The sequence below is a fragment of the Lycium barbarum genome, chromosome 12, assembly GCF_019175385.1.
Source record: "Lycium barbarum isolate Lr01 chromosome 12, ASM1917538v2, whole genome shotgun sequence".
Classification (NCBI taxonomy): Eukaryota; Viridiplantae; Streptophyta; class Magnoliopsida; order Solanales; family Solanaceae; genus Lycium; species Lycium barbarum.
In genome coordinates, this window is record NC_083348.1 from 89,895,068 (window position 1) to 89,959,758 (window position 64,691).

The 64,691-nt window shown below is 38.1% G+C and overlaps 1 long non-coding RNA gene across 1 annotated transcript; it reads right to left on the reverse strand.

Annotated features, from left to right (window-relative positions):
* Positions 1 to 7,725: 7,725 nt before the first annotated feature.
* Positions 7,726 to 10,431, reverse strand: LOC132625103 (uncharacterized). Its single transcript, XR_009576642.1, has 3 exons — positions 10,040 to 10,431; positions 9,218 to 9,268; positions 7,726 to 8,009 (listed from the first exon to the last, which is right to left on the reverse strand). It is a non-coding gene; the product is annotated as an uncharacterized LOC132625103 (long non-coding RNA).
* Between the last annotated feature and the right edge of the window lie 54,260 nt (positions 10,432 to 64,691).

The following is a 64,691-nucleotide window of genomic DNA, read 5'->3' on the forward strand; positions in this document are numbered from 1 at the left end:
ATGTAACATTCTTCCCCCCTTTAGAACATTCGTCCTCGAATGTTACATTAGTGTTGCCTAAGCATACTTAACCTTTCACCCTTCCTAGTCAATCTTATCCTTCACAACCTCACAGCTTGTCTTACCAATACATTTGCATCCGTCACAATTCATTTTCCTCTGTATTCTCATCTTAATCATACTACTACTCCTTTTTACTATAAACTCGACATAATTTATCCCTATTTTTTACTAACAACAAAGGGAAAAATATATGACAGTGTGGAGCCTGGATCTATCAATGCATATACATCTTGGGAAGAAATCGATAATATACCTGTAACAACATTCGGCGACGCTTCCTGATCCTGTCTGCTAGCTAAAGCATATAAACGGTTTGAAGGACCGCCAGAACTGGAAGCCCCTCCACGGCATCTGCCACGGCCTGCTGGTGTCGGAATACCTTGTCCCATAGGACGCATGGCAACGGAAGAAGAAGAACCAACAACTGATCCCGTAGGCTGAGCTGCACCACCTGCACCACCCCCAAATAGACACTCCCTCATAGTATGGCCTTGACGGCCGTAAGAGAAACAAGCACCAGTAATGCGGCGGCATTCCCCCAGATGGCGCCTGCCATATCTAGGGAACTGTGGTATAGATGGCCTCGTCTGGCCTGAATCCCTGTGCATCTGGAAACCTGAAGTCATGGAGCTTTGACCAGCTTCCGAATACCCTGTGCTATCAAACCTCCTACCAGTGAATCGTGGAGGTTCACTCCGTGCCGGCTGAGAAGGGTAGCTATTATGCTGCTGTTGGGGCTGCCCGCCCTGAAACTCACCAGAATACCCAGCTGACCTGGCCCGCTTGGGCGGTCTCCTATCACGATCTCTGCCCGACTGATCCCTACCAGCATAATCGGCCCTGTATCGGTCCTCCATACCCTGGGCATGGGCCTGTAACCGGGCGATATCCATATCTGTCTGTGACGCCATCGCCATGCAACCGTCAATCAAGTAGCGGTCCAATCCTATCACATACCAGTGCATACGGTCAGCCATATCCGCTACTATAGCAGGGGCATATCGAGCCAAAGAATCAAACTCCAGGTTATACTCGCGAACACTCCGGCCGTTCTGCCGCAACTGTAAAAATTTATCAACCCGTGCCCGCCGTAACTCCGGGGGCAGAAAGTGGCGGAGAAAAGCAGTCACAAACTCATCCCAAGTAGCTGGGGAAGCCCCCTCACCTCTGGACAGCTCCCGAGACTCATACCAATTGGCAGCAACATCTCGTAATCTGTGTGAGGCTAACTCAACGAACTCGATCTCTGAAGCCCTGACCAAATCCAATGAGCGCCGCACTCCCCGAATGAAGTCGTGGGGGTCCTCCTCGGGCCTAGATCCGTAAAACTCTGGGGGACGGCATGTCAGAAAGTCACGAACCCTCAGGCTATCACGCCTGTCATCATCATCATCATCTCTCTGCCCGCGTCTGCGAACCTGTCCCGCTACCAAAGCAGTCAACAACTGTACGGCCTCCCTCAATGTCCTATCCTCCGCCCCTGGCTGAGGAGCTGGAGGCGCGGGAGCTGGAGCCTCTGGAGCTAATGGTGATGCTGCTCCAGACTCCTCTGATGATGAAGACATAGCAGAGTCTGCTGGCCGGGACGCAATATCACGCATCATCTGAGCAAGGGTCCGAGTACCCTTCTGAGCCCGACTGGTCTCTCCTACCACCGACTTTTTCTTCTGGGCAGCCGTTGCATTTTTCGGAGGCATCACTGAAACAAAAACACAACTGATCAGAACAGAGTCATCCTAATAGCACAGCTCTATCGCACGATCTAAGATTTCAAGAAAGGAAACGCCCTAAATGTCCTGTAGCTTCCTATTTATAGATGTGGTGCACAACACACCGATAAACAAGACTCTACTAGACACGGTCTGTAGACACTCCGAGGATTGAACCGCTCTGATACCACTTCTGTCACGACCCAACCCCGTGGGCCGTGACCAGGGCCCGAATTGGGCACCCGAACACAATCACAAATCCGAGTGGCAAACAGATGACTTATACCGACACAAATATCAAACGCTGCCTCAGATTATATCAAACACATCCAGGTATGTAACAGAAGCCGACAAGGCGGTGTTTCAAATTTATAAGATTTTCAGAAAAAAATTTCGGCAGAGTTTCCTTTGTTTTTCGGACTATCCAAAATAACCCTGTACACAGCAAATACCACAAAGGCCACACAGGGCCAACAGAACAACATATACATGTGCGAGCCGACAAGGCTGCCATAACGAACAGGGTCATACAAACACATTTGTACAGAAGTAGGCACACACACCCACAAATACGTCTACAGACCTCTAAACAGACCAAACGGATCATATGGCGGGACAGGGCCCCGCCGTACCCCGAATAAACACATACATATACGACAAAAGGGAGTTATACCACAAGCTAGGCTCCGAAACAAAGGAGCAGTCCAAAATAGCTGAATAGGTATCCTACGCTGGCGGATCTCCAAAACGAGCATCTGTACCTGCGGGCATGAACGCAGCCCCCCCCCCCCCCCCCCCCCGAAGAGAAGGGGGTCAGTACGGAATATGTACTGAGCATGTAAAGCATGAAATGTAGTAATAGACTCATACTGAGATAAGATGTACAGGACTCAATGCAACCTGCAGAATTTCATGAAAACTTGCCTTTGAACATATTTCATCTGTATCGTTCTCATATCAATATTAACATAGTGTTTTGTAATCAATGTTGCATAATCATTCCGTATATAACATGTATAACGTGTTCCGGCCCTTTAGTAAGGGACTCGGTAATTAAAATCATAGCATCATAAACATAAACATATACGTGTCCCGACCCTTTAGTAAGGGACTCGGTAATAAGGAATATATGCCCTCCTGGCCACCATCTCCATATCATCATATCATCATGTCATCATCATACATATATATATATAACGTGTCCCGGCCCTCTAGTGAGGGACTCGGTGAATAATATAGTAAACATGTGCACGAAAACGTGTCCTGGCCCGGGACTCAGTGAAGGATATAGCGGTAAGCACGAGCAGAATAATGAGCAACCACATATATGCAATTCATCTTTTTAGACTCAATGGATAAGCAACTAACCAGCTCTAAAGTGTCAAAATAATATTCATATTCGGTTCATTTTAAGTCTCATAACAAACTATTACAAGAAACGTTTCAGATTTCATGTACATGTATCACTTTAACATGATGTAGCTTTTGAAAGTCAAGTATGTCTCTAGTTGTGCAATTCTTTAAGAATAGGAACTTTCATGCATTATTCATTAGTCACTCATATTGTAGGCACATGACAACAACCTTAATGAAATATAGAATCATAAGTCATACATGGAACTAGAGAATAGAATTTACCCCAAGGTTCATATCGTTTCATACTTACGTCTAAGACATGCCAAAAGAAAGAAGGAATAGGCTTTACATACCTTTAGCGTTTAGTCGTATTATACTTGTACTTGCTGCCCAATAACACTTATCCTATACCAAGATATCAAGAACTACGATTAGTTTACGAGGGAATTCAATACGTACTTTAACGTTAACAATCCCTTTCAAACATTTAGACCACGTTTCGTTCGCATTCAAACCCACTAGCGTTACAAGCTAACATTGCTAATCGTTCTTTTATATATTAATCAAAACTTGTTTAAACATGACTTAGGGAACTTGGGCAGTCCATACACCATTCAAAACTGTTTCATACACATGGCTAAACAACACACATAGCATTTCCATTCTCACTTAGCAATTTTCCAGTTTTAACTTGCAACAACAACAACACGTTTAATGACATTACTTTCATGATTTTTGGAACTGTTTTAGCATCATTTCCATTCTTACAACAACCCACAATTCATCTTAATTTCAACTTGAATCATTATGCTTCACTTCCACTAAACGTTCATAACAAGAATCAACACTTAACACATATAATTTCACCTCTAGCACTAAAACAGTCCACTGTTTTGGACTGCTTGTATGCTTCAACATAATTCATTTCTTTAGCATCTTAATTCACATATTCAACATGCATGCAATACACCACAATGTCCATAACAACAACAATCAAAATGTGGCACAAAACAGTCCATAATCTCCCCTAAAACAGTCCCTTTACACGGCTTCAACACTAGTCCAACAACTTCATGATTTTCATCCTTTTATCCAAACTACAACACATTCAATCCATTTCCAATACATGTACAAGAAGATTAGACATGATTTCATTAGAGTCTTCAACACATGGCTCACTTTAATTTTTAGAAAAACAGTCCAATATCCAACATGCCACATCACAAACAAACTTCTACAATCTTTGTTCATTTACCTATGTTGATACATATTCAATTCATCAACAATACAAGCAAAATGAAATCAACCATGACTTCACCAATACTCATGGCTAAATCTCTACTTCAACTACAACAACAATCCAACAACAACATGCATGAACTATACATTCAAATCGTCATGAAACACAAGAACAATAAGCATTCTTACCTTACAATCTTGTTCTTCACTTTGGACGAATTTTCAACACTATTGAGGTGCTACACTTCTTGGTTTCGTTTCAACAACTACTACATATTCTTGTACACTAAATGAGGAGTTGATTTGAGGAAGAAAACTGATTTTTTTGGAGTTGAAATTCACTCACTACTCTTGGCTAGCTCTTAGCCGTGAGCTCCTTCTCTCTACACTCTACTTCTTCTAACTTTGAATGTTGAAATGACTTTGTGAAAATGTGGAGTGAGCAGATTTGTTTGTCTATATGTCCCCCTCCATGCCTTGGACATGTGCCTTACTTTATTTTGGGTCAATAACCATTGACCACTCCACACACTCTACACGGCTAGCTTTGTCCCTTTAATGGACTGATGTTTTTTTGTTTGGTCCCCCCAATCCCACTTAATAATATAATAGTGGTTAATTTAATACCCATTTTTCATTTGTGCTTCCATGCCAAACGAAATTGTAGTTAAATTATGACTTGAAACGAAACCGGAAGTTAAAATCTCTACTTCGTATCTTAAAATAGTCTTGTCTTTAACTTGTCACGTTTAGTTTAAAACGTCCCAATGTATGAAAATATAGGATGTAACATATATAGTGTAGATAACTTGGTTTAGCATCTTAGTATTGCAGAAATGTACTGCCAATACAATATTAGAACGACACTAATACAGAAATGGAACTTACAAAGAAAAGATTGATAACAGGGGTAAGGCAACATTGGCAAAGTAATGTTCGTCTGTGCTGAGTGTCGACTAGTTACATGTCAACTTTGCTTTGAGCCAGTGTAATATAGGGGCAAACAATGGCCTAGAGCTCCTGATCAGTAATCATAAAATTGAGAACTGCATACAGACTAAAACAGTCTATCTTCCGGAGCTTAATCCATCAAGAACCTTAACATTGTTTCTTCTTAAGATCAATGTTGTATAGTCTTGTCAAAAAAGAATGTTGTATATTCATTCCCCCTGAAACTACCTTCTTGGTAGGATCAATGATGGAACAAAAGCTATCACTATGTAAAATTGAAGAGAAACATTGGTGAACTCATCCTCGAGCTTTGATAATAAGAGAACTCAAAAAGTAGTGATCTTGAAAAGAAAATGAACGTCATACACATATACACAGAATTTCTACCCTATGGCCTAGCCCCCTGTTAAAGGGGCTTTATCAACTTACTCGAAGCATCATAAACTCAATCCAATATTACCTTACTGTATCAACAATTAGAAAATGAAAAGGAAAGAAAGATCAACATACGCGAGGTTGTACCAAAAACTGCGAAAACATAGTAAATGGACCAGAGAATAACAAAGGAATTTAAGGTTCGAAGACACCCCTTTTAAGTGATACATTCATTTCTCAAAGGCGAGCAAAGATTACATTTTTAAGTCTACCGGAGCAAGAACTATACTAACCTATTGAAGCTCACCGAATCATTTCCATCATTGTTTTTGCACAGAAACGATCCCCAAGCCAAATGTATCTCTTTTATTTTGACACCAACTAGTACTACTAAAACATAGACAAGGCAAGTAGTGCAAGGACTAACTTATGTCCATCTCAAAAACTTAAAACCCATTTTTGGGAACTAAATAAACTCTAGCCTTAACAACAGATCCATTTCCAAGCTTAAACCCCGAACTAACAGGAAACCCGACAACTAGACCCATTCTCCCTCCTATCCCCATGGAAATGGAATACTTGACCACACTATCCATGTACTTTGGGTGAAACTCCGATCCATTGCTCGCGTCAAAATGACTTGGCGGAGGATCCAAAGAAAAGGCCAGCAAATGCAGCAGCCAAAAAGCCTTTGCTAGTCCAAGAAACTCCCCATAAAACTGACTCCTTGGATGGTTCCCAGCTAGTACCTGACGTTTCTGCTCCAAATCACCAAACAGAGACTCCTCCATTTTGGGGCGTACAATGGCTAAATACTTCTTGAAACAGAAGTTCCCAAGACTACAAATTGGCAAACTTGGGTGTAATTACAAGATCTTATGATGTCTTCCATGAAGTGTTTTTTTTTTTTTTTTTTTGTTGGAAACTCCAGAAAAACCCCCGGCCGCTACCTTTCGGGTGCGTACTGGTAAACCCTCACTATGGAATAGCCTGCAAACCCCACAGAGGATAAACCGCCCTAAACAAGCCCTATATGACAGGTTCGACTGAGAAGGCATTAGGGGGTTCGAACCCGCGACCTCCCTTTAGGGAGGCCTCCCCTCAAACCAAGTGTTTTCTTATGCCTAGTCAAATAAGAGCTTTTTTGAAGTTTGATCAAGTTGGGATGCCCAATTTCGGGTTCAAAACGAGAAGGAAGTGCTATACTATTACTGATGGAGTCTAGCATTAGTACTTGGTCTCTTGTTACATATATGCATGCATTCCTACTTACAAACTTTCAAAAGTTTTCTAGGCTTAACCTCACTCAGCTATGAAGGTTGGTTTCATTCAACTTTCATCATGTAATTGAGGCCAACATTTAAGTCCGTGTAATTATGATTTTTGAAAGGAACAGGTTGGAGTCCATTCTAACTCTTCCATCATAAGAACGGAACCTTAAAAATAAAATAAAAAATGAGCGAATCCAATTAGATTTTTAACTGTCATTTATTAATACATTTGCATACCCATTCCTTCTTTTCTTCTGTGAAACCGCCTAAGTCATTTAATGGAAGTGGACTCCTCTCCATTTTCCTCAAGTTTTATCTTAGATTAAGGACACATGGCATGAGTTATAATTAATGGCTAAGATTTAATTCATTAAAATAAGACTCTAATCATAGTTTACATAATTAATAACTTATCCATACATATATTAAAATATTTTCCCTTTCTTCCTATTTTACTCTTCCTATACAGTAAAATATCTTTGCTTCTTTCATTTTTCTTCATCCACAAAGAAGAGTTGAAAATCCCTCTTTCATTATTTTTTGAATTGATAACCTACCCTCTATCTTTCAATTTCTTTTTGAGTTAATCTTTTAATTGCATTTTTTTCTTTCTGAAACTTTCTCTTTAAAATTAGCTATTACAGCGATTGTCACGACCCAACCCCGTAGGCCGTGACTAGTGTCCGTGCTGGACACCCAAACGTACCCAATAACCCAAACCAGCAGACTAGCAGATTATATAAATATAAAAGTCAGTCGACGTTACTAGTGTCACAGAGGAACATATATAGCACATGGAAGCCGCTAAGGCTATCACAAATCATAGCAACCCAAAACATATACAGAACCCACATGTATGTCTACAGACCTCTACAGAACATAACAGAATCATAAGACGGGACAGGGCCCCGTCGTACCCCTGAATAGCGTACATATATCCAACAGCAGCAGACTGTACCAGAGTATAGGCTCTGGACAAAAGAGCGCTCCAGAATAGCAGAATAGGTGTCCTAGGCAGGTGGGTCAGCAAATCTGTAGTCTGTACCTGCGCGGCATGAAAACGCAGCCCCCGAAGAAAGGGGGTCAGTACGAAATATGTACTGAGTATGTAAAGCATGGAACGTAGTAAACAAAGTCATAATCGGAACAGGAGATACAGAAAATGAACGGAATATCCAGATTAGCAAAATGCTGATCATAAAGCATAAATAGTACTTACAGGAAACGTATGTCATACCTGGTCCCATTACGGAACAAAATCATAACCGGAACAGAACGTACAGAAATGTGAGTGAGATGTCTAGAGTATCAAATGCATATTTTCAAAACATGAAGAGTATGTACAGAAACATATGCCATATCATATCCGGCCCCTGCCAAGGGACTCGGCAGACAGAACGTGGTCACCCCCCGACACTGGTGCCACAACACATAAGGATCAGAAAAGGGGAATAACCCCGTAACATAGCATATCATATCAGATGGCCATATCAGATCATATCATATCATATCAGAATAGTGTACATGGCACAGCATACTCCACAACCCATGTACATGTATACCTGCCCCCTCACATCGAGGCACGGCGAACAATGCAGTAGAAGTCGCTTGAGAACATATCCTGGCCCGGGCTCAGTAGGGGAAACATTGAGGCATCCACGAGTGGAGTAGTGAGAAACTAAATGCAGTATAAAATATCATATATTTCCAGAGACTCAATGAAGCATATCGAATAACAAATCGAAATGATGAAACTGGACAGAACTATAGTAAGCATATTTCGGATGTCATAATGGATTACGGATGCATAATCTTTCTAAGTTCGTTTCCAAGTTCCAAAACAGTTTACAAGACTTAATAGAATATTTAAAACAAGTTTTATTTAGTAGTTACAAGAGTAGTTAAAACATTTCTTAAAAAAAACGCTCGAAGACAAGTCATAACCACTAAAAGGGTAAAATCGGAAATAGTGGACCCACCTCGGGACAAACGAAGCGGTGGGCTCAAATTACGTATTTAAAGCTTATAAAGTCACCTACGGAGGTTCTAGGGGCATTCCATAATTTTCTAAACAATTTGCGGAAGTTTGCACAATTCTTTCAATAAAGCATACTTATAGGGTTCAATTCCATTGAATGAAAAAGGGGTATTTTCAAATGCGGATTCCGATGAGCAAAACACTTTCCGAGGCTCAAATCCGATCCTAGTACACCTAGGGAATGCCAAAAGAAGAATCGGGATAGCTTTACATACCTTGTATGCTCTTTACGCCTTTCCAAATTCAATTCCCGTTTCGCCCAAAATCTGTAATTGGTCACATTTACCAATTCTCAATTTCCAATCTTTAAGTATTCAATCTTTATTCATAATTCCCTACAGAAATTTGGGCAGCATCTCCCCTATACATATAGCATCCCCGAGAATTTAACTCGGCCAAAACAATCAACAACAACCCAACAACAACATCAACAACAACAATAGTCACCATAAACACAATATAACTTAACTAGCTATCTTTCCAACATAATGTCATAACCTTTATTTCAACTTCAATTTCCAAACTAATCTCAATGGTTTCACATTCATCATTAATCTAGATCATCACAATATAATTTGGAAATATTTCATATCATTCCTACGAAATATTCACAAGATATACAAAATATACAAACTTTCCACCAAAACATAATTCACCCAAAACTTCAAATCTTCAACCTACATATTCATAACATATTTCCACCTTCCAATTTCATCAACCATAATCATAATTTACATCTTAACAACTTCATTTCCATAATATCTCAAAATTATTCTAAGGTGATATAATCTTCTACATTCCAACTTCAACCAAAATTCATTCAACTTTCATTTCCAATATAATTTTCACCATAACCACAACTAGAATACAACATAAAATTCAACTCATATCATATATACAACAATATACACACACGGCTACATACATATATACATACCCACTTTGCAAACTTCCATATTTCCATAATTTCTACTCATTTCCACATACCACAACATAAACAAACCTTCATAACATAAGAAAAAGGAATTGATTCTTACCTTTTTCTACAAACTTCTTCACTTGAACAAGTTGTCAACTTGAAGAAATAAGTGCTCCTTCTTCCAAAACAACTACACCAAGTTGTAGAGGACACTTAATTTAGTAGGAATTCAACAAGAAAATAATTTTAGAGGCAAGATTTTGAGGGGTGATTTTTCTATGGCCAAACCCGAAATGGCCTTATTTTTGCTCTTCTTTGTGTTTGTTTTTCTCTTCTTTGCTTCATGAATGTTCTTGGTTGAAAATGAAGACTTAGCCCCTTTTTATTATTAATCACATGACTAATTTAAATGGGCTTGGGTCCTTTATTAAGGACCATGGCCGGCCACCTCCTCACTTGGGCCTGAATTTTTCTTTTCATTTTTTTGGGCCAATTCGATTGGTCCCGAGTTGGGCCTAGCCCACTGACCTTTCGACCTTAAAACGTTCATATCTCCTTGTACCGACGTCACCTTGGAACCCACGACCTATGGATGGAAAGCTAATTCAATTATCTACAACTTCTATTTCTTGGTATATTTCCAAATTCCAAACTTATAATACCGTTTTTGCCCCTCCAAGTCAGGTCATCCGAAAACGTTTTCATAAAAATATTCGTTTGGAGGGCTTCCACTTTGATTTGGACCAAGGGTACTTCATGAGTTGTGTTTAACTTCACATATGTGATTCATATAATTTGTCACATGTCCCAAAAAAAAATCTTGATGTGTGGGCCCCACCTTAACTTACAATTAATCCGACGTTCAAAAATACGGGATGTAACATCCTCCCCCCCTTTAGAACATTCGTCCTCGAATGTTCAACTAGCCTTATGGGGTATTATAATACGTCGGAGAGGTCTCTTTCTTTCCTTCAAAATTTCCCAAACGTTACTATTACTATCCTCCTTTTACGTACTCGTTTTCTTTCTATTTCCGAACATCGTTGTGCTAGAACGTCTCGGCCTTAGCTGGCGACGGAACTAATGTCAGTTTACTTGTAATATCTGTACCATGTCTTTCGCTTTGTCTCTCAAATTCTGTTCAGTTAATATCTTTCATACCTCGCGACACTGGCTGCTGAGGTCCACCTGTCAGTCGGTACAATCATGAATGGGGTGTCATATGCACACATACACATTTACTACCATTTTGCTTACAAAACAATTTCCAAATGCTTATTCAAACTTACTCTCATTCCCAAGCTGCATTGCGCTATCTTCTTCCTCACCAGCTTATCTTGTCTTAGTCTACCCGACTTCTTGAGGGTTTCTAATAACTCCGCATATCCTAATTTCCTTTAAGTTACCTCAAATTTCCCATTCGTCCCTTATTCCTATACTTGTGAAAATTTTAGTTTACTTCCCAGGGGGTCACCCATCCCAGAATTGCTCTGGCCCTAGCACGCTTAACCTTACAACTTTAATGCATTTAGGCACGTTAGGGCCGGTATAATTACACCAATTGCCCCGCACGTCCTTTGTCACGTAATTTAAGGCAAATCGGGGTCTTAACAACTCTCAAAACACCCTCGTAGCGGGTCCCACCCCGACTTAGAGGGGATTCTTTTACTTTTCTGACTATATAGTTACCATGTCGCCCCCTGTAAATCCTCAATATTTACCTTCATGTATATATATATAAAATTCTAGACCGCCCACGAGTTTAAGTTTTTATTCCACAAATTCCATCTCCAATCCGTCGATGAAAACTGATGGAATGTTTCTGTAAGGCATCTTCCGACCACCAGCAAAAGAAAACTAGAGTCCGACGAACTTCGCAGAATCTTTTAGTACTTAATTCACATAATTACCTCCATATTTATATATATATTTTTGAGTCGTGAGCGAACCACTCAATTCCCAACTGCCTGTCATACACTTTGTATCCTTCCAATTAGAGGAAACTTAATCGTTGGACATTTTTGCCCTTCCACATATTTTTGCCCTTCACATGGGCTGTGCTAAAGCAAAATCGGGTTGGAACATATTTCTGGTCCATTTGAATAAATTGCGAATTTGCTACTCGTATATGCTTTCTCGAGATAAAATTTTCCAAACAAAGATAATGCTTCTTACGAATGCTATGGAGGGTATCTCTTAAACTTTAATCCAACATAATGGGTTTGCCCTATCGGTATCGACCCTCAAGATATGTTAAGAATTTATATCTCATTTTCCTCTTTATATTCTTAGAAAAAATTGGGCAGAGGTTCCTCTGTATTTCTTACTATCCCAAAACCTGTACACAGGAAATACCAACCATGCCTCACAGGGCCAACACATATACGTATATACGTATCATATCATATCGCATCATAGCCACACGGGGCTAACAATTTCAAATAAAAGTATAAAGATGCCGAGGCTTACCTCACATGCCCAACTCAAACTGCACCTACTACATGTCACACCCCATTTTTACCCGGAGGTTAAAATTAGAAGTATGACGTATTGGAGATTCCTATTTTTTGTTTATTTGTTTTAAGGAGTCGCCACCTAATTATTTATGGTGAATTAGGACACCTAAAGTTTATTAAAGTTATGTTTAAAGTTAACTCTGTTTAAGGTCTGCGAAACTTAAGATTCTAGGTAAGGGTTCAATTAGTCTAAAGGGAAGGTATTAGGCACCCTTTAAGACCCATTAATAATGGTTAACCGACCGGACTTATAATTGATTAGGCTAAGTATAAATTAGTGTTGTAGAAAAGGAAAGTAACTTTTAAGTATGGCTAAAGTTATAGATAGACATGTAAGAATGCCATTAAAAATAGAACTTGTAGAAAAATAATAATTTGTATACAAAAAGTACTTTTAATGCTATTTTGTAATACGACTCATAAATGTTGTTAAGGTTTCAACTAATGATATTATTATTATTTTTAAAATAAAGCTTGTCAAAGATACGTATGAGTGGACGAAAAATGTGAATTAATGCAGCATTTTGATAAATATTTGAAAAAATCAAATGGTGAAATATTAGTCATTTTGTATTTTAAGAGTACGAATAAAGTACAAAAATAGTTAATGCGAGTTTCCTTTCATCTCTTTTATCATTTTTTTAGAACTATACTCAATCAAAGTACATGCAACTTGGATAAATCTAAAAGGGTCATTTCTACAAAAACGTATGCTATAATTCATATTGGTCTATTCATTACGTTTGAATTCTTTAAGATAGTGAAAATAAATTATGATTCCCTTAGCTAGAAAATATAGCAATACTATTTTTTAAGAATCAATTGTTTTAATATGTAAAAATATTATAGATGTCGTAAATAACTATAATATATAAGGAGAGTGAAATCTATGGGCTAATCATGAGTCTCTCCCTTGAATTAAGCTACCCATTATGTTAAAATTAAACCCACTAATTTATTAGAGTTCATCTAAGTTAAGAAAGAACAAGAATACGATAAAGTGTTAGTCGATCCATACAAGTCAAATACACAAAAGAAAATAGAATAGAGAAAGTAGATGGGCCTAGCCCGTTTAAAAGCTGTGGTATTCGGCTCTTTTGCTATCTGGGCTTGGCCCAAGAATTTTCTTTTATATGTTGCGGGTGGAGGACGACTCGAGAAGAGAATTTCGTTGGGCTTTGGCCCAACAACGAATGCGGCAGATGATGAGTCCCGAATTAGGACTCCATTTTTCCTCCGATGTGTACATGTAAAGAAAAAAAGGATAAAGAGATTAGTATAGGATCATCATGCGATAAACTCAACAGATTTCGATAGAGAGTATATGAACGAAATAAATCTTGAATGCATTATGAGAAAAACAATGGCTTATAGATATGCTAAAGCTGTAACTGAAAGCAGATTCAGGTCATATAAGAGGGCTACTACCATGTTCATTCACACATCAAGAGAAAAAAAAGATAAGGAATTAGTGTTCTAAACAGCGGATTGATACTAAACTTAATTTTGAACAAACTAAACAATGCAGATACGTTTAGCCGGTAGACACATGGTGCTAAAAATACTTCAAGACAATTCACATTCTACTGCATCAGCTTTTTAACAGAAACAGGGGATTGCCCATGATTAATATGTTAATGACTCCTAAACAAGCAACAAGGAAAGGAATTAGGCAAAACGTAGCCGATCCATGTTCGGATTAGAATGTCCATGAAGGCAAGAAAATGAAGCGAGACACAAAACAAACCAAAGTTGCACATATACTTCAACGAGCAGGTCCGACGGATTGTTTCGGAAGGGCAGTCACCAATTTAAAACAAAAGAAAAAGAGGAATCTGAATCGTTTAAATTTATATGCTACTCAAGCATAACCACCAAACATCTACGCATGAAAGTTACAAACACATATCTCAAAGGAGAATTGTACTTATCCAAAATGTATGCTAGTCAACGAACAATGAGGTCACTTAGGCATACTGAAAAATGAGGTCGCTTGCCACTCTTTTACAATGAATCCAGAAATCACAGAAGCTGGTTAAAGGACTAATTTAAACATATCAAGTTTAATCGAAATTTGGATTTGTACTTAACAGAAGGTTTCATCTAGACTGAAATTTCTATCCCAAAATTATCAAAACAGACCTCACGTTTAATGACGATGGTAGACATTTCTGTTCTGGATTAAATAAACAGCCACCATAGAACATAACACATGATATTAGCAACTACATGAAGGAAAACATCACATACAAAAGCTCAGGACCTTAAAACAGTTGAATATACTTAACTGCTGAATCAAGTCTATGAATACAGACTAACGCAAGCATCGATATTTAATCAAGCATACAAGCGGCCTTGGCACCTAATCTAAGTTGAATTACCAACAAACACCATGATTAACATGTTAAGCAGGCTTAGAACTACACTGCACAGGATTTACCCAAAAGCTTAACCAACTACAAAAAATTAACTCACATATGCATCAAATAGAAAAATGAAAATGCACTACAAGGGAAAAGGGGGAATCGCCGACCTGTTTTGGGTACAGTGAACTAGGTGTGGGAGTCTCGGATCGATGCTCGAACACGACGAATTTGAACTTGAACTCAACAAGAAAAGAAATGCAACTAAATGTAGACTTAACGGAAGTCGCAACTGAAAATCGGTTTTTTTGTTGAAACCCAGTTATATTTTGTAAGCCACTCGATATTTCAAAGGCATACTCCTTCAAATCAGTTTCTGTGTTAGACTTAGGCGACGACAAGTTGAGACTAAATTCTAGCCAAGTTTTAAATATCAGTTGCAGCCCATGCTAAGTCATTTTGAATAGATAAAGAGCACTAAAATCGTGATCGGTTCATACTTCGTAATTCACAGACCAAAACAAAATGAAGCGACGACGCTCACAAAATCAGCTAAGCTCTATTGAATTCTAAATACAACAGAAATGCAAGGTTAAGAACACTAATTTGATATTTCAACAGCAACAGAACATATGTGATTTCAAACCCACAGATGATTTCAAACCAACATTATCGGCTAAAGAAACTACACAGCAGACGATACTACCTTTTTGTGGTACAGTGAAGTGGGTGTCGACGTCTCGAATCTACGCTCGAATTTTAAAGTAACAACAGAAGGAATAATCCACTTAATCCTTCAAAGAGTATTTCCAGGGATAGTAAAAATGTGAATATTTTAGAAAGGATTCAGGCGTATGAAAATGATTCCGAAACAGAATGGAATTTTAACATATCTCCGATTTAGAGTAGCAGTAGAGACACAGAAAGAATGTTGAATATAGCCCCCCCTTTGACAGAACAATTCGTCCTAGTTTTATAGGGTTTTCGATTCGGGTTTGAGGAAGAGAGAGAGGAGCGTAGGAGTCAGCGGCGTGGGGGACAAGGGGAAGTGGAGAGGAGCGGATAACGTGGGTGACAGGGGAAGTGGAAGAGAGCGTGGAGAGAGAGAGATGAGTGAGAAAGGGAAGGGAGAGAAAAAGGAGAAGATGATGATGATGAAGGAGGCGGAAAATGAGGGAGAAAGAAAGAGATGAGAGGTTAGGGTATTAGTATGTTGGGCCGGGTCGGGTCAAAAGAATGGGCTAGTCCGTTTGGGCTGGCCTATTAATTTTAAATGTGGGTTGAAAATGTGGGTTAAGTATTAAAGATGTGGCCTAATTATTTGGGTATGAAAATGATATTGTATTTGTATTTTGGGCCATTAATTTGGCTAAAAAAATATTGGTCCTTCCTCCGCTATTTTAATTATTTTCGGGCTTCTAATTTAATAACTGGTATAATATATATTATGTAAAGACAATAAATAATTAATATGTAAAAAAAAAATAGATATTTTATAAAATGCTGTCTTGTAATTAATTTAACGAGTCCAAACACAAAAAAAATGAAATGATGACAAAATCATCTAAAATTTGTAGTAAAGTGATACTTGTAATGTCAAAAATAAAAGTAATGATATTAGTAGTAGTGGCAATAAAATATTGTAAAAATAAAGTATTTAGCTCGTCAGTAAATTTAGAAAACCGAGTAAATTAAATAAAGGAGGGACAAAATTGGGTGTCAACAGATGCCCCTCTTCGAACGGAGATGATGTAAGAGTCTTCGGGCGAAGAAGTTGACGTAGTAACCAATTTTGTTCGGACCGACGAATGTGAGTTTGTAAGAAAGTACGGTGTAGGAAAATTGATGGAAAATATTATGAGGACCGAAGGAATTATGGAAAATTATGGCCGAATCTCAGTTTCGAGTTGCCTACATATCTCGGGCTGCACGAGAATCAGGCCATGTGTAGTTCGAAAGTTTTTGAGGATTCGTAATCTTGTGGGGATTGTAGACAGGCGACGCGAACGTTCAAGAATGTAACATATGCTTATAGCCTCTTAATTATAAATGTGGTGCGCGACACACCCTTAAGTAGGACTCTACTAGGCACGACGTAAATTCTTCAAAGATGCCCCAGTGTTGAGTTATGAAGACACTGGGGGTGTAGAAAGGAATACGAGATTGTGAAAAGAGCAGATTTAGTAAAGTTTTAACGATGAATATGAAAGAAATTTTTGGATAACCTACGTAGCACAGGTTTGTGGATGTAGGCGGAGTCGAGTTCGAGAGTAGATTCGTGACCTTTGCTTGTGAGTTTGGTATTCCTCTTCAGCATATTTGCCCCAGTTCACTGCGTAAGATAAAGTTCCACGTTGTGTTGCGTCCCTGCAGGTTGTATTTTCTGCCAAAACTGAAATTCATGTCAAAATTAGTAATAAAGTTGAAAGTGTAAAATTACGAAGAGTATAAATGATAGTAAATATGAGTGTGAGAATGAAGATGAAGCCGTGTGGCCAATGTTGTCTCTGGTTGTCTTCAGGGACTTGAATGAACGTGTGAGGCGTATGCCGAGGATGTGATAAATTCTCTAGTTGCAGTTGAAGATGATAGTGATAGGGCCTCCGGCTGTCTTCCGGGACTCGATGATAAATGATATCTGCGAAATTTAAAGTAAATTCGTTAAAGTAGGTAAAGTAGATGATGAAATAAAGAAATTAAGTAGGGAGTAAAGTAAGTGTATAGTCGTTTGGCTTATGCAGGTGAGGCCGTGTAGCCATGCGATATCTCCGGTTGTCTTCGGGGACTTGATGATATGTCTCCGGTTGTCTTCGGGGACTTGATGATGCATCTCCGGTTGTCTTCGGGGACTTGATGTTATGTCTCCGGTTGTCTTCGGGGACTTGATGATGTGCCTCCGGTTGTCTTCGGGGACTTGATGCTGTGTCTCCGGTTGTCTTCGGGGACTTGATGCTGTGCCCCCGGTTGTCTTCGGGGACTTGATGCTGTGCCTCCGGTTGTCTTCGGGGACTTGATGCTGTGCCTCCGGTTGTCTTCGGGGACTTGATGCTGGGTCTCCGGTTGTCTTCGGGGACTTGATGATATTCCTGTAAAGTTCAAGGTAAATCGTTAGAGTTGATGATGTGTAGCCGTCTGGCTTATGCATATGTGGCAGTATAGCCGAGTGATGCCCGGTTGTCTTCGGGACTTGATGATCTGTCTCCGGTTGTCTTCAGAGATTTGATGATGCGTCTCCGGTTGTCTTCAGAGTTTTGATGATGCGTCTCCGGTTGTCTTCGGGGACTTGATGATATATCTCCGGTTGTCTTCAGAGATTTGATGATGTGTCTCCGGTTGTCTTCGGGGACTTGATGCTGTGCCTCCGGTTGTCTTCGGGGACTTGATGCTGGGTCTCCGGTTGTCTTCGGGGACTTGATGATGTGTCTCCGGTTGTCTTCGGGGACTTGACAATAATTCCTGCAAAGTTCAGAGTAAAATGGTTAAAGCTAGTAAAGTATATGATAAAATGATTGGTAAAGTATGGAGCAAAGCGGTAGAATGGCCGTTTGGCTTATGATGTTGATGGCATCGTGACAGGCTGAACTAATGACGTGGGATCCTGATTTGATTCGCCTTCAACTTCGTCAACCTACAAGACAGGTATATAAAGTTATTGTGATAAAAATAAAAATTAAAGATAGAGTTAGAAATAAAGCCGTTTGGCTTTTTAGGTGAGGCCATATTGAGCCAGATGATGCTTTTCTGCCATGATTGATAGACTTGACTGTTGATCTCGCGTCTTAAGTTCCTGCACTCAAAGAAAAATTCTTAGTTTGGGAGGGGGAAGTTGATTCGTGTTGACTCGAAGCTTGACGTGGTTGGCGCTCCATTCGTCTTGTTTGTTTGGATCTTGTGATCTCCGTTCAAACCTCGGTAGGTGAACAGTAATGAAACAATTGCAAGAAAGTATTTGATTTGAAAGGTAGGTATGTAGGTGTATGTATAAGGAAATGTGACTATATGTATATAAGTTGTGAAATATATATATATGTAAATGTATGTATCTAAGGAAAGATATATATGTATGTAATGAAAGATATATGTGTAAATATATGTATGTAAGTTGTAAAATATTTCTGCCAACTTCAGATTGTGACACTTCCAAAGTAATCGATCTATAATATCTCCGGTCTAGTAGCCTTAATCTTGTCGATGCACAACTGTTCTTTTGTCTATATCCTTTCAAAATATGCCCCAGTTTTGATTCTGAAGGGCGTACTAAATTTATGTTGCGGTGTGACCGAACCTTATATAGGTTGCCTACGTACCCGCCAAGGAATCAGGTCAGAACGTAGTTCGTAGAATACATAAAGTGGTCTGAGTTTTCTAATAAAGGGACCGAACCCGATATGGATTACTTACGTATCCCTCCAAGGGAATCAGGTCGGCGTAGTTCTGTTATATAAGTGGTAAAAGGTTTGTTGGATTTTTATCTAGGTGTGACGGATCTATATGTTAATAGTCTACGAATCCCGCCGAGGGAATCAGGCCCTGTGTGGTTTTCTTTGATTTTTCTGTTATAGCGTAACCGAACCTTATGTGGGCTGCCTACGTATCCCCCATGGGAATCAGGTCAGCGTAGTTTGTACGGATAAGATATTTTTTTGGTTTTTTGGTTTTTTTTTTTTTTTTTTTTTTTGTTGTAAAGCAACCGAACCCTTTGTGGGCTGCCTACGTATCCCACCAAAGGAATCAGGTCAGCGTAGTTCGTACGCATAAGATATTTTGAATTTTTTTTTTTGTTATAAAGCAACCGAACCCTATGTGGGCTGCCTACGTATCTCACCATGAGAATCAGGTCAGAACGTAGTTCGTACGGTTGTTAAAGGAAAGGTTGTAAACTAGGTTGTCTTACCTAATGTTGCCCTTTGATCTTTTCTTGGGTTGCTAGCTTTCAGGCTTATGTTATTACCTATCGGTTATCTCAATTTTTAGTGGATTCTTGTCTTGTCCTCTAGTTTCTTTGTTACTCTCTCGGGATTTGTCTATTCGTTCATTTCATGTCACAATCGTAGAGTTGGCAGATTTGATAATTATAGTAGAAAATAACAATAATAGATGATTAAGGAAAATTAGAAATGCATTCATAGTTTTCACGATTAAGCTTCAAAAAGATAAAGTAAAGCAAACAAAAGTTTTGAGCATGATTCAAGCCTTTAAAAAATAAAAGTTCACTACATGTTCAGTCTACCAAGACTCCTGGCGAATCAGGGACGGAGTACAAGTCCAGTTCTTCAGAGTCTCTCCTGGTTCCGCACCCTGGATGGTTGGTGTCTCAGTAGTTGTTGCAGTAATCTTCACTGGCACTCGTTTTCGGATCATCCCCGCAGGCGCAACGAACGTTGATGACATGCCTCTCTCCATCCTTTCCAATTGGCACAATGGCCTCCTTCCGATTCTTAACTTTTCGATAATTATCATATTCACGTTGACGTTTTCGTGAGTAGGCAAAGGGATGGGGATCCATATCGGGTCGAGCTCTAGTGAGCTGGATCGCTCCTTCCTTAATCAAGGTTTCGATTTTGTTTTTGAGGCCATAGCAATCCTCAGTGGCATGCCCAGGAACTCCAGAATGATATGCACAATGCTTGGAACTATCAAACCATTTTGGAATAGGATTGAGAATTTTTCCTTCAATAGGTTGTACCACGCCTGCCGCTTTCAGTCTTTCAAATAGTTGAGCCAAAGGTTCAGCGAATCGAGTGTAATTGCGGGTGTTTTTTAGAACAGGGTTTGGACGGACTTTACGTGTGGTATGTGGTCGATTTTGGTAAGTGGGAGCTTGGACAAGTGGGTTTTGATAGTGAGGTGCTAGAGGTTGGCGGTGATTTGCTTGAGTATTGTAGACAAGGTAGGGGAATAGCGGAGCTTGGTAGGGTTCAGCATGGTAGTAAGGGTAGAAAGGCTGTTGTGGATGGTCAAAGTATGTAATGACTTGGTTTGATGGGTTTAGAGGAGTAATTATAGGTGGTGGATTAGCGTTGGTGGGTAAAGGAATGTGAGGAGTATTACCTAGTGATTGATTTGGTGGGTTGACGAGTGGTGGATCAGGAGCGGCATAGGTAGTGTAGGTTAGAGGTAAGTTGTTGTTGGTAGGTACAGTGTTTTGCGGAGGAAAATGTTCAAGGACTGGAGATTCAAGTGATGGAAAACGAGGCGGGTTTGGTGCGACGTCCCTAGGTTCAGGAGGTGGACTTTGGAGTGTAACAGATGAGTTGGTCATGTTCCTAACCCGATTCAATTCTCTACGTAGATCCTCAATTTCTTGAGTTAGGCGGGCGATATGTTCATCCCGTTGGATAGTAGTGCTACGTTCAGAAGTCTCAGGGGGATCATTAGAAACCATGATGTTTTCCGGACCAGTTGAAATAGATGCGGCTGGATCGGACGTAATATTTGCCTTTCCTTGAACAACCCAGCTGCGTTGTGGTAACGATGATGTCTTTGACCTTGTGATGTAAGGATGGTCGGCCATTGAGTGTCGACACGAATCAACTCCCTTTGGGATTAAATGAAAAGAAACATAAAGTGTAAACGATGTTAGTCTCACGAACATATCTAGGTAAAGTCATGATCACGTAAAGTCTAGTAAGGCATGTAGCAAATAATTCATCAAATAGAGTCAAACAAGTTGTCAAACAGATGTAAACGATTATATCAAAAAATAATAACGCTTCCTAATATGCATTTGACCTCTTTGTGCCAGAGGTAGGCCTAACGTTTGTTTGAAGGGTAAAGTGTGCCATAATATGTCATCCCGTTGCTTTGATTAATTAAACAAATTCTATTTCCCCAACAATAAAGTACAAAAGTAATGTAACGTTTATTACATGTCAAATGAATACAACATAAAGTGTTTCCTAATCTAAATGAAGTGAACACAATTTCCTATGTCTAAATCTCAGCCCCGTTTTTGTGATGTCATTGATCTTCGTCATTCATTGTACTCCAATGCAAATCCATATTTGTCATAGAAACGTTAGTCATTCTCTCCTTCCTAAAGTTTAATTAATTAGAGCAAATAGTCAATATTTAGGCACAGTTATCCTTCAAACATGCATATAAAGTATGATTGGTGTCACTCGGGGTCGTGAACCCACTCGGACGTTTGGGTAAAGTCATCTAATGAATTTAATACACCAAGGGTATTAAACCTCCTAGGTCATGAAATGTATGCTCTTAATAAAGGGTGTTGGTTTAGCTCTATCTTAGGCTGACTAAGAGTTGGCTTCCTATGACGCAAGGTTCCCCCAAGTGGACAACTTGGGAGTGGAAAGTCCGTGGCCGTCGACTGCACCGCCGATCGACTAAATCCACAAGATCGATCCAACTACAGGGTGATTTAGTAGTGCACGGCCGCGAACCGCGAAACCGCTTTAAGTGTGTGAATTGTGTGAATTTTTCAGGAGTGGAGGAAGTATGAACGGAATGACAATTTTATCAAAGCAGTAACATTTAAACAGTTTATATCAAACAAACAGTTTATATCAAGCAAACAATTAATAGCATGTAAAAACAGTTGACAAACAAATAAAGTAATTAAAATAAGCACACAAAACCTATTTAAACTAAGTCCGTTATGGTTAGAACCTAAGTAATTCCCCAGCGGAGTCGCCAAGCTGTTACACCCCATTTTAACCGGAGTTAGAGCGGAGTATAACATATTGGAGATTCCTAAATTGTTTTGTTTTAAGGAGTCGCCACCTAATTAATTTAACGGTGAATTAGGACACCTAGATATTAACTAAGGTAAATCTAGCTAAACCTCCGTTAATAGTCTGCTTAATCAGTATGATTCTAGGTAAGGGTTCTATATTATCCTAAAGGGAAGGAGTTAGGCATCCTCTAGAATCCGTTAACTACGGTTGTCCGGCCAAACTTAGGTTAATTATTTTAGGGATAAAGATGCAAATATAATATTTAAAATTCAAGAAAATAGCTTGTAAATATTGCTAAAAAAAGTTTTTAAAGAACAATATAAGAATGTTGCTTAAGATAAGAGTTAGAGAAAATATAATAATTTGCATAAAAGAAGATTTTAAATGCCATTTCGAATAAAACTTACAAAAATTGCTAAAGCTTTAAATAATAATGCTATTTAAAAATAAGATTTGCTTTGCATAAAAGAAAATCTTAGAATGCTATTTGAAATAAAGTTTATAAATGTTGCTAATAGTTTAAATGGAAGTAGCATAATGAAAATGAAATTTACGAAATATAATAATTTACATATAAATAGAAGAAGATGCGAGTTTATGCAATGTTTTACTGAAATACTTGAAATAATTCAAATGGTGAGATGTTCATTGATTTTTAGGAACAAGATACAGAATAGCCATTGAAGGTATTTCTTTGTCCTCTTCATTATTTTTTTATTAACTATGCTTAACCAAAAATATATATGATTGATTCAAGCCTAAAGGGTTATTAATAGAATATACTTGAGTTCATGTTTGAGCATTAATGATGTTTTGAAGTGTTTAGATAATAAGAATAAAATGACTCTCTTTAATTAACATATATATAATCATTCTATTTTTTGCAAATCGGTTTTCCAAACAAAATAATATTAGACATTGTAAATGATTTTAACATGAAAAGAAAAGAGTGATACTTATGAAATTAATGTTAATATTTCTCTTGAATTAACTACCCGTGACTAGAACTAAGCCTACTAATTGCTAAGGCTCATCTAAGTTAAGAGGATAAAACAAGATAAAGGGTTAGTTGCATAAATACAAGTTATATGCACAAAAATAAAATAAAAGAGGCCAACAACATCAGATGGGTCAGCCTATTTTGAGACTGCTGCTGCTGTTGCACGGGCCAAGGCCCAAATATTTTTTTTTGTTTTCTTTGCTGCGACAGGCCTGATGGGAAAATGACTCGAGAATATTATGTTGGGCTTTTAGCCCAACGTCGAATGCGGGAGGAGAACGAGTCCCTCGGACTCGTGTGCGGTAATCATGCAAAAAAATGAAAGAAAAGGATTAGGAAGCGGTCAATGAACTGTATTAAACATATAAAATATAAACTCATACGAGCCTCTCAGAAACACTTGAGTAGGATACTTATCAATCATTAACGAATGAAAGAAAAAGAAAATTATGAAATTTAAACGTATGAATTCAACTGTGCATTAAAGAAACACTGTTTAATGACCATACGCTATCTGATTTCAAAAGTCCTCTGACTGATTTTAAGCTCCAGCATAGCGTCGAACAACAAACTTTATACTTAAACTAGACTGCACTCGATTTAACTTTGAAAACGAAAAGGAAAACTGTCCTCCTCAATTTTAAGAGACAGATTTCAGGCCCAGTTATGTTCAGTCCTAATTCAACCAATAGAATGCTTCATTCGAGAATATAGGAACAAATATGTCATGGGGATACTTCAACAGAAACAGAAACACAAAACAACATAGGATATAGACCAAGGTATTTGAGGTAATTCTACCATTATTGGATATGCTTAGTATTTTCTTAGATTAGAATGCAATGAATTCTAATATACACGAATCGACCGTCAACAAGATAAACAAAAGCGTGGAACTTCACTACATCCATATGCTTGGCAGGCTCCCACATCAAACACATTGGGATAATAGGCAAAGCTAACATAACCTTATTCCACAGAATCGAAACTTATAGGTATAGCATCAACTCTTATTTAACCAAAGAAGTTCAAATTAGCAAGATATGGGCAGAGTCTATGTTTAAACCACCTGTTAGCATAAAAACTACAAGCAGCAACCTTCTTTAGGAATTGAAGTAGTTAACTGATTTCATACAAACACAGGAAGGCAACATCATGCATGCAAACCATGGCAAGTAAGTTTCATTCAAATCAGGGGAGTGACAAAAATCATGGTAAGAAGACAACAACCTCAACAAATTGGAACTTCCTTCTTTTAAATATAGAATCCAGACAAAAGGGACAGAACTGAGTTTAAATACTTGTGACCCTTTAAAGAAACATATTCCGAGATCTTTAGATACTAAACCCAATAGTGAATTAACAGCACAGACCACTGATACTGGCTAGACTGAAATCATCCAAAAACAAGCTTTTAATAAACCTGAATGACCTAGACAGGTTCATATCGGTTTAAGTTGGACTCAATTAAACAAACATAAACAATTAGAAAGCAACAAGTGATTATACATGCTTAACTGATCATTAACCAAGTTAACTAGGAATGAAAACCTAGAATGAGCCTATAAACACTTCTAGCTTGAATCCCACATATAAAGCTAGATGCAACAATTTCACAATTCACACAGATTTAAACTAATATCGCCTAAGGATATATACTCACATGACTCATGCAATGCTCATAAGTGAACTTGAATAGATGCAACTTAGCAGAATTAGCCATGAATGCAATGGACAGAACACTTTCAAACAGGACAGTGTTTAAACCAGGAGAACATCAATTACTCTAAAAAGTAACAAATTATTCTAGGAATAAACATTGTCCTGAAGCTAAGCAACTGTCCCATAAGAGTAGGTTAACTGCAGTAAATTACGACTCATTACCTAGGAGGACACATTTTGTCCTAAATACATAAACAAGCAATAGTTTAGATAAGATAACATTACAGATTTAAAACAGAATCCTTTAAGGGAAATCTGTTATCAACTATTCCAATCATCTTTTAAGGATGCCCAAAGAGAAATTCTATTCAAATCAACCTTTACTAACAAAGATAATGAGAGCACATTGTTCCCTGAAACTTCCTATCTATTTTATTTGGGGTCAAACTTCACTAAGAAGTTTATATGGTATAACTGGATACTGATACACATTCTTTGACCAAGTTTGAACACAAAAGGGGTTCGGCTCAACAAACAGCCAACCTTTATTCAATGTCTAGACAATCAACATGATTTTAAACTACCAGATACCAAGCAGCCATTTACAAATCACACAGGGATCAGACAAACCATCACATATGCTACATAAGCAAATCTCAGCAATTAGACTGAACAAGACATCCAAGCAGTGCAGTGTGACCAAACTATTCATGTACACAGATCGACCAATCCCTAATGGTCAGTGTGCTAAACACAGGAGCAGAAACAACATACACTTCCACACTTCTTATAAGATCACACAACTTCAACAAAGCCATCCACAAGTCGATTTTAACTCATTAACTTAACTAAACATGCGATCAGATTCCAATGATTTAAAGCCAAACATATGCTTAATAAAACACCCGACCCATGCCATATAATAACTGAATCGAGCAACCATTTAACACGCGCTTAACCATGAAAACATATTAACTTAACAAATAATCGACTACAAATAGCTACAGAAATCGAATAAAAAAAAATGCAAAATAAAGGAAAGGGGAATCACTGACCTTCTTCAGGTGCAGCGAAATGAGGCTTCGGATCCTTCGATCTACCTCGAAATAACACGAATCCCAAATTTGTTCACACTCGAATCCAAACGAGTATCAAGGGCAAACAGAACAAGAGAAAAAAATGATGTAGATCTTTTGCTTCGAAATCAACAACACCGTTAAAGGAACTGATATTTTCCAAGAGGGGTTTCGGCTATTGAAGAACTTATTATCTTCAAAGGATTTTTCCCTTTTTACGGTTTCGATTCTTGAAGGGCTCCTGAATCAAAAGTAAAACTAAGTCTTGGGGTTTTCACCGATTTCTTCGTGCTTTTCTTCAAATCTGATTTTTTGATTTCTTGATTTTTCTGGGGATTTTTTATTTTAAAGTTGAGATTCTTGTTCAGGGGATCTTTTTGGTACCGTTCTCTTCGTTCTCCCCCTTTCAACTCCGATTCTTCCTCCTTTTATAGGTTTTTGCTTGCTTTTTCTTTGTGCTTGTGCTTGAAGACAGAGTGAAGGAGAAGCGGAGGGAGACAAGGTTAAGTGGGGAACAGGGATGAGTGGAGGAAGCGGAGAAGAAGGAGGAAAAGGGGGGAAGTGGGAGCGGCGGCGAGGGAGCGGGAAAGGAGGAGAAGAAGAGAAAGAGGGGTGCGGCGGTGTGGCGTGAAAGGAAATGAAGGGGAAACCCTAAAAAGGGTTTCCCTTATTTGGACGAAAAAATGGATCGGACCCGGTCCATTTGTGGACCGGGTCAAATTTTAGATTGGGTATTAAAAGAATGGGCTAGAATTAAAACATGGACTGGTCTAAAAAAATTGAGATAGAAAATATGGTCTAGTCCAAAAATATTAAGAATTAATCGGACCTTGATTTGGGGTTTGGTAAATCAAAATACGGACTGAGTGCAAGAAATAGTTTGGCTTCTAAATTTGAATAAGAGACACATTTTGATTAACGATGTACTAAGGGTGCCAGAATATCACCTAATACAGAAATATGTAATTATAAAAAGACCCGGGTAAAAATTATATGATGTCGCAAATGACCGTGCAATAATATTTAATAACAAACGCTATCATTAAAATGTGCGAAGTAAATGCGATGCGTATGCGGAAGTTGGTAGAAACGTTGAGAAATGCAAGTTTGAATAATACTAAATAATAGCAGCAAATAAATAGCGGTAGTAATACTGCTAATAACAATAATGATAATGGTAATAATGATAATATTGATGATAATGGTGATAAAAGAATAATAATAGATATAATAATAATAGTAATAACAAATATTGATAATTAAAAAATGATAATAATTAATAATAATAAAGATGATAATAATTAATAATAAAATAATAATAATAAATAACAATTATTGATAGTGGCAAAATGTTAATAAATTAATAATAATAACAATAATAGTGGTAATAATAAGAAAATAATGATAATAATAATAATAAATAACAATTATTGATAAAACAATGATAATAATTAATAATAAAATAACGATGATAATGATGATTAATAATTGATAACAAAATAACGCTGATAATAATGATTAGTAATTAATAATAATAATAATAATAATAATAATAATAATAATAATGGAAATAACAAGAAATAATAATTAATGACAATTAGTAATAAAATGATAATTTAAGAATAATAATAACAATAATAATAATAATAGTAATAATAATAATAATTATTATAATAATAATAATAACTGCAGCGGAATAATAAAACGTGGGTGTTAATAAAAGACTAATAATTATAGTAAAATTTAAATGCATATTTTTTTAATTTCTCAAAACACTAGAAGTATTAATAGGTATTTCGGGGGAGAGGCGGGACAAAATTGGGTGTCAACAACTTGTCCCTCTTTGCCTGACAATGATGAAAGAATTTTCAGGCAAAGACGTTGACTTAGTAGCCTATTTTGTCCCGGCTAAAGGATTGTGGAGGACTAAGGGTAAAGAAAATTACGGCCGAACTCTGGTCTCTGAATCGCCTACATATCTCGGGTTGCACGAGAATCAGGCCGTGTGTAGTTCTGGGAAGACTACGACACCTATGACTGGCATCTCATGATTTGATGCGAATCTTCGCAAAAATATTGTCCCAGTGTCGAATTATGATGACACTGGGTATTGTGATAGAACCCTAAAAATTGATTGTGCTGGAATGTGAACGGGAAATTCGAATTTGGAGCCGAGTGTTCGAGGTAAATCTTTGACCCTTGTCGAGAAGTCTGCTTGTCCTTCCCGACGTATTGCCCCAGTTCGCTGCCGAAGAAATAGTTCCACGTTGCGCTAAAGCTCCTGCGAAACTTTAAACTAGATAAAAATAGTCAGTAACAAATTAATATTGAAGCAAAGTGATGCAAGTGCGGTGAAATGCGGCTGCGAGCGCACGCAGGGCATTTGAAAATAATAATAAGACAGGGAAGGTGCGGTGCGATGTCTTATGCAGAAATTTTTCAAAGGGCGATGCGCAGCCTTATGCGGAAACTACAAAGGGCGGTGCGCAGCCTATGCAACATGAAAGGCGGTGCACAGCCTTATGCAGAAAATTTAAAGGGCGGTGCATGGCCCAAGCAATACATGAGAGTGATGCAAAGGGCGGTGCGCAGCCCATGCATCATATGAAAGGCGGGGCACAGCCTTATGCAGAAATTTAAAAAGGGCGATGCATGGCTCAGGCAATATATGGAAGCGATGCAAAGGGCGGCGCGCAGCCCATGCGTCATATGAAAGGCGGTCGAGCCCAAAATCGTCCTATTCTGGACGAACGAGCCTAAAATGTCCTATTAAAGGGTGGAGGAACCCGATATCCTATTTTAGGGTGGAAGAACCCGATATCCTATTTTAGGGTGGAAGAACCCGATATCCTATTTTAGGGTGGAAGAACCCAAGCATCCTATTTTAGGGTGGAAGAACCCGATATCCTATTTTAGGGTGGAAGAACCCGAGCATCCTATTTTAGGGTGGAAGAACCCAAGCATCCTATTTTAGGGTAGAAGAACCCGAGCATCCTATTTTGGGGTGGAAGAACCCGATATCCTATTTTAGGGTGGAAGAACCCGATATCCTATTTTAGGGTGGAAGAACCCGATATCCTATTTTAGGGTGGAAGAACCCAAGTATCCTATTTTAGGGTGGAAGAACCCAATATCCTATTTTAGGGTGGAAGAACCCAATGTTGTGCGTTTGCGAACAATGATGTTGTGCCTTTGCGGGACATTTGAAAGTAATAATGCAATGCAATGCAGGTGCGGTGCTTTTGCAGTGCGGGACATTTAAAAGCAGTAGTGCATATGCAGTGCGGGAAATTTAAAGCAATAGTGCATATGCAGTGCGTGGTATTTAAAATAGTAGTGCCTGCAGTGCGGGGAGTTTAAAGCAATAGTGCATATGCGGTGCGTGGTATTTAAAAAATAATAGTGTATGCAGTACGGGGAATTTAAAGCAGCAGTGCGGGGCATTTAAAATAGTAGGGCATGCAGCGCGGGAAATTTAAAGCTATAGTGCATATGCGGTGCGTGGCATTGAAAATAATAGTGCATGCGCAGAGCATTTGAAAGCAATAATATTTGTGCGTGTTATAGGAAGATTCAAACCGCTCGGTGCGCAGTCCCTGCAAAGCTGTAAGCATACTTCGGCTTCCGCAACTGGAAGCCTTGGCGATATTTCACCTTGCTAAAATGTTTCCATGAGTAAAATTCCTACGCTCAAAGAAAATTATGAGTTTCGAAATTTGTGTTGATTTTGAATCATCCTTGAATCACCCTTTGCTTCAATGACTTTCGTGAGGTTTTCTTGATGCTAAGATTCGTATGCCGTACATTATCGTTGAGGAGCAGCTAAAATCGGTTCTGTGTTACTCAAAGAAAATTTGTTAGTATAAAAGAAAGTGGTTGCCTTGCGTTGAACATTGAAGCTTTGGCTTTGAATCTGTGCTTCTCGTTGCTATGCCATTGCGGAAATCTGATTATGCAAATATGGCTCGGGATAAGCCGTCTGCAAAATTTCTCCAGTTCGACTTGGGAGGAAAATTGGGATTTTTTTTTATTGAGACCAGACCCAACATGGGCGCCTACGTATCCTGCTACTAACAGGAATCAGGTCGACCGTAGTTCATTGAAAAAAGTCTAGAAAAGATTACAAGATAGCGGCTATTCCTAAAGACGGGCATGTGGAGGATGATATTCTCGAGCGGCGAGATGATGTCCCTATCAGTCTGCTTGACTTGTTGCACGCTTTCTTTTCAAATGCATTGGTGCCAGTTTCGATGAATCGCCCTTAACAACAGTTGTCTTTGTGTTTGCAATATCACCGGTTGAAGGCTCTAGCTGTAGCTTTATCTTGCCACTTTCAATCATGCTTTGAATCTTAAATCTTAGTGCTGGACATTCTTCAATGTCATGTCCTTGGATGTTTGAGTGATAAGCACAACTCTTAGATAAATCAAAGTTTGGCGGTGGATGCTTAGGTATAAATCCCTTCTTTGGTTGTAAAATACCCTTAGCACTCAACCTCTCAAATATATTTGCCAATGGTTCATTTAGAGTAGTGAAGCAAAAAGATTTCCTCTTCTTTTGATGTTGAGAGCTTGATTTTGCTTGGTGAAACCGTCGTTGGTAGCCTTGCTGGGAGTTTTTCTGACGAGGACATTGCATGGTGGCATAAGACTGAAAAATTTGGTGACTTTTATGGCATTGCGCTTGATGCATAGTCGTGGAAGCAAATTGGTTTTCCTTCATTTCACTTTGCAGATTTCCTAGTATCTCCGCTTGGAAGGTTTGGTGAACGGCTTGTGTTGCTGAGCTATCTGTAATTCTCCCTTCTTGAATGGCATTTTCTAGTTCTCTACCAATCCTAATCAAATCAGAGAAGTTGTGTGCACAGGCTCCGAGCAACTTATCATAATATAAGTCTTCCTGAATTTGGATGAAGGTTGAGATCAATTCCCTCTCGGATAATGGAGGATGTATTTTTGAAGCTTCTAACCTCCATCGTATGGCATATTCTTGGAAAGACTCAGGTGGCGTTTTCTTTACTCTAAGCAAATCGGCTATGTGCAGATCGCCTCCATTGTTAAACTCGAATTGCTTTATAAATCCGCGGGCCATATCCTCCCACGTAAGCCATTTGCTAAAATCTTGTTTAGTGTACCAAGAGAGTGCTGATCCTGATAAACTTTGAATGAACAATCTCATTCGTACGGCTTCAATATGTCCAATACCAATTAATCTGCTGCAATAGTCCTTTAAATGAGCGACGGGATCTCCCTTCCCATTGAAAGTGTTAAACTTAGGTATTTTGTACCCTGACGGAAGCTCGACGTTTGGATGCACACACAAATCTTCATACTTCAAAATCTGGAAATTCCTTGAACATAACTCTTCATTAATGACTTTCCTCAAATTGTGGAGTTCTTTTCCCAAATCTTCATGGTAAAGCGACTTGATTTCCTTTCCAGGCCTCCTGTATGGGGATATTGCCAGTTCGTTTTTCTTACTTTTCTCGAATTGAGTGGTGGCTATGGAAAATTGATGATTAGGAATTATCGCTACTTGATCGGGAGTGTAGGTTGAAGGCATTTGTGGAATGATATAGGTAGGATTTAAGTGAGGCGAAATGGCTAAGGAAACGTTGCTGGAAGTTGAGGTTGTGTTAGGAAAAAGGCTTAAGGTATTTCCCAGACTGGCTACAATATTTTTTCGAACCACCTTTCCCTTGCTATCGTTTTGTTCTTGGACCAAACCCATGCCGGTGTTGAAAGCTTCAAATCTCTCTGCCATTGTAGTCTCGTCCTTAATGCAGACTCGCAGCCAAAACAATGTTCAATGCCAGACAACCTTCTAAAGAGAAAAGTAAAACTTCATAAACAAAATAAAATGTTAGAGCATGAAGTGAAAGCTTCATAAACAATATATGTATATATATCTCCCTTTTTTTTTTTTTTTTTTTTTTTTGAGTGATCTAATTAAACAGGCTCTAGATTAGAGATGACTTGAGGACGAAAATGAATCATCAGCTATTTGGCTCTGACTATTGTGAATGAATCGGAAGAAAAGAAAACTGCATTGGAGTGGAACATGCCATTTGAAGAAAGGTTGACGCATATCGAACGCCAAAGCTTGAATCTGAGTTAATTCTTACCAATTTCGGCATATATATTTTTTTTAATTTGTCCCAGTTTTAGGACGTTTTGAAAAGATGTCTTGGGTCTGTTGACACCCAATTTTGTCCCGCCTCTCTTCCAAAATACCTATTTATGCTCCTAACATTTTGTGGAAAATTAAAAAATATATATATTGTATTTACTATGATTATTAGCCTTTTATCAAAATCGGGGCTTCATTATTATATTTCAGTTACTTATTATTATTATTATTATTATTAATATTATTATTATTATTATTATTATTATTATTATTATTATTATTATTCACAATTTTTATCATTTCAGTATTTTACCAGCTTACGCACGCGCATCGCATTTATCTTTGCATAATTAAATAATAGTATTTTATTTTACTGTGAATTTTTAAAAAATATTATTGCACGACTATTATAACATCATATAATTTTATTACCCGAGTTCTAATAATTACACATTTTGGTATTATGTGATATTATGTCATTCTCAGTACATCGTTAATCAAAATGAGTCTCTTATTTAAATATTGGAAGACAAACTGTTCCTTACACGCAGTCCGTATTTCGACTTACCGAATCCCAAATTAAAGTCCGATTAACTCCTAATATCTTTTGGACTAGCCCATATCTTTTATCTCAATTTTTAAACCCAGTCTATGTTTTTAATTTTAGCCCATTCTCAATACTCAGTCCAAAAATGGACCCAGTCCAAAAAATACCGGGTCCGACCCGCATCAGCTCCAACATAAGGGAAACCCCTAGGGCTTCCCTTTATTCTTTTACTCCTTCCGCCGCTCAAACCCCCTTCCCCTTTCCCTTCTCCTTCTTCGCCTCTCCCAACCCCACCATCGCCGCCTGCGCTGTCACCCACTATTCCCTGTTCCCCGCCACCACACCGCTACCCCACTCCCACGCTCCTCGTCCCCACCTCGCCGACGACCCCCACACCGCTACCCCACCACGCTCCTCTTCCTTTTTCCCCCGCTCCTCTCCCCCTGTTTTTTCTTCAACACAAAAGAACCCCCCAAATCCCCATAAATAGACGGAAGAATCACAGGTTTTGGCCGGAAAAAACCCCCTGAAAGCAAGAGACAACTTTATTTTTCAGTGGTAAAATCACCAGTAATACTAGTTCATTAGCCGCCTCAAAATCTCCGTAAAAAAAACCAGTTTCTTTAGTAAATCATAGTCTCAAACTATCTAGTCAAAATTCTAGAACATTTGTTTTGTTTTCTGCTTTTATTTGCTTTGTGTTGTTGCAAATCCGAGCATACGCAAGTTCGAATTTCAAAGTGTTCGAGGTAGATATCGAAACCCTCGCCTCACTTCGCTGCACCCGAAGAAGGTAATTTGTTCCTCATCTTAGTTTATTTTCATCCTGGTAGCTTAGTTCGTTTATGAATTTTCGTGTGAATTGATTTAGTAATGATTTCATTAATGTATGCAGTCTGCTATATTAGTGCAATTGAAGAGTTTTGCTGGTAATTAAGCAGTGTTTATACATGTTTTAAATCCGGATTAACCATACCAAGACGCTGAATAATTGGTGTTATTAAATTTGATGTTGGTTAGTTGAAGTCCCTTTTAGTCGACAATGTCGTAGCTGTTTTGTTTAAATTGATATGATTGATGTTGGCTGATTAGTTTAAGATTTATTTGGTCTATAAAGTCATGGTTGTTTGTCTAAGTTTCTAGAATTAATGTCGAATAGATAGTTCGAGACTTAGGTTAGTTTACCACATCCTTACTGCATGTTTAAATCGAATTCGATTAACGCTAGATGATAGTTGCTGGTTTGGTTAGCTGAAATTCCCTCTAGCTTACCTTGCCATGACTGTTTGTTAAGGCGGAATATGATCGATGTCAAAAGATTGGTTTGAGGTTTATACTGGTTCATATTGTCATAATCGACTGTCGTGAGTTGAACATGATTAGTATTGAACTAGCACTTTACAATTTCGCTAGCCCATATTGGTATAGTCATCTGCTTTAAGCTTGGATATGGTCAGCACTGAGCATAAGCTTTATGATATGATGTTAACCTCATTTGTCATTATTGTTTCCCTTATCTGAATGGGATTGATGCCTTATGAACCTCTGGTCTGGTTTTTTGAGCTTACATTACTATTGTTGTTCAGATTAAATGTGATTAGCTGTTAATAGGAATCTCACATCAGTAGTAAAAGGCCTAAATCATGAATGTTTGTTGGTTGATATGGGACAGTGTCAGTACAAGTCTGCCTGGTTTTGAATCATAGATGATTGTTGAGTCACCTTGACCAATCTTGATTGTTAACTAATGAAAACTTGCCTAATTTGAACTATCTCAAAATGTGCCATGAAAACAACTCTAACTAGCATTGATGGTGATTTAATAAACCTTGCCTTATGTGTTTCAAGCTGGTTTATATTCTTTATGTATTTGTAGGTCGTTCACATATGTGTAAGGTACTCTGTTAAATCGTGTAAAACATGTTTTAGTAAGATCAAATGTCAGCTTTTTTTTTGGACAAAGGCAGATGTTAATATGCATTTGGATTGAACATCAAATATTAGGATTAGACGAATGTATGTTTCTTTGTCTTGTATTTGCCTGTTGATTAAGAAATGAAGCTGCCCATGTGTGTGTTTACCCGAGATAGTTGATAAGAAATGTGGCCGTGAGGTTGAATATTTATTTGGAAGAGCCCAAAGTAGCTCAGTGTATTCAAAGTACTACGGTGCCTGAATTCGTATATTGGATTGAAAATAGGTAGTGATGAAAACAGGCCTTTTGCCTTCTAAAACCGCTTTAGGTAGACGACAACTACGTATTTGGTTTATTCTCTTTTGGGTATAGAATCGATTTTATATCTTTTTGAATCAAAGATAGATTCTGTGTTTCTTTTTCTTTCTTCTTTTCCTTCGAAACAAGTTGAATTGGCACTCATGCCTATAGTCTGTTTTCTTTAAAGGGAAAGATTAGTTTCCAGTTAATTCCTTACTATAGTTGTAGTTTTAAAACTTACTTCTTAATTTGCGGAGGCTTTTAATGGTCTGTAGAATGGTAAAATGTGAAAGGGTATTTTGAGTCCAGTTTGGCTTCTGCTTGTTTTGTCTGCAGCTTTCAACTCCTTTATCTGAAAAATTGGTTTGAAATCTCATATGCATTCCTGATAAATGGCTACTCATTTAGTTATCAGAAATTAATCTTTGATGCCCGCTGTCTGATTGGTTATACTGATGCTCCAAACACTCACTTTGACTTATCTTCGTATACTCTCTAATCTGATTTTCTGTTTGTGGTATAATATATCGCGAGGTATACATAATATATGAACCTTGGTGTACACCAAGTGTATACAAGGGTCGCATATCAGCGTATACTCTTGCAGATATACCAAGTATACCCTGAATACTCTACATATATCAGTTGTCGCACGTATCCGAATTCTCATACGTGTGGTGCACAATAGGTGCCATATAGTTTGATTCAGTTTGTTTGTTGCCCTGTTCATATATCGCAAATATGTAGCGGCTGAATTGCGTATACATGAAATATGCCTATTATATATCACCTAACCGACTTATTTTTAGTGTATATTTTTACATGTTTCACCATTTCGTTGGTTGCATACTAATCCTTTTCCTTTTATTTTTATGCATGAACATCGCATACGAGTCCGAGGGACTCGTTCTTCTTCCACATCCGGTGTTGGGCTAAAAGCCCAACGAAATTTCCTTCTCGTGTCCAGCCCTGTCCGCAGCAGCAATATAAAGAAAACACTCACTGGGCCTAAGCCCAATCACGTGAACAGTTCCAGCAATTGGGCCTTAAAATGGCCGGATCCATTTCATCTTTTTCTTTCTCTCTTCCTTATTTTATTGTTGTGTATTTTTATTTGCTTTGAATGGCTAACCTTATCTTATTTTATTAACTCAGATGAATCCTAATGAATTAGTAGATTTAGTTTTAGTAATGGGTAGTCAGTTGAAGGAAGATTAAAATTAATTCCATAAGTTTTGTCCTCTTTTCATGTTAAAACTATGTATAACGTATAATAATTTCGGGATAATTGAGTTGCAAAGCGGCATTATATATATTTTAAAGGAAGGGGATCATATTTTATATTTTTATCCAAACATTTCAAAACGTCATTAATATGCAAGTATAAACTCAAGTATATTTTATAAATAACTCTTCAAGTTCAAATCAATCATGCATTTAATTAAGCATAGTCAATAAAAGATAATTAAAAGAGAAAGAAAATTCACTTCCTTTTACTTCCCATTTAAAAAAAACAGTCTAGATTTTTCTACATAGTCATATTCATATCACACTATCTTATTCAAAGTTCAAATTTGCGAAGTCTTCTATTAAAAACTATTACTCATATGCAAATTATCTTTTACAAGTTTTATTTTAAAAGTAGTATTAGTATTTAAAATCATATCAAACATATCTTTAAGCGTTATTTAGCATTTCAAATCTTCTTTTGCCAAACGGCATTTGAAATTTCCTTTCTATGTAAATTATCATATTTTTCTATCAGTCTTATTCTAGCTAGTATTTCTTATTTAAAGCCTTAGTAATATCTATAAGTATTATTTTAAATAGTATTATTACATCTTTTTTTTTCTTTTTCTTAAAAACTTAGCAATAATTTACAGATTATTTTCTTAACATTATATTTGCATTTAGTCTATATTAATTAACCTAAGTTTGGTCGGATAACCGTAAGTTAACGGATTCTAAAGGATGCCTAACCCCTTCCCTTTAGGATAATATAGAGCCCTTACCTAGAATCACACTGGTTAAGCAGACTACTAATTGAGGTTTAGTTTTAACTTTGCCTTAGTTAACATTTAGGTGTCCTAATTCACCATTAAATCAATTAGGTGGCGACTCCTTAAAACAAAATAAATAGGAATCACCAATACGTCATACTCCCTAAATCCATCCGGATTAAAATGGGGTGCGACAGCTTGGCGACTCTGCTGGGGAATTTAGGTTCTTAACCATAACAACTTAGGTTAATAGTTAATTTGTTGGATATTTTGTTTGTTTTTCTTTTTTTGCCTTTATTGTTGCTTTTTCCTTATATGCTTTTGGTTGTTTTTATTTTATTCCTTATGTAAATTTTCTATGTAATATGTATGTTATTGCTTTCCTTAAATTGGCATTCCGCTCATATTTCTTCCACTCCTGGAAAACTCACACATATTCACACACTTAAAGCGGCTTCGCAGTTTGCGCCCGTGCACTACTAAATTACCCCTTTTAGTTGGATTGGTCTTGTGGATTTAGTCGATCGGCGGTGCAGTCGACGGCCACGGACTTTCCACTTCCAAGTTGTCCGCTTGGGGGAGCCTTGTGTCATAGGAAAACCATTCTTAGTCTACCTAGGTAGAGCGAAAACCAAAACCTTGTAAGGACATGCATCATTTTAAACCTAGGAGGCTTAATACCCTTGGTGTATTAAGTCCATTAGTCAACCTTACCAAATGTACAAATGAGTCTATGACTCTAAGTGACACTACTCACTATCTATGTGCATTATTTGAAGGACAAATATGTAGAATATGTAGACCTAGTACTCTATAGACAAATATTTCGAGGAAACTGACCTTTTGTCGCAGGTTGCGTGGAGCATTCAATTAATGCCGGAGGTCGAAGACAACCAAAGAAATTAGTGAAGTTGAAGTATTAGATATCTTAGGTTCATTTTGAGATGTATTATTGGCATGTAATAATTTCTTATTCTTGCAAATTACTTTTAGGAGGAGTTGTGGAATGATACATAAAAGACATGTTTGTCCTTCAAATATTCGTTAGGCCTACCTCTGGCATAAAGAGGTCCCTTGCATTATAAAACGCGATGTATTATGTGCAATAATGTGTTTATATGCAATAATATGTCCTTACCGTATACTGACTCATTTTCTTTTTTCTTTTTCTTGTTTTATCTTTTTTCTTTTTAAAATTTATTTTTCAAAATAAAAGGTTGACTTGTGCTAAAGGGGAACTGGCGGAGCATCCATATTTCACACGGTCTAGAGCCAAGAAATCAGACTCTGACTCATCACTAATCATCTGGTTAACTAAAAAGACTCGTTCTAAAATGGATCAAAGTTTGATCAATGCAACCACTTCATCTGAGCCATCTCTTAGTTTGCCGATCACGAGTGATCCCACATCTTCTAATCAACCAGAAACACATTTGGAGATCATTGCTCGTTTGGAGCGACGGGTTGCTGAATTAAGTCACATGGTACTTCACAACCGGTCATTTTCTCAAACGCCACCACATATGACTCCATCTCATGGGGTTCGTCAGACTTTGCCTATGCCACCTCCATTCCCAAATTTGGACGAATTTAACCAAGCAAATTATTTTACCACCTCCCAGCCGGTTCGTTCCGAACCCCTCACTCAAAATGCTCCCCTTTTATTTACAGCCACCTCTTCAAAAGCTCAGTTCATACCGCCGACACATGATGTTACCAATACGCATCAAGTTCCACCCATATATACTTACACCACAGCTCCACCCATGACACAAATCCAGGGACAATGTCGCACAGATGTTGATCATTATGTCGAAGTTGAAAATGAGGCACGGTCAATTAATGATGAAATGATAAATAGAAAGCTCAAAAGTTTGGAGGATGCCATGAGAAGTTTGCGTGGACTTGGTAGTAACCAAAGCGTGAGATATGAAGAATTATGTGCATTTCCTGAGGTAGAATTGCCACCAGGTTACAAGATTCCAAAATTTGAGAAGTTTGATGGGTCGGGGAACCCTTTCTTCCATTTGAAAGTCTATTGTGAAAAGTTGATTGGTGTGGGGAAGAATGAAGGGATAAGAGTCAAACTATTCAATCAGAGTTTGAGTGGAAAAGCCTTGGAGTGGTATTCTAAGCAAGATACAACCAAATGGCGTACTTGGGATGATTTGGCAAATGCTTTTGTGGATCACTACAAGTTTCATGTTGAGATCGCTCCTGACAGAATCTCAATTACAAAGTTGAAGAAGAAGTTCACCGAATCATTTCGAGAATATGCTATACGGTGGAGGGAAGAAGCATCTAGAGTACACCCACCCATGGAGGAGACAGAAATGGTTACTTTCTTCATTCAAGCGCTAGAGCCGGAATACTATGAACGTTTGGTGACAATGGGTGGAAAGACTTTTGCAGAGGTGATCAAAGCCGGGGACATGATTGAAGATGGCATTAAGACAGGGAGAATAACAAGTCTTGCGGCTTTACAGTCTACTAGTAGGGCCATACAAACTGGTACTCTCGGAAACGGAAACAAAAAAAAGAAAGAAGCAGCATCGGTAATGGCTTTGGGAAACACATCATACCACCATCAACAACCCCCGCGATATCATTCTAACGCTCACCACTCACAATATTTCCAATATTCTCCATATCCATACAACCAAGCTTTATCATCTTACCAACCTCAATCACCACAAATTTCCTACCCCGTTTACAACACACAACCAGCATATCGAGCTCCACGACCACCAACATACCCAGCTCCACCATCACAATCTCATTATCCGAACAACGCATCCGCACCTCGCCCAAATAAACCGTTTCGCAATTTTACACCATTGGGAGAGCCATTGAGCGTTGTTTTTGAAAGACTGCAAGCTTCAGGCTTAGTATATCCTGTGGAAGGTAGAATTCTGGATCCACTACCTAGAGGTTTTGATCCCACCAAAACATGTGCATATCATTCGGGGGTAAAAGGTCATTCCACTGATCGTTGTTACGCATTGAAACATAAGGTTGAGGATCTTATTGAAGCAAAACAGATCACGGTCAAAGCACCAACACCAAATGTGGTTAACAATCCACTCCCGACCCATGATGGGGCCACGATAAATATGATTGGAATAGATGAAAATGTTGATGACCCAGCCGAATTTATAGTGCCTGTGGATCGTGTGGAGGATCATGATCTTGTAGCCGTTGCTTCTCCGGTTGTAGTGATAAGGGGTTGTGTGCCTGTCGAGATATTAGGAGCTTCATCAACTCCTGTGGAAGTAGTTCAAGCACCAAATCAGTTACCAGTGCTCGATACAAAAGCCGTACCATGGAATTATCAACAAACTGTGATGGAATGTCGAGGAAAGGACACGATCACTGACAAGGTTAAGACATCAGGAATGACAAGGTCTGGAAGATGCTATTCCCCAGAAAAGCTAGCTAGATTGGGGCAAGCTAAGGAAACCAATGTACCTCCCAAAAGGGTCGTGACAGATGTCGAAGCAGAAGAATTTTTGAGGAAGATTAAGGCCAGTGAGTACTCAGTTGTGGATCAGTTGAAAAAGACCAATGCCCAAATTCCTATTCTCTCTTTGCTTTTGAGTTCGGATGTGCACAGAAATGCACTCTTGAAGATTTTGAATGAAGCATATGTTCCAAGTGAAACAACTAGTGAGGAGTTAGCTGGGATGATCGAGCGCGTGCTTGACAGTCATCGAATCAGTTTCGATAATGAAGAACTGCCGCCAGAAGGATGCATGCATAACAAAGCGCTCTATATAACTGTCAAGTGTCGTAACATGTTTGTGGCTAAAGTGTTGATTGATGGGGGTTCTGGACTTAACATCTGTCCATTAACAAGTCTGAAGAAGATCGGATATAATGTTAGTGAGCTCAAGACAAGTGATGTGAATATTCGAGCATTTGATGGGGCTCAAAGGCGCCCTATTGGAGAAATAGAGTTGAAAGTGTTAATTGGTCCTGTTGAATTCATTATGGATTTTCAAGTACTGGATATTTCCACGACATACAACATGCTGTTAGGAAGACCGTGGATACATCTGGCTGGGGCTGTACCATCTACTTTGCACCAAACTGTCAAATTCGAGTGGGATCAGCAACAAATATGTATACATGGAGAAGGGGATACGTCTTTCTATCGAGAGCAATCCATCCCATTCATTGAGGCAGAAGGAGGGTTCGACGGAGCAGCTTACCACGCTTGGGAGGTTGTGAATGTCACTAAAGTGGGTGAAGTCTGTCAAACTCAAGAGTTTAAAAGGTCATGCGCCGCGATTATGGTTGCAAAAGAAATGCTGAGAAATGGGTACCAACCTGGATTTGGGCTAGGGAAGACATTAAATGGGCGGGTTGAGCCAGTCGTTCTCCCTACGCAACAGTTTACATTCGGTTTGGGATATGAGCCAACTGAGGAAGAAGTGAAGAAAGCACGAAAGAATAAAAGGAAAAAGATTGCATTGCCAAAACCCATTCCTACCATCGATCAAACTTTCTCAAAACCTTCAGATCTGATTGTTGAAGTTGCCTATGATGATATCGTGGAGGGAATCAAGAACCTGTTCATGGAAGATGAAAATGATCATGCTGTGATAATTAAAGACTTTGCTGAAATATTGACTTTATAGGCTGTTGAGCCAGGACCTGAGTTGCAGAATTGGACCTCTATCTTAACCCCAGCCCGCCGGGAGTTTCAGTAATTTAAGTTTAAATTTCCTTTTGTAATAGGCCGGAGGCATCAACTAGAACATTTAGTTCCTTTTGTCATGCTGCCTCTATGTTTTGTTACGGCCTTTTTGAATTCGGAGTTTGTCATTTTTGTTATGTAACGAACTACGTTTGGCCTGACTTCCCGTTGGATACGTAGGCAGCCCACATCGGGTTCGGCCACTTTTTCAAAATATTTCAGTGTTTTGTTGTATGAGTCGAACTACGTGTGGCCTGATTTCCTTTTGGATACGTAGGCAACCCATATCGGGTTCGGCCCTCACTTTTATTAAAAACAAAAACTGAAAAGTTCTTATTTTGCTCACGAACTACGTCTGGCCTGATTCCTTTGGGATACGTAGGCAACCCGAGGTGGGTTCGGCCCTTCTATTTTGAAATTTTTAATATCTTCGGTTTGTCCAACCATTTTGGTTCCTATAAAATACATAAGGATTTTTATATAAGATTTTGGCCTTCCTACTTTTTAAATTCATATGTCCTAGTATCTTGAAACTGGGACAAATTTTTGAAATCGGTCAAATCACTTTCAAAAAATTTCATTACAACTTTCTCACTTTTCGATTGTTTAGAACCAAGTGCCTCCAGGACTTGAAACTGGGACAAAATTTTGAAATCGGTCAAATCGCTTCCAAAAACTTTCATTATAAGTTCTCACTTTTCAATCGTTTAGAGCCAAGTGTCTTCAGGACTGAAAACTGGGACATATTTTTAGAAGTAGCATAAAAGTGGTTTTAAATGTTTAACAATTTTAAATAAAAGTCCATCCATATATTTCTAAAATGCGGATAAATTCAAAAATAGAGTCTTCCTAATCATTTTACCTATTAGAGCCACTAAGTATTTCCCTTCGAAATCATCCAAATCTCGTTATTCTTATTTTTGCAAAATACACTTTTATGACTGAAACTCCCCAGGCAAGGCAAAATATGGGATGAGGTATCGAAGAACGTGAACGCGACCGAAACAAGGATCAATTCAAAGGCCAAGTTCCCCGACCTGCACAAGTCAACCAATTTTCTTTTAAACTCACAAGTTTTCTTTGATGAGACAGGTTCATTAACATGAATGTGGTGCATATTTGACTCTTCTTAAAATTTTAATTATGCACGTGATCAAAGAGTTAGCTTTCTTCAAAAGGCAAATATTCTTCAATGTGGATGTAAAGTCAGCCTGCGCTAAACGATGGACGTTGTTCCACTCTTCATGAAATTTTGATCGCAACAGTGGACATGAATTTATCTTCCCAACTAGGGACTGCGAGCGTAATTCTTTCAAACCCAGCTATTTACATATTCTTACCACTAACAGTTGTTTTAGCTCGTGGCATTTCACGATGGATCAAGTGCACATAATCGTGGATTTAACCTTCTTCAAAGTGGATACTGACATGGGACACCTGTTATTGGTTTGAATTCCTCAACTTTGTCATCACTTTGTACATTTTTATTTATTTCAAGTCGCTAACAAGTTCTTTTCGAATGTGGTATTTTTAATAAGATAACAAGATTGAAATCTTGCGTCGTATATTAAATTGTGGGGATAATTATGGATTTAACTTCCCTCACAAACGGAACACGGATTAAGATGTGGATATAAATGCGGATACCTTTCTACAATACTATTTTTTTTAGTGGACGTGGATTTACATTGTGGATGTGGACGTGGAAGTAGAAGTAGATTTATATCGTTGGAAAGAATGTGGATTCATATGAACATTGTGGACGTGGAAGTGGATTTATTTTTAAAGTTTGTGAAAGTGGAGGTGGATTTATTTTCTTGCACCGAGGAAAGTGGATGTGGATGTATTTCTTTTTGCATTGTGAAAGCGGATGTGGATTTATTTTTTGTACCGTATAATACGGACGTGGAGGTGGATGTGGATTTATTTGTTGGACCGTATAATACGGACGTGGAAGTGGATGTGCATTTATTTTTGGTACCGTATAATACGGACGTGGAAGTGAATGTGGATTTACATTTTTTTGTACCGTGAAATGCGAACGTGGATTTATATTTTTGCACTGTGGAAGTGGACGCGGATTTATTTTTCTGCACGTGGAAGTGGATGTGGATTTACATTTTTTTTGTACCGTGAAATGCGGACGTGGAATTATATTTTTGCACTGTGGAAGTGGACGTGGATCTATTTTTCTGCACGTGGAAGTGGGTGTGGATTTACATTTTTGTACCGTGAAATGCGGACGTGGATTTATATTTTTTGCACTGTGGAAGTGGACGTGGATTTATTTTTCTGCACTGTGGAAGTGGATGTGGATTTACATTTTTTGTACCGTGAAATGCGGACGTGGATTTATTTTTCTGCACTGTGGAAGTGGATGTGGATTTACATTTTTACCGTGAAATGCGGACGTGGATTTATATTTTTTGCACTGTGGAAGTGGACGTGGATTTATTTTTCTGCACTGTGGAAGTGGATGTGGATTTACATTTTTTGTACCGTGAAATGCGGACGTGGATTTATATTTTTGAACGTTGGAAGTGGACGTGGATTTATATTTCAGTTCAGGCGCCCACCTCCGAATGCGGGTATTTTATATTTCAGTTCAGGCACCCACCTCCGAATGCGGGTATTTTATATTTCAGTTCAGGCACCCACCTCCGAATGCGGGTATTTTATATTTCAGTTCAGGCACCCACCTCCGAATGCGGGTATCTTATATTTCAGTTCAGGCGCCCACCTCCGAATGCGGGTATCTTATATTTCAGTTCAGGCGCCCACCTCCGAATGCGGGTATTTTATATTTCAGTTCAGGCGCCCACCTCCGAATGCGGGTATTTTATATTTCAGTTCAGGCGCCCACCTCCGAATGCGGGTATTCTATATTTCAGTTCAGGCGCCCACCTCCGAATGCGGGTATTTTATATATCAGTTCAGGCACCCACCTCCGAATGCAGGCACCCACCTCCGAATGCGGGTACTTTATATTTCAGTTCAGGCACCCACCTCCGAATGTGGATTCAACTTTCAAAACAGAGGTTGCAAGTGTAACTTCTCCAACCTCGTCTTATTTACACATATATTTCTTTATTGCTAACAATTGTTTTTAGCTGTTGGCTTTTTGACAATATCGAAGTTGGCATCACACATCAACTCGTGAAACTATTTCTTCGGCAGCGAACTGGGGCAATTTGTCGGGAAGGATAATAAGACTTTCCGACACGGGTCAAGGATCTACCTCGAACACTCGTCTCTAATCACAAGTATTCTTTTGCATTCCAACAATTGAATTCTCAAGTCTCTATCATAATACCCAGTGTTATCATAATTAAACACTGGGACAATATTTTGCAAGATTCGCGCTAATCGGGTTCAGGTGTCGTAATTGTTCCAGAACTACACTCGACCTGATTCTCGTGCAGCCCGAGATATGTAGGCAACTCAGAGACCGGAGTTCGGTCATATACTTCTCAAGTTTCCTTTAGCCGGGACAAAATAGGCTATTGAGTCAACGTCTTTGCCCGACAACTCTTTTCATCATTACCGGGCAAAGAGGGACAAGTTGTTGACACCCAATTTTGTCCCGCCTCTCTTCCAAAATACCTATTTATGCTCCTAATATTTTGTGGAAAATTAAAAAATATATATATTGTATTTACTATGATTATTAGCCTTTTATCAAAATCGGGGCTTCATTATTATATTTCAGTTACTTATTATTATTATTATTATTATTATTATTAATATTATTATTATTATTATTATTATTATTATTATTATTATTCACAATTTTTATCATTTCAGTATTTTACCAGCTTACGCACGCGCATCGCATTTATCTTTGCATAATTAAATAATAGTATTTTATTTTACTGTGAATTTTTAAAAAATATTATTGCACGACTATTATAACATCATATAATTTTATTACCCGAGTTCTAATAATTACACATTTTGGTATTATGTGATATTATGTCATTCTCAGTACATCGTTAATCAAAATGAGTCTCTTATTTAAATATTGGAAGACAAACTGTTCCTTACACGCAGTCCGTATTTCGACTTACCGAATCCCAAATTAAAGTCCGATTAACTCCTAATATCTTTTGGACTAGCCCATATCTTTTATCTCAATTTTTAAACCCAGTCTATGTTTTTAATTTTAGCCCATTCTCAATACTCAGTCCAAAAATGGACCCAGTCCAAAAAATACCGGGTCCGACCCGCATCAGCTCCAACATAAGGGAAACCCCTAGGGTTTCCCTTTATTCTTTTACTCCTTCCGCCGCTCAAACCCCCTTCCCCTTTCCCTTCTCCTTCTTCGCCTCTCCCAACCCCACCACCGCCGCCTGCGCTGTCACCCACTATTCCCTGTTCCCCGCCACCACACCGCTACCCCACTCCCACGCTCCTCGTCCCCACCTCGCCGACGACCCCCACACCGCTACCCCACCACGCTCCTCTTCCTTTTTCCCCCGCTCCTCTCCCCCTGTTTTTTCTTCAACACAAAAGAACCCCCCAAATCCCCATAAATAGACGGAAGAATCACAGGTTTTGGCCCGAAAAAACCCCCTGAAAGCAAGAGACAACTTTATTTTTCAGTGGTAAAATCACCAGTAATACTAGTTCATTAGCCGCCTCAAAATCTCCGTAAAAAAAACCAGTTTCTTTAGTAAATCATAGTCTCAAACTATCTAGTCAAAATTCTAGAACATTTGTTTTGTTTTCTGCTTTTATTTGCTTTGTGTTGTTGCAAATCCGAGCATACGCAAGTTCGAATTTCAAAGTGTTCGAGGTAGATATCGAAACCCTCGCCTCACTTCGCTGCACCCGAAGAAGGTAATTTGTTCCTCATCTTAGTTTATTTTCATCCTGGTAGCTTAGTTCGTTTATGAATTTTCGTGTGAATTGATTTAGTAATGATTTCATTAATGTATGCAGTCTGCTATATTAGTGCAATTGAAGAGTTTTGCTGGTAATTAAGCAGTGTTTATACATGTTTTAAATCCGGATTAACCATACCAAGACGCTGAATAATTGGTGTTATTAAATTTGATGTTGGTTAGTTGAAGTCCCTTTTAGTCGACAATGTCGTAGCTGTTTTGTTTAAATTGATATGATTGATGTTGGCTGATTAGTTTAAGATTTATTTGGTCTATAAAGTCATGGTTGTTTGTCTAAGTTTCTAGAATTAATGTCGAATAGATAGTTCGAGACTTAGGTTAGTTTACCACATCCTTACTGCATGTTTAAATCGAATTCGATTAACGCTAGATGATAGTTGCTGGTTTGGTTAGCTGAAATTCCCTCTAGCTTACCTTGCCATGACTGTTTGTTAAGGCGGAATATGATCGATGTCAAAAGATTGGTTTGAGGTTTATACTGGTTCATATTGTCATAATCGACTGTCGTGAGTTGAACATGATTAGTATTGAACTAGCACTTTACAATTTCGCTAGCCCATATTGGTATAGTCATCTGCTTTAAGCTTGGATATGGTCAGCACTGAGCATAAGCTTTATGATATGATGTTAACCTCATTTGTCATTATTGTTTCCCTTATCTGAATGGGATTGATGCCTTATGAACCTCTGGTCTGGTTTTTTGAGCTTACATTACTATTGTTGTTCAGATTAAATGTGATTAGCTGTTAATAGGAATCTCACATCAGTAGTAAAAGGCCTAAATCATGAATGTTTGTTGGTTGATATGGGACAGTGTCAGTACAAGTCTGCCTGGTTTTGAATCATAGATGATTGTTGAGTCACCTTGACCAATCTTGATTGTTAACTAATGAAAACTTGCCTAATTTGAACTATCTCAAAATGTGCCATGAAAACAACTCTAACTAGCATTGATGGTGATTTAATAAACCTTGCCTTATGTGTTTCAAGCTGGTTTATATTCTTTATGTATTTGTAGGTCGTTCACATATGTGTAAGGTACTCTGTTAAATCGTGTAAAACATGTTTTAGTAAGATCAAATGTCAGCTTTTTTTTTGGACAAAGGCAGATGTTAATATGCATTTGGATTGAACATCAAATATTAGGATTAGACGAATGTATGTTTCTTTGTCTTGTATTTGCCTGTTGATTAAGAAATGAAGCTGCCCATGTGTGTGTTTACCCGAGATAGTTGATAAGAAATGTGGCCGTGAGGTTGAATATTTATTTGGAAGAGCCCAAAGTAGCTCAGTGTATTCAAAGTACTACGGTGCCTGAATTCGTATATTGGATTGAAAATAGGTAGTGATGAAAACAGGCCTTTTGCCTTCTAAAACCGCTTTAGGTAGACGACAACTACGTATTTGGTTTATTCTCTTTTGGGTATAGAATCGATTTTATATCTTTTTGAATCAAAGATAGATTCTGTGTTTCTTTTTCTTTCTTCTTTTCCTTCGAAACAAGTTGAATTGGCACTCATGCCTATAGTCTGTTTTCTTTAAAGGGAAAGATTAGTTTCCAGTTAATTCCTTACTATAGTTGTAGTTTTAAAACTTACTTCTTAATTTGCGGAGGCTTTTAATGGTCTGTAGAATGGTAAAATGTGAAAGGGTATTTTGAGTCCAGTTTGGCTTCTGCTTGTTTTGTCTGCAGCTTTCAACTCCTTTATCTGAAAAATTGGTTTGAAATCTCATATGCATTCCTGATAAATGGCTACTCATTTAGTTATCAGAAATTAATCTTTGATGCCCGCTGTCTGATTGGTTATACTGATGCTCCAAACACTCACTTTGACTTATCTTCGTATACTCTCTAATCTGATTTTCTGTTTGTGGTATAATATATCGCGAGGTATACATAATATATGAACCTTGGTGTACACCAAGTGTATACAAGGGTCGCATATCAGCGTATACTCTTGCAGATATACCAAGTATACCCTGAATACTCTACATATATCAGTTGTCGCACGTATCCGAATTCTCATACGTGTGGTGCACAATAGGTGCCATATAGTTTGATTCAGTTTGTTTGTTGCCCTGTTCATATATCGCAAATATGTAGCGGCTGAATTGCGTATACATGAAATATGCCTATTATATATCACCTAACCGACTTATTTTTAGTGTATATTTTTACATGTTTCACCATTTCGTTGGTTGCATACTAATCCTTTTCCTTTTATTTTTATGCATGAACATCGCATACGAGTCCGAGGGACTCGTTCTTCTTCCACATCCGGTGTTGGGCTAAAAGCCCAACGAAATTTCCTTCTCGTGTCCAGCCCTGTCCGCAGCAGCAATATAAAGAAAACACTCACTGGGCCTAAGCCCAATCACGTGAACAGTTCCAGCAATTGGGCCTTAAAATGGCCGGATCCATTTCATCTTTTTCTTTCTCTCTTCCTTATTTTATTGTTGTGTATTTTTATTTGCTTTGAATGGCTAACCTTATCTTATTTTATTAACTCAGATGAATCCTAATGAATTAGTAGATTTAGTTTTAGTAATGGGTAGTCAGTTGAAGGAAGATTAAAATTAATTCCATAAGTTTTGTCCTCTTTTCATGTTAAAACTATGTATAACGTATAATAATTTCGGGATAATTGAGTTGCAAAGCGGCATTATATATATTTTAAAGGAAGGGGATCATATTTTATATTTTTATCCAAACATTTCAAAACGTCATTAATATGCAAGTATAAACTCAAGTATATTTTATAAATAACTCTTCAAGTTCAAATCAATCATGCATTTAATTAAGCATAGTCAATAAAAGATAATTAAAAGAGAAAGAAAATTCACTTCCTTTTACTTCCCATTTAAAAAAAACAGTCTAGATTTTTCTACATAGTCATATTCATATCACACTATCTTATTCAAAGTTCAAATTTGCGAAGTCTTCTATTAAAAACTATTACTCATATGCAAATTATCTTTTACAAGTTTTATTTTAAAAGTAGTATTAGTATTTAAAATCATATCAAACATATCTTTAAGCGTTATTTAGCATTTCAAATCTTCTTTTGCCAAACGGCATTTGAAATTTCCTTTCTATGTAAATTATCATATTTTTCTATCAGTCTTATTCTAGCTAGTATTTCTTATTTAAAGCCTTAGTAATATCTATAAGTATTATTTTAAATAGTATTATTACATCTTTTTTTTTCTTTTTCTTAAAAACTTAGCAATAATTTACAGATTATTTTCTTAACATTATATTTGCATTTAGTCTATATTAATTAACCTAAGTTTGGTCGGATAACCGTAAGTTAACGGATTCTAAAGGATGCCTAACCCCTTCCCTTTAGGATAATATAGAGCCCTTACCTAGAATCACACTGGTTAAGCAGACTACTAATTGAGGTTTAGTTTTAACTTTGCCTTAGTTAACATTTAGGTGTCCTAATTCACCATTAAATCAATTAGGTGGCGACTCCTTAAAACAAAATAAATAGGAATCACCAATACGTCATACTCCCTAAATCCATCCGGATTAAAATGGGGTGCGACAGCTTGGCGACTCTGCTGGGGAATTTAGGTTCTTAACCATAACAACTTAGGTTAATAGTTAATTTGTTGGATATTTTGTTTGTTTTTCTTTTTTTGCCTTTATTGTTGCTTTTTCCTTATATGCTTTTGGTTGTTTTTATTTTATTCCTTATGTAAATTTTCTATGTAATATGTATGTTATTGCTTTCCTTAAATTGGCATTCCGCTCATATTTCTTCCACTCCTGGAAAACTCACACATATTCACACACTTAAAGCGGCTTCGCAGTTTGCGCCCGTGCACTACTAAATTACCCCTTTTAGTTGGATTGGTCTTGTGGATTTAGTCGATCGGCGGTGCAGTCGACGGCCACGGACTTTCCACTTCCAAGTTGTCCGCTTGGGGGAGCCTTGTGTCATAGGAAAACCATTCTTAGTCTACCTAGGTAGAGCGAAAACCAAAACCTTGTAAGGACATGCATCATTTTAAACCTAGGAGGCTTAATACCCTTGGTGTATTAAGTCCATTAGTCAACCTTACCAAATGTACAAATGAGTCTATGACTCTAAGTGACACTACTCACTATCTATGTGCATTATTTGAAGGACAAATATGTAGAATATGTAGACCTAGTACTCTATAGACAAATATTTCGAGGAAACTGACCTTTTGTCGCAGGTTGCGTGGAGCATTCAATTAATGCCGGAGGTCGAAGACAACCAAAGAAATTAGTGAAGTTGAAGTATTAGATATCTTAGGTTCATTTTGAGATGTATTATTGGCATGTAATAATTTCTTATTCTTGCAAATTACTTTTAGGAGGAGTTGTGGAATGATACATAAAAGACATGTTTGTCCTTCAAATATTCGTTAGGCCTACCTCTGGCATAAAGAGGTCCCTTGCATTATAAAACGCGATGTATTATGTGCAATAATGTGTTTATATGCAATAATATGTCCTTACCGTATACTGACTCATTTTCTTTTTTCTTTTTCTTGTTTTATCTTTTTTCTTTTTAAAATTTATTTTTCAAAATAAAAGGTTGACTTGTGCTAAAGGGGAACTGGCGGAGCATCCATATTTCACACGGTCTAGAGCCAAGAAATCAGACTCTGACTCATCACTAATCATCTGGTTAACTAAAAAGACTCGTTCTAAAATGGATCAAAGTTTGATCAATGCAACCACTTCATCTGAGCCATCTCTTAGTTTGCCGATCACGAGTGATCCCACATCTTCTAATCAACCAGAAACACATTTGGAGATCATTGCTCGTTTGGAGCGACGGGTTGCTGAATTAAGTCACATGGTACTTCACAACCGGTCATTTTCTCAAACGCCACCACATATGACTCCATCTCATGGGGTTCGTCAGACTTTGCCTATGCCACCTCCATTCCCAAATTTGGACGAATTTAACCAAGCAAATTATTTTACCACCTCCCAGCCGGTTCGTTCCGAACCCCTCACTCAAAATGCTCCCCTTTTATTTACAGCCACCTCTTCAAAAGCTCAGTTCATACCGCCGACACATGATGTTACCAATACGCATCAAGTTCCACCCATATATACTTACACCACAGCTCCACCCATGACACAAATCCAGGGACAATGTCGCACAGATGTTGATCATTATGTCGAAGTTGAAAATGAGGCACGGTCAATTAATGATGAAATGATAAATAGAAAGCTCAAAAGTTTGGAGGATGCCATGAGAAGTTTGCGTGGACTTGGTAGTAACCAAAGCGTGAGATATGAAGAATTATGTGCATTTCCTGAGGTAGAATTGCCACCAGGTTACAAGATTCCAAAATTTGAGAAGTTTGATGGGTCGGGGAACCCTTTCTTCCATTTGAAAGTCTATTGTGAAAAGTTGATTGGTGTGGGGAAGAATGAAGGGATAAGAGTCAAACTATTCAATCAGAGTTTGAGTGGAAAAGCCTTGGAGTGGTATTCTAAGCAAGATACAACCAAATGGCGTACTTGGGATGATTTGGCAAATGCTTTTGTGGATCACTACAAGTTTCATGTTGAGATCGCTCCTGACAGAATCTCAATTACAAAGTTGAAGAAGAAGTTCACCGAATCATTTCGAGAATATGCTATACGGTGGAGGGAAGAAGCATCTAGAGTACACCCACCCATGGAGGAGACAGAAATGGTTACTTTCTTCATTCAAGCGCTAGAGCCGGAATACTATGAACGTTTGGTGACAATGGGTGGAAAGACTTTTGCAGAGGTGATCAAAGCCGGGGACATGATTGAAGATGGCATTAAGACAGGGAGAATAACAAGTCTTGCGGCTTTACAGTCTACTAGTAGGGCCATACAAACTGGTACTCTCGGAAACGGAAACAAAAAAAAGAAAGAAGCAGCATCGGTAATGGCTTTGGGAAACACATCATACCACCATCAACAACCCCCGCGATATCATTCTAACGCTCACCACTCACAATATTTCCAATATTCTCCATATCCATACAACCAAGCTTTATCATCTTACCAACCTCAATCACCACAAATTTCCTACCCCGTTTACAACACACAACCAGCATATCGAGCTCCACGACCACCAACATACCCAGCTCCACCATCACAATCTCATTATCCGAACAACGCATCCGCACCTCGCCCAAATAAACCGTTTCGCAATTTTACACCATTGGGAGAGCCATTGAGCGTTGTTTTTGAAAGACTGCAAGCTTCAGGCTTAGTATATCCTGTGGAAGGTAGAATTCTGGATCCACTACCTAGAGGTTTTGATCCCACCAAAACATGTGCATATCATTCGGGGGTAAAAGGTCATTCCACTGATCGTTGTTACGCATTGAAACATAAGGTTGAGGATCTTATTGAAGCAAAACAGATCACGGTCAAAGCACCAACACCAAATGTGGTTAACAATCCACTCCCGACCCATGATGGGGCCACGATAAATATGATTGGAATAGATGAAAATGTTGATGACCCAGCCGAATTTATAGTGCCTGTGGATCGTGTGGAGGATCATGATCTTGTAGCCGTTGCTTCTCCGGTTGTAGTGATAAGGGGTTGTGTGCCTGTCGAGATATTAGGAGCTTCATCAACTCCTGTGGAAGTAGTTCAAGCACCAAATCAGTTACCAGTGCTCGATACAAAAGCCGTACCATGGAATTATCAACAAACTGTGATGGAATGTCGAGGAAAGGACACGATCACTGACAAGGTTAAGACATCAGGAATGACAAGGTCTGGAAGATGCTATTCCCCAGAAAAGCTAGCTAGATTGGGGCAAGCTAAGGAAACCAATGTACCTCCCAAAAGGGTCGTGACAGATGTCGAAGCAGAAGAATTTTTGAGGAAGATTAAGGCCAGTGAGTACTCAGTTGTGGATCAGTTGAAAAAGACCAATGCCCAAATTCCTATTCTCTCTTTGCTTTTGAGTTCGGATGTGCACAGAAATGCACTCTTGAAGATTTTGAATGAAGCATATGTTCCAAGTGAAACAACTAGTGAGGAGTTAGCTGGGATGATCGAGCGCGTGCTTGACAGTCATCGAATCAGTTTCGATAATGAAGAACTGCCGCCAGAAGGATGCATGCATAACAAAGCGCTCTATATAACTGTCAAGTGTCGTAACATGTTTGTGGCTAAAGTGTTGATTGATGGGGGTTCTGGACTTAACATCTGTCCATTAACAAGTCTGAAGAAGATCGGATATAATGTTAGTGAGCTCAAGACAAGTGATGTGAATATTCGAGCATTTGATGGGGCTCAAAGGCGCCCTATTGGAGAAATAGAGTTGAAAGTGTTAATTGGTCCTGTTGAATTCATTATGGATTTTCAAGTACTGGATATTTCCACGACATACAACATGCTGTTAGGAAGACCGTGGATACATCTGGCTGGGGCTGTACCATCTACTTTGCACCAAACTGTCAAATTCGAGTGGGATCAGCAACAAATATGTATACATGGAGAAGGGGATACGTCTTTCTATCGAGAGCAATCCATCCCATTCATTGAGGCAGAAGGAGGGTTCGACGGAGCAGCTTACCACGCTTGGGAGGTTGTGAATGTCACTAAAGTGGGTGAAGTCTGTCAAACTCAAGAGTTTAAAAGGTCATGCGCCGCGATTATGGTTGCAAAAGAAATGCTGAGAAATGGGTACCAACCTGGATTTGGGCTAGGGAAGACATTAAATGGGCGGGTTGAGCCAGTCGTTCTCCCTACGCAACAGTTTACATTCGGTTTGGGATATGAGCCAACTGAGGAAGAAGTGAAGAAAGCACGAAAGAATAAAAGGAAAAAGATTGCATTGCCAAAACCCATTCCTACCATCGATCAAACTTTCTCAAAACCTTCAGATCTGATTGTTGAAGTTGCCTATGATGATATCGTGGAGGGAATCAAGAACCTGTTCATGGAAGATGAAGATGATCATGCTGTGATAATTAAAGACTTTGCTGAAATATTGACTTTATAGGCTGTTGAGCCAGGACCTGAGTTGCAGAATTGGACCTCTATCTTAACCCCAGCCCGCCGGGAGTTTCAGTAATTTAAGTTTAAATTTCCTTTTGTAATAGGCCGGAGGCATCAACTAGAACATTTAGTTCCTTTTGTCATGCTGCCTCTATGTTTTGTTACGGCCTTTTTGAATTCGGAGTTTGTCATTTTTGTTATGTAACGAACTACGTTTGGCCTGACTTCCCGTTGGATACGTAGGCAGCCCACATCGGGTTCGGCCACTTTTTCAAAATATTTCAGTGTTTTGTTGTATGAGTCGAACTACGTGTGGCCTGATTTCCTTTTGGATACGTAGGCAACCCATATCGGGTTCGGCCCTCACTTTTATTAAAAACAAAAACTGAAAAGTTCTTATTTTGCTCACGAACTACGTCTGGCCTGATTCCTTTGGGATACGTAGGCAACCCGAGGTGGGTTCGGCCCTTCTATTTTGAAATTTTTAATATCTTCGGTTTGTCCAACCATTTTGGTTCCTATAAAATACATAAGGATTTTTATATAAGATTTTGGCCTTCCTACTTTTTAAATTCATATGTCCTAGTATCTTGAAACTGGGACAAATTTTTGAAATCGGTCAAATCACTTTCAAAAAATTTCATTACAACTTTCTCACTTTTCGATTGTTTAGAACCAAGTGCCTCCAGGACTTGAAACTGGGACAAAATTTTGAAATCGGTCAAATCGCTTCCAAAAACTTTCATTATAAGTTCTCACTTTTCAATCGTTTAGAGCCAAGTGTCTTCAGGACTGAAAACTGGGACATATTTTTAGAAGTAGCATAAAAGTGGTTTTAAATGTTTAACAATTTTAAATAAAAGTCCATCCATATATTTCTAAAATGCGGATAAATTCAAAAATAGAGTCTTCCTAATCATTTTACCTATTAGAGCCACTAAGTATTTCCCTTCGAAACCATCCAAATCTCGTTATTCTTATTTTTGCAAAATACACTTTTATGACTGAAACTCCCCAGGCAAGGCAAAATATGGGATGAGGTATCGAAGAACGTGAACGCGACCGAAACAAGGATCAATTCAAAGGCCAAGTTCCCCGACCTGCACAAGTCAACCAATTTTCTTTTAAACTCACAAGTTTTCTTTGATGAGACAGGTTCATTAACATGAATGTGGTGCATATTTGACTCTTCTTAAAATTTTAATTATGCACGTGATCAAAGAGTTAGCTTTCTTCAAAAGGCAAATATTCTTCAATGTGGATGTAAAGTCAGCCTGCGCTAAACGATGGACGTTGTTCCACTCTTCATGAAATTTTGATCGCAACAGTGGACATGAATTTATCTTCCCAACTAGGGACTGCGAGCGTAATTCTTTCAAACCCAGCTATTTACATATTCTTACCACTAACAGTTGTTTTAGCTCGTGGCATTTCACGATGGATCAAGTGCACATAATCGTGGATTTAACCTTCTTCAAAGTGGATACTGACATGGGACACCTGTTATTGGTTTGAATTCCTCAACTTTGTCATCACTTTGTACATTTTTATTTATTTCAAGTCGCTAACAAGTTCTTTTAGAATGTGGTATTTTTAATAAGATAACAAGATTGAAATCTTGCGTCGTATATTAAATTGTGGGGATAATTATGGATTTAACTTCCCTCACAAACGGAACACGGATTAAGATGTGGATATAAATGCGGATACCTTTCTACAATACTATTTTTTTTAGTGGACGTGGATTTACATTGTGGATGTGGACGTGGAAGTAGAAGTAGATTTATATCGTGGGAAAGAATGTGGATTCATATGAACATTGTGGACGTGGAAGTGGATTTATTTTTAAAGTTTGTGAAAGTGGAGGTGGATTTATTTTCTTGCACCGAGGAAAGTGGATGTGGATGTATTTCTTTTTGCATTGTGAAAGCGGATGTGGATTTATTTTTTGTACCGTATAATACGGACGTGGAGGTGGATGTGGATTTATTTGTTGGACCGTATAATACGGACGTGGAAGTGGATGTGCATTTATTTTTGGTACCGTATAATACGGACGTGGAAGTGAATGTGGATTTACATTTTTTTGTACCGTGAAATGCGAACGTGGATTTATATTTTTGCACTGTGGAAGTGGACGCGGATTTATTTTTCTGCACGTGGAAGTGGATGTGGATTTACATTTTTTTTGTACCGTGAAATGCGGACGTGGAATTATATTTTTGCACTGTGGAAGTGGACGTGGATCTATTTTTCTGCACGTGGAAGTGGGTGTGGATTTACATTTTTGTACCGTGAAATGCGGACGTGGATTTATATTTTTTGCACTGTGGAAGTGGACGTGGATTTATTTTTCTGCACTGTGGAAGTGGATGTGGATTTACATTTTTTGTACCGTGAAATGCGGACGTGGATTTATTTTTCTGCACTGTGGAAGTGGATGTGGATTTACATTTTTACCGTGAAATGCGGACGTGGATTTATATTTTTTGCACTGTGGAAGTGGACGTGGATTTATTTTTCTGCACTGTGGAAGTGGATGTGGATTTACATTTTTTGTACCGTGAAATGCGGACGTGGATTTATATTTTTTGAACTGTGGAAGTGGACGTGATTTATATTTTTTGCACTGTGGAAGTGGACGTGGATTTATTTTTCTGCACTGTGGAAGTGGATGTGGATTTGCATTTTTTGTACCGTGAAATGCGGACGTGAATTTATTTTTCTGCACTGTGGAAGTGGATGTGGATTTACATTTTTGTACCGTGAAATGCGGACGTGGATTTATATTTTTTGCACTGTGGAAGTGGACGTGGATTTATTTTTCTGCACTGTGGAAGTGGATGTGGATTTACATTTTTTGTACCGTGAAATGCGGACGTGGATTTATATTTTTGAACTGTGGAAGTGGACGTGGATTTATATTTCAGTTCAGGCGCCCACCTCCGAATGCGGGTATTTTATATTTCAGTTCAGGCACCCACCTCCGAATGCGGGTATTTTATATTTCAGTTCAGGCACCCACCTCCGAATGCGGGTATCTTATATTTCAGTTCAGGCGCCCACCTCCGAATGCGGGTATCTTATATTTCAGTTCAGGCGCCCACCTCCGAATGCGGGTATTTTATATTTCAGTTCAGGCGCCCACCTCCGAATGCGGGTATTTTATATTTCAGTTCAGGCGCCCACCTCCGAATGCGGGTATTCTATATTTCAGTTCAGGCGCCCACCTCCGAATGCGGGTATTCTATATTTCAGTTCAGGCGCCCACCTCCGAATGCGGGTATTTTATATATCAGTTCAGGCACCCACCTCCGAATGCAGGCACCCACCTCCGAATGCGGGTACTTTATATTTCAGTTCAGGCACCCACCTCCGAATGTGGATTCAACTTTCAAAACAGAGGTTGCAAGTGTAACTTCTCCAACCTCGTCTTATTTACACATATATTTCTTTATTGCTAACAATTGTTTTTAGCTGTTGGCTTTTTGACAATATCGAAGTTGGCATCACACATCAACTCGTGGAACTATTTCTTCGGCAGCGAACTGGGGCAATTTGTCGGGAAGGATAATAAGACTTTCCGACACGGGTCAAGGATCTACCTCGAACACTCGTCTCTAATCACAAGTATTCTTTTGCATTCCAACAATTGAATTCTCAAGTCTCTATCATAATACCCAGTGTTATCATAATTAAACACTGGGACAATATTTTGCAAGATTCGCGCTAATCGGGTTCAGGTGTCGTAATTGTTCCAGAACTACACTCGACCTGATTCTCGTGCAGCCCGAGATATGTAGGCAACTCAGAGACCGGAGTTCGGTCATATACTTCTCAAGTTTCCTTTAGCCGGGACAAAATAGGCTATTGAGTCAACGTCTTTGCCCGACAACTCTTTTCATCATTACCGGGCAAAGAGGGACAAGCTGTTGACACCCAATTTTGTCCCGCCTCTCTTCCAAAATACCTATTTATGCTCCTAATATTTTGTGGAAAATTAAAAAATATATATATTGTATTTACTATGATTATTAGCCTTTTATCAAAATCGGGGCTTCATTATTATATTTCAGTTACTTATTATTATTATTATTATTATTATTAATATTATTATTATTATTATTATTATTATTATTATTATTCACAATTTTTATCATTTCAGTATTTTACCAGCTTACGCACGCGCATCGCATTTATCTTTGCATAATTAAATAATAGTATTTTATTTTACTGTGAATTTTTAAAAAATATTATTGCACGACTATTATAACATCATATAATTTTATTACCCGAGTTCTAATAATTACACATTTTGGTATTATGTGATATTATGTCATTCTCAGTACATCGTTAATCAAAATGAGTCTCTTATTTAAATATTGGAAGACAAACTGTTCCTTACACGCAGTCCGTATTTCGACTTACCGAATCCCAAATTAAAGTCCGATTAACTCCTAATATCTTTTGGACTAGCCCATATCTTTTATCTCAATTTTTAAACCCAGTCTATGTTTTTAATTTTAGCCCATTCTCAATACTCAGTCCAAAAATGCACCCAGTCCAAAAAATACCGGGTCCGACCCGCATCAGCTCCAACATAAGGGAAACCCCTAGGGTTTCCCTTTATTCTTTTACTCCTTCCGCCGCTCAAACCCCCTTCCCCTTTCCCTTCTCCTTCTTCGCCTCTCCCAACCCCACCACCGCCGCCTGCGCTGTCACCCACTATTCCCTGTTCCCCGCCACCACACCGCTACCCCACTCCCACGCTCCTCGTCCCCACCTCGCCGACGACCCCCACACCGCTACCCCACCACGCTCCTCTTCCTTTTTCCCCCGCTCCTCTCCCCCTGTTTTTTCTTCAACACAAAAGAACCCCCCAAATCCCCATAAATAGACGGAAGAATCACAGGTTTTGGCTGGAAAAAACCCCCTGAAAGCAAGAGACAACTTTATTTTTCAGTGGTAAAATCACCAGTAATACTAGTTCATTAGCCGCCTCAAAATCTCCGTAAAAAAAACCAGTTTCTTTAGTAAATCATAGTCTCAAACTATCTAGTCAAAATTCTAGAACATTTGTTTTGTTTTCTGCTTTTATTTGCTTTGTGTTGTTGCAAATCCGAGCATACGCAAGTTCGAATTTCAAAGTGTTCGAGGTAGATATCGAAACCCTCGCCTCACTTCGCTGCACCCGAAGAAGGTAATTTGTTCCTCATCTTAGTTTATTTTCATCCTGGTAGCTTAGTTCGTTTATGAATTTTCGTGTGAATTGATTTAGTAATGATTTCATTAATGTATGTAGTCTGCTATATTAGTGCAATTGAAGAGTTTTGCTGGTAATTAAGCAGTGTTTATACATGTTTTAAATCCGGATTAACCATACCAAGACGCTGAATAATTGGTGTTATTAAATTTGATGTTGGTTAGTTGAAGTCCCTTTTAATCGACAATGTCGTAGCTGTTTTGTTTAAATTGATATGATTGATGTTGGCTGATTAGTTTAAGATTTATTTGGTCTATAAAGTCATGGTTGTTTGTCTAAGTTTCTAGAATTAATGTCGAATAGATAGTTCGAGACTTAGGTTAGTTTACCACATCCTTACTGCATGTTTAAATCGAATTCGATTAACGCTAGATGATAGTTGCTGGTTTGGTTAGCTGAAATTCCCTCTAGCTTACCTTGCCATGACTGTTTGTTAAGGCGGAATATGATCGATGTCAAAAGATTGGTTTGAGGTTTATACTGGTTCATATTGTCATAATCGACTGTCGTGAGTTGAACATGATTAGTATTGAACTAGCACTTTACAATTTCGCTAGCCCATATTGGTATAGTCATCTGCTTTAAGCTTGGATATGGTCAGCACTGAGCATAAGCTTTATGATATGATGTTAACCTCATTTGTCATTATTGTTTCCCTTATCTGAATGGGATTGATGCCTTATGAACCTCTGGTCTGGTTTTTTGAGCTTACATTACTATTGTTGTTCAGATTAAATGTGATTAGCTGTTAATAGGAATCTCACATCAGTAGTAAAAGGCCTAAATCATGAATGTTTGTTGGTTGATATGGGACAGTGTCAGTACAAGTCTGCCTGGTTTTGAATCATAGATGATTGTTGAGTCACCTTGACCAATCTTGATTGTTAACTAATGAAAACTTGCCTAATTTGAACTATCTCAAAATGTGCCATGAAAACAACTCTAACTAGCATTGATGGTGATTTAATAAACCTTGCCTTATGTGTTTCAAGCTGGTTTATATTCTTTATGTATTTGTAGGTCGTTCACATATGTGTAAGGTACTCTGTTAAATCGTGTAAAACATGTTTTAGTAAGATCAAATGTCAGCTTTTTTTTTGGACAAAGGCAGATGTTAATATGCATTTGGATTGAACATCAAATATTAGGATTAGACGAATGTATGTTTCTTTGTCTTGTATTTGCCTGTTGATTAAGAAATGAAGCTGCCCATGTGTGTGTTTACCCGAGATAGTTGATAAGAAATGTGGCCGTGAGGTTGAATATTTATTTGGAAGAGCCCAAAGTAGCTCAGTGTATTCAAAGTACTACGGTGCCTGAATTCGTATATTGGATTGAAAATAGGTAGTGATGAAAACAGGCCTTTTGCCTTCTAAAACCGCTTTAGGTAGACGACAACTACGTATTTGGTTTATTCTCTTTTGGGTATAGAATCGATTTTATATCTTTTTGAATCAAAGATAGATTCTGTGTTTCTTTTTCTTTCTTCTTTTCCTTCGAAACAAGTTGAATTGGCACTCATGCCTATAGTCTGTTTTCTTTAAAGGGAAAGATTAGTTTCCAGTTAATTCCTTACTATAGTTGTAATTTTAAAACTTACTTCTTAATTTGCGGAGGCTTTTAATGGTCTGTAGAATGGTAAAATGTGAAAGGGTATTTTGAGTCCAGTTTGGCTTCTGCTTGTTTTGTCTGCAGCTTTCAACTCCTTTATCTGAAAAATTGGTTTGAAATCTCATATGCATTCCTGATAAATGGCTACTCATTTAGTTATCAGAAATTAATCTTTGATGCCCGCTGTCTGATTGGTTATACTGATGCTCCAAACACTCACTTTGACTTATCTTCGTATACTCTCTAATCTGATTTTCTGTTTGTGGTATAATATATCGCGAGGTATACATAATATATGAACCTTGGTGTACACCAAGTGTATACAAGGGTCGCATATCAGCGTATACTCTTGCAGATATAGCAAGTATACCCTGAATACTCTACATATATCAGTTGTCGCACGTATCCGAATTCTCATACGTGTGGTGCACAATAGGTACCATATAGTTTGATTCAGTTTGTTTGTTGCCCTGTTCATATATCGCAAATATGTAGCGGCTGAATTGCGTATACATGAAATATGCCTATTATATATCACCTAACCGACTTATTTTTAGTGTATATTTTTACATGTTTCACCATTTCGTTGGTTGCATACTAATCCTTTTCCTTTTATTTTTATGCATGAACATCGCATACGAGTCCGAGGGACTCGTTCTTCTTCCACATCCGGTGTTGGGCTAAAAGCCCAACGAAATTTCCTTCTCGTGTCCAGCCCTGTCCGCAGCAGCAATATAAAGAAAACACTCACTGGGCCTAAGCCCAATCACGTGAACAGTTCCAGCAATTGGGCCTTAAAATGGCCGGATCCATTTCATCTTTTTCTTTCTCTCTTCCTTATTTTATTGTTGTGTATTTTTATTTGCTTTGAATGGCTAACCTTATCTTATTTTATTAACTCAGATGAATCCTAATGAATTAGTAGATTTAGTTTTAGTAATGGGTAGTCAGTTGAAGGAAGATTAAAATTAATTCCATAAGTTTTGTCCTCTTTTCATGTTAAAACTATGTATAACGTATAATAATTTCGGGATAATTGAGTTGCAAAGCGGCATTATATATATTTTAAAGGAAGGGGATCATATTTTATATTTTTATCCAAACATTTCAAAACGTCATTAATATGCAAGTATAAACTCAAGTATATTTTATAAATAACTCTTCAAGTTCAAATCAATCATGCATTTAATTAAGCATAGTCAATAAAAGATAATTAAAAGAGAAAGAAAATTCACTTCCTTTTACTTCCCATTTAAAAAAAACAGTCTAGATTTTTCTACATAGTCATATTCATATCACACTATCTTATTCAAAGTTCAAATTTGCGAAGTCTTCTATTAAAAACTATTACTCATATGCAAATTATCTTTTACAAGTTTTATTTTAAAAATAGTATTAGTATTTAAAATCATATCAAACATATCTTTAAGCGTTATTTAGCATTTCAAATCTTCTTTTGCCAAACGGCATTTGAAATTTCCTTTCTATGTAAATTATCATATTTTTCTATCAGTCTTATTCTAGCTAGTATTTCTTATTTAAAGCCTTAGTAATATCTATAAGTATTATTTTAAATAGTATTATTACATCTTTTTTTTTTTTCTTAAAAACTTAGCAATAATTTACAGATTATTTTCTTAACATTATATTTGCATTTAGTCTATATTAATTAACCTAAGTTTGGTCGGATAACCGTAAGTTAACGGATTCTAAAGGATGCCTAACCCCTTCCCTTTAGGATAATATAGAGCCCTTACCTAGAATCACACTGGTTAAGCAGACTACTAATTGAGGTTTAGTTTTAACTTTGCCTTAGTTAACATTTAGGTGTCCTAATTCACCGTTAAATCAATTAGGTGGCGACTCCTTAAAACAAAATAAATAGGAATCACCAATACGTCATACTCCCTAAATCCATCCGGATTAAAATGGGGTGCGACAGGGTCGCATTCCAAAACTGTCCCAGTTTCATGCTCCTTCGTTTGGGGAATATTAAAATTTGCAGTAAATAAGACCGAGCCTTATATAGGCTGCCTACGTATCCTGCATCCGACAGGAAATCAGGTCAAACGTAGTTCGGGTAACATGCAAATAGGAAAAAAAAAAATCTACCCCAATATGACCGAGTCCCTATGTGGGCTGCCTACGTATCCACCGAGGAATCAGGTCAAGCGTAGTTCGCCTGGTGTGTAAAAGTTTTTTTTTTTTTTTAATGATGCAAGAGATTAGTTTAGAGAAGATCATGATTGATCGGGTGCAAGACAGTTGAATTTAATGTACCCGAGAGTTACGAAGTACTGGCGGGTTGCAAAATGTCAAGGACAAGAGGCCTGTGAGATTGTCCTTCGACTTGCATGCTAGAAATTGAGATTAATAGGTGCGCGAAGATAAATTTTAGCGACCCAGAATGACGCGTTTGACTGAGCGAAGACTCCGCAGAAGCAAGGTACTTGAACAGTCATTCTTGAACAACTTGATGGCAAAAAATTGAACAAATATCGAGAAGTGCCATTTGATAGATTGTACCAATAAATTTGGACATCTACCAATTTAAGAAACGATAAATGCTGAAAATGATAGAATTTGAAAGTAAAAGTTCCATGACGTAAACCGAGTGCAAAATGGATTCTACGAGGCATGGAGCTAACGGGTCAAATGTTCCGTCGTTTGAGACCGAAGATCATACCCGTAAAAGAAGGACACGAAAAGCTCTAGAATTTGCAGTTTGATGCGAGACAAATTGTCCGACACTAATAGATTTGAGTAACTAAGCGAATAACAATAAGAGAATGCCTATTAAAATAAAGTTGGAATGATAAGAGCTAACTTTAGGATTTTCAAAGCTAGTTCATGTATGCGAAAATTAGGAAATTTGCTCCGACGATTAGAAATTTGTCGAGAGTCATGCTAAGAATGCGAGTGACCTTAAAGGTGCTCTAGAGTGGCTAAAGTGCGCTAACCGCGGAATAAATAGTTTTTTTTTTGTTTTTTTTTTTTTTTGAAGTGAGGATGATGCAAAAATAATTAATGAACAATATGCAATTGTGCGGCAAAGCAAATATGAATTTTACTTTTCTTCTGAAACAAAAATGATG